At 43.9% G+C, this 72,089-nt stretch overlaps 1 protein-coding gene and 1 pseudogene across 1 annotated transcript; one reads left to right on the top strand and one right to left on the bottom strand.

The window, feature by feature from the left end:
- Nucleotides 1–17,353: 17,353 nt before the first annotated feature.
- On the bottom strand, nucleotides 17,354–25,084 carry LOC118929547 (AN1-type zinc finger protein 2A-like; annotated as a pseudogene).
- A 7,168-nt stretch (nucleotides 25,085–32,252) lies between these two features.
- Nucleotides 32,253–62,307, top strand: LOC118930053 (sulfotransferase 1C1). The gene is made up of 8 exons (XM_036920851.2): nucleotides 32,253–32,421; nucleotides 43,113–43,300; nucleotides 45,684–45,812; nucleotides 55,488–55,585; nucleotides 58,100–58,226; nucleotides 59,074–59,168; nucleotides 60,298–60,478; nucleotides 60,705–62,307. The coding sequence occupies exons 2-8, from the start codon at nucleotides 43,129–43,131 to the stop codon at nucleotides 60,815–60,817; spliced, it is 915 nt and encodes a 304-aa protein (XP_036776746.2). The 5' UTR covers nucleotides 32,253–32,421; nucleotides 43,113–43,128; the 3' UTR covers nucleotides 60,818–62,307.
- The last annotated feature ends 9,782 nt before the right edge of the window (nucleotides 62,308–72,089 follow it).

Genomic DNA, 72,089 nt, shown 5'->3' with positions numbered 1-72,089 from the left:
TTACAAGCTGCCTTTTTCAGACCTGCTATTAAGCAGCAGGCGAAGATATCTCGAGAGCGGAGACCCACGGCGGTGGGGGACTGAAGGGTTCTGGCTCAGTCTGTGGGGGAGAAACAGGTGATGGGGGCAAAGACGGAGGAGGCTCCTGGGACTTAGTTAGAGGGGGGCTGAAAGGCTCAGGCTTGATCTGCAGGGGGGTGAGGTGGGAGAGGAGATGGTGGTGGAGGAAGGGGGAGGGGCTGTTGTAGGAGAGGAGGGGGAAGGGAGTGAATGGGAGGCTTCTGCGGGGGAGAGACGGCTTGCAGGCTAGGAGAACTTGGGGGGAGGGGGGAGGAGGCGGAAAGCTTTGGTATAGGGAATCTCCTTCCATTTTTTCAGGCGCTGGCAGTAAAGAGATCGCGAGTGATGTTAGGATCAAGAGCTCCCCCTGCGGGCCATTGGTTGTTATTGTCTAGGGGGTATGTCGGCCAATCTTGGGAGCAGTATTTGCAGAGAAGTTTTGGTTTTATATCAGGCGTCAGGGAGAGGGTGGCTAGATACTTGAGCAGGCATTCAAGAGGTGAACTTTCAGGGAGGGATGAGGAGGCTCCCATGGCTAAAGGACAGAGAAGGAGACAAACTGGGGAAGAGGAACGGAGATCCTCGGACTGGGAGCAGACCGCAAGGAGACAAAGGGCGTCCCCGATGGTCCTTGGGGGTCTGCGGAAACTCGTATACGAGTCGGTTTCTTAGGAAGTGTGGGTCGTCACCCAGACTTCTCTAAGAAGGCAGAGTGCCGGAGTCCGAGGTACCCAGTACTAGGAGTTTTCGGTGGACAGAACGGATTTCAGCAGGTAGAACGGAAGGAGGAAGGGGGAAAGGGAGCGTTCTCATCTGCAAAGGAGTCACCTCGTTTATGTCTGTTGGAGGAGGGGCCTGAGGGTCCGCTGTAGCTGTGAAGGCCGGAGGCAGGGAGAGTTCCCTCCTCGTCCCCGAGCGTCAGGGCCTTGCCGGACGATCACGGTCAATGGCACTGCGATAGCTCAGGGAAGAGCGGCCCACTCTGGGGGAAAACTTACCTAAAGGCCAAAGAGGAGTGGTGAGTGTGAGGAGCCAGCGCTGGAAAAAGAGGACGAAGGCAAGCTGCTGCTGGTGTTGGGGAGGAAGACGGGGCCCAGTTGGGGTGTCTCGTCTCCCAGGTTTCGGCACCAATGAAAGGAAGGGAGTGACACACAGCAGCAATTCACCGGAGAATTCCGCTTTATTGGGGAAAGGTGCTGGGTTATATAGGAAGGGGCATGGGGTGATTGTGGTGTTACTTCTACGGGGCAGGTGGCTATTGGCTGGGTGCTGGGAGTGGGAGTGGGGAGAGAGGTGATTGGTCTTTAGGTGGCGCCGTCGGGAACCGAGGACCCGGAAGAGAAGCCGGAAGTTCGCCATCTTACTGGTGGGGGCCCTTCAGATGGGAAGGTGGATTAGCTCTCCAACCTCTTGGAGATATTTGCTTGATGCTGAAATTGGCAGATTGACAAAGGGACATTAGAGGATTGTTGTGCTTTGTCACTTCATTGTGCTTAAGCAGTGGAACTAGGGTTACCAGTGGTCCTGCTGCTCTCAGGAGGACAGCAGATCATGCCTGTCCAGAGGTGAGACTAGGGCTGAGGAATCCAGGGCACAAGTCCCCCTGTGTCACTCCAGCACTGTCACCTTGAACCAGTCACTTCATGTCTCTGAGCCACACCTTCCCCATCAGAGAGCCAGGAGTAATAATGGCAATGGCTTTATGTCACTGTTGTGACAAGTCAGATGCTCTATGTAAAATGTATATGAAATACATTTTAATAAATATGGCCTGTGGTCATTACAAATGATGAACTTAAGGAGCAAAAGAGGTCTAATTTTGATAGGAACAAGAACCTTTCCTAACCCAGGAAAAGGCTCCACTCCATTTCCTGAAGCCTACGCCCAGGGCAAGGCTGAGAGTTTTGCAGCAGCAATGAGAAGTAGAAGGACACAGGGCAGGGAGAGGTCCCCAGGCAGCCCAGCAGAAAGCAGAATCATTAGGATAACCATCCTCTCTCTGAGGAAATGCTGGAAGAGTCTGTAGAAAGGGAATCAGCATTGGGAAGACCTCCATGAAGCTCAGCAGTACAGGACAAGAATACAGTGCCTTGAATGGGGCATTTTGAGACCAAGTTAAAATGCAGCAAGCTGCTGTACTGCAAAGGACACCAACAACAGAACAAAAAGGCATCCTACAGTATGGGAGAATATATTTGTAAATGACATATCCAACAAGGGGTTAACATCCAAAATATACAAAGAGCTCACATGCCTCAACAATCAAAAAGCAAATAACCTGATTAAAAAATGGGCAGAGGATATGAACAGACAATTCTCCAAAGAAGAAATTCAGATGGCCAACAGGCACATGAAAAGATGTTCCACATCACTAATTATCAGAGAAATGCAAATAAAAACCAGAATGAGATATCACCTCACACCAGTTAGGATAGTCAGCATTGAAAAGACTAAGAACAAATACTGGCAAGGATGCAGAGAAAGGAGAGCCCTCCTACACTGCTGGTGGGAATGTAAGCTAGTTCAACCATTGTGGAAAGCAGTATGGAGGCTCCTCAAAAAACTAAAAATAGAATTACCATTTGACCCAGGAATCACACTCCTAGGAATTTACCCAAAGAATACAAGTTCTCAGATTCAAAAAGACATATGCACCCCTATGTTTATTGCAGCACTATTTACAGTAGCCAAGATATGGAAGCAACCTAATTGTCCATCAGTAGATGAGTGTATAAAGAAGATGTGCTACATAAACACAATGGAATACTATTCAGCCATAAGAAAGAAACAAATTCTACCATTTGCAACAGCATGGATGGAGCTGGAGGGTATTATGCTCAGTGAAATAAGCCAGGCGGGGAAAGAAAAGTACCAAATGATTTCCTCCATTTGTGGAGTATAACAATGAAGCAAAACTGAAGGAACAAAACAGCAACAGACTCAGAGACTCCAAGAAGGGACTAGCAGTTACCAAAGAGGAGGGGTGAGGGAGGGTGGGTGAGGAGGGAGGGAGAAGGGGATTGAGGGGTATTATGACTGGCACACATGGTGTGGGGGGGATCATGGGGAAGACAGTGTAGCACAGAGAAGACAAGTAGTGACTCTGTGGCATCTTACTACACTGATGAACAGTGACTGCAATGGGTTATGTGGGGGACTCGATAATATGGGTGAACATAGGAACCACATTGTTTTTCATGTGAAACCTTCTTAAGAGTATATATCAATAATACCTTACTAAAAACATTATTTTAAAAAATGCCTGCACACCTCCTTTTTAGAAAGTACAACAAACTGCAGCTCTGCTCGAGATAATCTTCCCAGGAGCCTGGCTCAGGAAAGGTAGCCGAGCATGGTCCAGGAGGGCAGGAGTCAGGGTGCAGGATCCCAGATTGAAGGCAATCACAGTCGCTGACCACCTGCCAGGAGATGAATTGCCCCAGACAAGCTCCTGCTCCAAGAGGCTTCATGGCCCAGCTAAGGCTTTTCTTCTGGAAGTGTTAGGGAAGCGTTGTGTATTTTCCTTGGTTTTTGTCTCTGCCACAACAAAGAAGTGAAGGGCAAGAGACACAGTAGTGAAGCAGAGTAAAAGTTTTATTTAAAGTTATGCACTTAAAGAGAAAGTGTGGGTGACTTCAGAGAGGAGATGTTGGGGGGGAAGTCGGTTCGGAGATGCAGGGAGTCAGAGTACAAGGTGAGGAAGGAATTTATTAAAGCTAGAGTGTCAGGGAATGACAGATCAGAATAATAAAAGAAGTTCATTGAACTTCTACTCAGCATGGGGCACATCCCCTGCTAACTCCTTAAGCCAGGGTCACCTGGCGTCCAGTCCAGCGTCTGCTTGGATCTGTGCCATGGGAACTGAGTCCCTACCACCCCCAGGCTTTGGGGAAGCCGCAGAGCACTGGATGGAGTGAGATTATGTCCTGCGAACTTCCTAGAGACAAAGAAGGGAGACTTTCAGGCAGGCTACTAAAGAGCATGACCGGAAGCCTGCAGTACCTGGTGACCCTGGCGACAGTAATTTGCAAGCCCAGGTCTGAGCTCTCAGCAGCCCCTCCTTACTTGTCTGAGATAGGACAGAAGGAGTGAAGGTTTGAGCCTAAATTTGGAGGAATAGAATGACAAAAGTAACAGAGACAAAATGTTATAAGTTGAAAGAGACAAATTTATTTAAAGCAAAAAGGTGCACACTTGGAGAAAGGGGAGTGTGGGCTACTTCAGAAAAGAGACATGCTGAAAGACTGGGAAAAGGCTGTGCACTTAGAAACCTCGGAGAGAGGTGCTCACTGAAATGTTGGGATTTAAGGCTATGCACTTAGAAAGTGCAGGCGACCTCAGAGAGAGGAGCATGCTAAGGGTTTAGGGTCTGGGGTTTTATAGGCAGTTCAGGATTTTCAGAAAAGTGGCAAAGAGCCAGGTGCGGACCTGCCAAATAGTCCCAGAATGTTCACCTTTGGTAAGATATTAAGTTTCTTCTTTTAACTTAACACAGGAAATTTACCGCTTTGATTCCTTTCCAGGATAGCAGTTTCTGTTTGGAAGCACATCAGTCAAGACTGTCTGCCCTGCCTCCGAAGTAGGCTGAGTTATTGTCTGATTAAAATGCACTCTTAGCTTTAAGACAGAATTCTTCTTGAATAAGCTGAGCCTTTTAGCAGGTGCTAATTGATACAGTGAAAATATGGGCTATGCTGAGATACTTTTCTTTATCTGGAGAGTATTCAACATTCCAAGTCAAGTTGCTCCTGGCCTTCTGAGCTTTAATTGACTAACTCATTAACTCAAAGTCTTTTCTGGCTTTCTAGTTTTAACTGGTTAACTCTTTGAGTCCCTTCTAGTGGGCTTCACTGGCCTTATTCTCTTTCCACCCTGCTCATATCTATTTTCCTGCCTAACAGAAACCCAGTCCAGCCCACTCTTCTGTGCAGCTCTGCATGCCTCTGAGCACCCAGTGCAGTTGCTGAAACTGACTTTTTTGAGTGGACAGAGAAGTCACAGTAGCACGGGGTGTGCACTCACCACATGCACAGGTGGCTCCCAGGCTCCCACCTGCTTGGTCTCAGGAGCCCTCCTGGTGCCCTTCTGTAGAGCCAGGCATGCCTGAGGACAGACACCATCCTGACCCAGCCACCCAAGGTCAAAGTCTGAAGCTGGTTATTTATTCTTTAAGTAGGGAGTACTTTTTAGCATCAAATGAAGTCGAATAATGTAGGTGAAAATGTTTTATGCTGTTAAATGCTATAAAAATAAAAAGTGATGTTTTGTCACTAATACTTCAGACACAGGAGATTCTGGTGTGTGGTCTTTAATGCCCATGAAGGCTCACTGTGGATGAAAAGCCATACTAAAGACCAAGAGCTACCAGTGCAGAGTGACAGGCATGATTTCTATTTTCCTGCTGATATGTTACTTAATCCTTTCATCTAAGAAGACTGACAACTGAGCTCTTGTAAGAAGCTTGGGAGGCAGGTGAGGCTGACATAATTCTCCTAATTCGTTTGAGTAAACACTGATGTGTTTTTCTTTCCTACTTGACTTTGGAGTCCTCTGGGGCCCTCAAAGCACCTTCTCCTCCTCAAATGCCCCGCTCCTGCCTTACTGGCCTCTCCCACTCTCTTAGCTCCTGTTCTCTTCCCAGGTCATCCTTTCCCTGCTGGGCTTCTTATCTGAGCTGCAGAACCGAGGAAAGGAAGGATGCTGTTTGAGGGACTCCTCTCCCAGTTCCCAGTGTACCAGGTGGTACAGAACAGCCGCTCTGTCTCAGATACACAAGAAAGAAGTTCTTTCATTGCATACAATGCGTGCCTTAGGCCATGGTTCTCAAAGGGTGAGCACTAGACCAGCAGCATAGACATCCCCTGGGAACTTGTTAAACATGTTAAAAATGCAAATTCATAGGCTCACCCAGACCCACTGGATCAGAGCTCTGGGAGTGAGATCCAGCAACCTGTGTGGACTAGACGTGATTTGGACGCAGGCTGAATTTTAACAAAACGTTGCCTTTGGATACTCTTATCTTTCTCTCATAGATCTACAGTTTAGAAAGCATGGCTGGGCTCCTGTTCCTCAACCTACTTCTCCCTCAACCCTTTTTCCAGCTCACTGTTGAGTTCTGGGTGAGTGACTAACACCATGACTTGAAGAACCATATAAATGATTCCCCAAAGCACAAGGCTTCTACTGGAAATTTCTCCTCATATTTCCCTGCACCTCTCAAAATCAGCATGTTCCAAACTTTGAACCACCCCCAAGCACCCATCCCTCATGGGTGGGTGTTTGAGCCCCTCCACCTATTGTATCACTTATTGCCTGACCTTCCTGGTTTCGGCTACTCTTGCTCTTTCTCTGAGTCTCAGCCAAGTAAGCACTTTCACATCAAGCCTGACCACACACGGGTGTAAATGACCTTCATTAGTTCCCACACCACCCTCTGTAAACCTCTCTATGTTGACTTCTACAGATTTTACAGTTTGGGGTCTCATGTTTAAGTCTCTGATCCATTTTGAGTTAAAATTTGTGAGTATTCCAGATGAAAAGGTAGGGATCCAATTTCATTGTTCTGCATGTGTTTATCCAGCTTTCCCAGCACCATTTTTTTTTATTGAGACATAATTGGCATATAATACTACATTACTTTCAGATGTAAAACAATGATTTGATGCATTTATATATTGCAAAGAAATCACCACAATACACCTAGTTAATGTCCATCACTTCAAATAGTTACAATTTTTTTGTGATGAGAATTTAAGATCTACTTTTAGTAACTTTCAAATATACAATACAGTATTATTAACTATAGTCACCATGATACACATTTCAACCCATGACCTATTTATTGTAAACTGGAAGTCTGTACCTTTTGACTCACTTCACACATTTCTCTACACCCCCAAACTCCCCCACCATCTCTACCAACCACCAATTTTTTCCCTGTATCTGTGAGTTTGTTCTTTCTTTTTACATTCCTCATGTAAGTTGAGATCATGTTGTTTGTCTCTTTCTGCCAGACTTACGTCACTTAGTATAATACACTCTAGACCCATCCATGCTGTCACAAATGGCAAGAATTCCATCTTTGTATGGCTGAATAGCATTCCGTTCTGTGTTTATATATAGGTTACAACAATGAGAACTTCTTTATCCATTCATTTATTGATGGACACTTAGATTGTTTGTCTTCGCTATTGTAAATAAAGGATGCATATATATCTTCAAATAGATGTTTTCATTTTTCTTTGGATAAATACCCAGAAATAGAATTGCTGGATCATATAGTAGTTCTATTTTTAATTTTTTGAGGAGCCTCCATAATGTGTCCCATAGTGACTGCACCAATTTACATTCCCACCAACAGTGCACAAGAGTTCCCTTCTCTCCACATCTTTGCCAAAACTTGTTATTTCTTGACTTTTCAATAATATCCATTCTAACAGGTATGATATCACATTTCCCCAATATTTAGCAATGTTGAGATGGACCTGTTGTCCATCGTATGCCTTCTTTGGAAAAATATGTAGTCAGATACTCTGCCTATTTTTAATTGAATTGTTTGGTTTTTTGCTATTGAGTTGTGTAATTCTCTACACACTTTGGATATTAACCCCTTATATGATGTATGATTTGCAAAAATGTTGTCCTATTTAGTAGATTGCCTTTTCATTTTGTTAATGGTTGCCTTCGCTGTGAAAAGGCTTTGTAGTTTGATGTAATCCCATTTGTTTATTTCAGCTGCTGTTGTCCTTGCTGAGGAGACTCGTCCAAAAAAAATGTTGCTGACATGTCAAAGAGCTTACTGTCTATGTTTTCATCTGGGAGTTTTACAGCCTTATGTCTACACTAATCAAAGCAATCTACAGATCCAGTGAAACCTCTATCAAAATTCTAATGGCAGTTTTCACAGAAATAGGAGAAACAATCCTAAAATTTGTATGGAACCACAAAACACCCTGAATAGCCAAAGCAATTTTAAGAGGGAGGAAAAAAGCTAGAGCTATCACATGCCCTGGTTTCAAACTATATTACAAAGCTATAGAAATTAAAACTGTATAACATTGGCATAAAAACAGACAATGGAACAGAACAGAAAGCCTAGAAATAAACACACATATATATGGATAATTAATTTACAACAAATGAGCCATGAATATTTAATGGAGAAAGGATACTTTCTCAAAAATAAACTTCAATAAACTTAGTGTATCAGTTTCTTATGGCTGCTGTAATTAACTACCACAAATAGTGGCTTTAAAAAACAAATATATTCTCTTACAGTTCTGGAGGTCAGTGGTCTGAAATGATTTCACTAGGCAGAAACCAAGGTACTGGCAGTGCTGTGCTGCCTCTAGAGACTATAGGGAAATCCATTTTGCTTTTCCAGATCCTTGAGCTGATTCCTTTCCTTGACTCATGGTCTCCCTCCATCTTCAAAGTCAGCAAGGTAGCATCTTCAGATCTGTCTTGCTTCTATTGTCAATATGCCATCTTCATCTCATAGTGAGGACACTTGTGATAGCATGTAGGACCCACCACAATAATTCAGGATAATCTCCTGCTCTCATGATCCTTAATTTAATCACACCTGCAGAATCCCTTGTGCCATTTAAACTGACATTCACAAACTCCAGGGATTAGGGCCTGGATGTCTTTGGAGGCCATTATTCATTTGACCACAATGAGGAATAAAACTCATTTCGAATGTGCAAGACATGCACATTAAAAAATCATGAAACAGTGCTGAGGGAAATTAATTAAACCTCAATAATGAGAGATGTACCTTGTCCATCCATCAGAAGACTAAGGATGCCCAGGATGTTAACCCCACCAATTGATACTGATGTTGTTCATTCAATAAATGAACTAGGAGCCCTTGTTTGGGCAAAGCATCATGGAAACTGCTGCCTATAAGAACCTTTCAAATTGGTAGGAGAATGTATCTTTTAAAGAAGAAATTACTACCAGGCTGTCTGAGAGGTGAAATGTTACAGTTACAAATAACAGCACAGGAAAAGCAGCAAATCAGACAGACAGGACCAGGAACGGATTGGTGCTATTCGACATGCACCTTGAAAAATAACAATGCCACAGGCAAATATGGATCAGAAGCACATTGCAACCAGAAAAAACAACAGAGGCTCGAGGGCTTTTTCAGGGCTGTCAAAATGGTCTAACATTGTGTAGTCAGTGATGAAGCCAGAGAAGAAGATTGAAGCCAGACCAGACCTAGCATGCTTTCTTGACTGCATAGACTTTGCTTGCCAGCAGCAGAGAGCTCCTGAAGGTTTGAAGACAGAGAGAATGGATGAAAGGTCTATGGTTTAAAAGGATAGTTTTGGTGGCAATGTAGAGAATGCACTAGAGGGAAAAATGAAAGACAGAAACAACCACAAAAATATTGTCATATATCAGTTTTGGGGATCTAAACTTGGACAGGGTCAGTGAAAAAGTGAAAATAAAGATAAGAATTTCTACCAAAAAGCAAAAATTCCTAGTTTAAAGGAAAATCAGGTATATGGGCTAGGGTTTCTGTTTATTCTGTGTGTGTATGTGTGTGTGTGGTGTGTGTGTGTGTGTGCTCATAGTCTAAGGATTTCATTTTTTCTTCCAAAACTACCCTGACAAGCTCTCTGAAAATGAATGAATGCTTAGAGGACAGGCCAGGGGAGGAGAGAGGATTTTCATGCCCTTGGGGGTTGACAAGGGAGCTCTTCATCACAGGCACCTCCCACTTCTGAGCCTGAGTGTATACAACTCCTGAGACATAAAGAAAGATGGCCTGCTTCACATTCTAAATAATGGGCAGGTCAAGTGCCAGCCATTCCTGAGATGAGACACCCTTAGGTGTCTGCCATATCAGTTGGTAGTGAGGGAGGGCATTAGGGAGACAAAGGGGGAACAAAAGGTGCTGCAGAAGAGAGCAGAGGTCATTTCCACTCAAGTCTAAAGAAAGGTGCAGAGAACTGAGCAAAACATTCCCAACACTCAGAAAAAATAACAGTCAATTCTTTAATTACAAATGTCAAAACTCAACTCAAAATAATTTAAGAAAAAAATGGGACAATAGGCTCAAAATACTGGGAAGTTTGAGGAGCAGCTGAGGAGCAACTGAGCTCAAGAACAAACACATCCATGGACTTAAAGGACTCTCTCTGTGCTCTTTAAATGCACTTTTCTTTGGGTTGGTTTCATCTTCTGGTTACTTCCTCCCATATGATGTTCTTCCAGGGTATGTCAGCAACTGTGGTATGAATAAGACCCCAAAACTATGCCTGAGTTCTGGAAAGCCATGCAAAAAGATCCATTGTGGAGGAAAGCTGTCTGGCCACTAATTGCAATGTGGACAGTTGAAAAAAGGCTCTAACAATTTCTTCCCTTTTACCTTCAACTCTTGAGAGTCTTCCTCAAAGAAACAACTGCTCCTCCACCCTCTGTCTTCCTTTATCTCCCCTAAACCCTGCACTGGAGACTTGGCACCATTTTGCTACCACAGTTTGTGGTCAAGATCTGCTAGAAAGGTAGCTGTGATTCACTACATTCTTTACAGTGAGTTCTTATAAAATAAACAATTGCATCCCTTGCTAATGATAAATGTCTTAGTATCAGGTTGTGTCCAACTTAGTCTTAAAAATATAAATTTCTTTATACAATGTTCAAGCATACTGAGAAAAACAAAAACATTCAAATTTTTATATACCTATGACCCAGATGCAAGCAATGCTAGGATTTTTTCCATATTTGCATCAAATACTTATTTTTCAAAAATAGTACTATTTATCAAACAAATTGAAAGCCTGGTTGTACATCTCAGCCCAATTCCCATACTCTTTCCCCAGGTCACCACTATATTAAAATCAGGGTGTGTATGTCCTGGCCATATCAGTATAATGTTAATACATATGACCACAAGAATAAACAACAATGTGAGAAGTGAGAAAGAAACCTCCTCCCAAAACCACATATAATGCAAAATTATAGCAAATACAACTAATCCTCTAAAAGCGACCAGCAAGGAGACTGTGACAGACTGCCTACAGCTGGGGAAAAGAGAAGACCTCACTGGAAAGGGTAAAGTAGCAAAGCCATGACCTGGCGGGACCCAAGACCTTCCCCCTCTCCAGCTCACCAGCAAGAGGAAGAGAGACAGTGTGGAAGGGGATAGAAGCCTAGGACTGCTGAACACCCAGCCCTGGAGTTCTGCTCCAGGAGCACAAACATACATTGAAGACAGAGAGAATGGATGAAAGGTGCTCTGGAGATTAGTGAGGTTGGAAAGCAAAGACAGGCAGAATACTTGGAGAGACTGAGATTCCAGCTGCTTGTGGAGAACAGGCACTGACAACCGGCACCTCTGGGACAAAAGAAAGGTGGGTACCTTGAAAGACTTCCCAACAGTGAGAGGGCTGCTAAAGGGACAAGTATTACACAGAGCTTACTGCTCAGGAGAAAGGTCAGGTGGATAAAATTGTTCCAGCACACTCAGCCCAGCAGGTTGGGAACTTTCAGGAGCTTCACATGCTCCATGCTCCTGTTTGACAATGCACACCAAGGCTCCCACCATGATACACAGCCTGATGTTCCGTCCTCCCTGCCGGCACCAGTTCACAAACCTGCTGCCTCCATCATTGAGCAAGACCAGCCAGAGGGTGGCTCAGCCAATGGCAGCTACAAGGGCATAATGCAGAGGCACCTCACTGCACATTCGGCCCACTGGCCCTAGCAGTGGAAACAGGCACTGCAGCTGGGAAGCAGGAAAGAGTTCTTTCTTCCCAGTAGGCACTGGTGCTGTGTGCCTACAACCTCCGCCATTGCTCCAGGGGCTGGGGAGCTCCAGAGAATAGAGCTTCTGAGCACTAGAGGGTGCCACCTGCACAAACTGATTACTCCATAGAAATCATTACAAATATGAAATGGCAAAAGAACCTGGTACAAACCAAAATCCCACCAGAAAGAGGGCTAAGTGAAACTGCAATCAACAATCTTTATAGTAGAGATTTCAAAAAAAATAAATAAATAAACATGCTCACAGAGCCACAGAAAAAAATGCAAAAACTCAGGGAAGACTTCAAGAAAGAGATAGAAACTTTGAAAAATACAGTATCTGAAATGAAACATACAATGGAGGGATTTAAAAACAGTTTAGATGAGGTAGAGGAGGTAGTAAATGAAATAGAAATTAGAGGAAAGAAATACAAAGAAGCTGAAGCACAGAGAGAAGAAAGGATCTCTAGGAAAGAAAGAATACTTAAGAGAACTGTGTGACCAATCAAAACTAAATGATATCTCCATTATAGGGGTATACCAAAAGAAGAGAGAGAAAAAGGGATAGAAAGTGTCTTTGAGGAAATAATTGCTGAAAACTTCCCCAATCTGGGGAAGGAAATAGTCTCTTAGGCCATGGGAGTTCACAGATCTCCCAACACAAGTGACCCTAGGAAGACAACACCAAGACATATAATAATTAAGGTGGCAAAGACCAAGGACAAAGTCACAGGATTAGTAGCATCCAGAGAGATAAAAAAGATTACATACAAAAGAAAACCCATCAGGCTATCCTCAGACTTCTCAGCAGAAACCCTGCAGGCCAGAAGGGAGTGGCAAAATATATTTAATGCAATGAAACAGAAGGTCCTGGAACCAAGAATACTCTACCTGGTAAGATTATCATTTAAATTTAAAGCAGGGATTAAACAATTTCCAGAAAAACAAAAGTTGAGGGAATTTACCTCCAAAAACCATCTCTACAGTGCATTTTGAAGTGACTGCTCTAGATGGAAGTGCTCCTAAGGCTAAATAGCTGTCACTAGAGAAAATAAAATCACAGTAAAGGAAGTAGACTGATTAATTACTAACCAAATGCAAAATTAGATCAACTACCCCCAAAATCAGTTAAGAGGTAGAAAAAAGAGTACAGAATATGACACCTAATATGTAAAGAGTGGAAGAGGAAGAAAAAGAAGGGAGGGGAAAAAATAATCTTTAGATTGTGTTTGAAATAGTGTAATAAGCAAGTTAAGTAAGGCTGTTAGATAGTAAAGAAGCTGCCTTGAACCTTTGGTAACCATGAATCTAAAGCCTGCAATGGCAATAAGTAAATATCTATCAATAATCACCCTGAGTGTAACTGAACTTAATGTACCAATAAAAAGACATGGAGTTACAGAATGGATAAAAAATAAGATCCATCTATATACTGCCTACAAGAGACTCACTTCAAACCCAAAGACATACACAGACTAAAAGTGAAGGGATGGAAAAAGATATTTCATGCAACTAATAGGGATAAGAAAACGAGTTATAGTACCTATACCAGACAAAAAATAGACTTCAAAACAAAGAAGAACATTACATAATGACAAAGGGGTCAGTCTAACAAGAAGATAAAACCATTATAAATATCTATGCACCCAACATAGGAGCATCTACATATGTGAAACAAATACTAACAGAATAAAGGGGGAAATAGAATGCAATGCATTCATTTTAGGAGACTTCAACACACCACTTATGCCAAAGGACAGATCAACCAGGCAGAAAATAAGTAAGGAGATAGAGGCACTGAATAACACATTAGAACAGATGGATCTAATAGAATTCTACAGAACATTCCACCCAAAACCATCAGGATACACATTCTTCTCAAGTAACACATGGAACATTTTCCAGAATAGATCACCTATTAGGCCACAAAAAAAGCCCCAGTAAATTGAGAAGGATTGAAATTGTACCAACCAGCTTCTCAGATTACAAAGGTATGAAACTAGAAATAAATTGTGCAAAGGAAACAAAAAAGCCTAAAAACACATGGAGGCTTAACATCATGCTCCTTTATAAGCAATGGATCAGTGACCAAATAAAAACAATGATCAAGAATTACATGGAGACAAATGAAAACAATAACTCAACATCACAAAATCTGTGGGATGCAGTGAAGGCTGCACTAAGAGGGAAGTATATTGCAATACAGGCTCACCTCAGGAAAGAAGAACAACTCCAAATGAACAGTCTAAACTCACAGTAAATGAAACTAGAAAAAGAAGAACAAATGAGGCCCTAAGTCAGTAGAAGGAGGGACATAATAAAGATCAGAGCAGAAATTTTAAAAATTGAGAAGAATAAAACAATAGAAAGAATCAATGAAACCAGAAGGTGGTTCTTTGAGAAAATAAATGAAATACATAAACCTCTAGCCAGACTTACCAAGAAAAAGAGAGAGTCTACACACATAAACAGAATCAGAAATGAGAAAGGAAAAATCACTATGGACACCACAGAAATTCAAAGAATTATTAGAGAATACTACGAAAAATTGGATAACCTAGAAGAAATGGACAACTTCCTAGAAAAATACAACCTTCCAAGACTGACTCAAGAAGAAATACAAAATGTGAACAGACCAATTATCAGCAATGAAATTGAATTGGTAATAAAAAAAAACTACCTAAGAACAAAACCTCTGGACCAGATGACTTCACCACTGATTTTTATCAAACATTTAGTGAACACCTAATACCCATTCTCCTTAAAGTTTTCCAAAAAGTAGAAGAGGCAGAAATACTGTCCAATTCATTAAAACAAGGATCAACAAATGCTGGCGAGGATGCAGAGAAAGGGGAACCCTCCTACGCTGTTGGTGGGAACGTAAATTAATTCAGTCATTATGGAAAGCAATATGGAGGTTCCTCAAAGAAACAAAAATAGAAAAACCATTTGACCCTGGAATTCCACTCCTAGGAATTTACCTGAAGAAAACAAGATCCCAGAATCAAAAAGACATATGCATCCCTATATTTATCACAGCACTATTTACAATAGCCAAAAAATGGAAGCAACCTAAGTGTCCACCAGTATATGAATGGATAAAGAAGGTGTGGTACATATACACGATGGAATATTATTCAGCCATAAGAAGGAAACAAATCCTACCATTTGCAACAACATGGATGGAGCTAGAGGGTATTATGCTCAGTGAAGTAAGCCAGGTGGAGAAAGACAAGTACCAAATGATTTCCCTCATTTCTGGAGTACAACAATGAAGCAAAATTGAAGGAACAAAACAGCAGCAGACCACAGACACCCAGAAGGGACTAGCGTTTACCAAAGAGAAGGGGCTGGGGAGGATGAGTGGTGAGAGAGGGAGAAGGGGATTGAGGGAAACTATGATTGGCACACATGGTGTAGTGGAGGTCACAGTGAAGACAGTGTACCACAGAGAAGACAAGTAGTGACTCTGTGGCATCTTGCTGTGCTGATATTCAGTAACTGCAGTGGAGTGTTGGGGGGTACTCTATAATATGGGTGAATATAGTAACCACAGTGTTGCTCACATGAAACCTCCATAAGATTGTATATCAATGATACCTCAATAAAAAATAATCGTAATAATAACAAAAGAATAAATAGCATATAATAGTAAACTACACTGCCAAGAAATTTCTCCTTCAGCCCTGTACAGGCCAAGCAATTTCTCTCCCAGCTTTGACTTCATAATCTCTGTGACCTCATAGCCTTTGGAGAGGATATGAGCTCCAATTGGGATGATTCCTGTCCTTCTCAGAGCTTGTCAAGGCAATTTTAGAAGAAAAAATAAACTCCTTAGACCAAAAATGAATTCCAGTTTGTTAAAAAGAAAATTAAATATACAAAATCAAACCTCAAAGAGCAATGTCTTTCCAGGTGTTTGTTTACAGAGGCCTTTCTGGCTATACCCTTCTCCATGCATCATAGTGGCAACACAAGTAGACCCCCCTGAGCACAGAGCTTTTCCCAGAAGTATCCATCCCAACTTCCCATGATGCACAGCATGTGCTGCAGAAACAAAGTCTCACCATGTGATCTGTGCATGCAGAGAAAGGAAATGTGGATACAAAAACCCTCTCCTGGATAGTGATAGAGAAGCAACAAGGGAAGGGTGGTGGGAATAGCGATGGAACTTTCTGGGCCTGAGCATATAACACAAGCATAATGTAAAGAAGTCTCATTTCCATATTTTTTGTTTTCTTTTACACTAACATCTAAAACAAACTATAGCTTTTAGAGTGAAATTGTTCTGGGAATTAATGCCATAAAGTAAGTGGCATCCTTTGTGTTATGTTTTCTGTAATTTAAATCTGGAATTTCAGAATGCATAACTGCTGGGCATGATGTATTTGCCATCTATTACCAAGGCACAGCTTTGGTACACAGCCCAGAAACGTGTCCTACATCCGGAGGACAGGAGAGCACTGGGATGTAAATCCCCATTCTCCATCCCTGGGATTATGTCCCATTATCCAGCACTAAACTTATGCTTGGTCTGTTAGAAACGAGGTCATATATCACAATGCTCTGTTTTCTAGAAATAACTCAGTGCTACACATGTCTGGTACCACAAAGGAATCAGTACAGAGGACCTACCATCTGGCTGATATGATTTTACAGGTCTGTGAACATTTAGCTGGAACCAGAGTTTTAAAAGCCCTAGAGTAAGAGGCCATTTGTAGCATGCCCATTCTTCAAGCTATCAGACCAATGTTCTAAATTTGCCCTTTTCTAACCTGAGCAAGTAGAACACATAATTATAGCTTGCTGACTTTATGCACTAATATTTCATTTCTAAAAGTTCCGTGTTATCATAGTCCTACAGCATAAACTTCTTGTGCATCTCAGCGCACCTCCCAACATTTACAGGAAAAGCGTGAGGCAAGGACGCCCGTGGAGAATGCATCTAGGCTCTCTATTCGTATTTATTTATGACATGGTCACCTGCAATACAGTTTGCTCAGAATTTCCAAAGCTTTTGCTTTAAAAAAAGAAAAAAAGATTAATTTATTTCCCAGAACCTTGAGATGACATGAAGTAAAACAAAAAGGATAATTTACAGGAAGGCCAATGCAGTTTCTGAAAAGCAATACTGGCTCTGAAATCCTCTGGGGGCTGAGGTAACTTGATATTGGGATTAGCATGCTGCAGGTAAAACCTCTATGGATGGAAGATAGAGGAGCCCTGCTGTCATCAATTGTTATTTCCATGGTGTGAATCACAGACACTGTTTAGTGATGCAAGATTAGCCTGGTTTGAGCTGTTCCATAGGATCCTCTCCACTTGGGAGACTTGGGCATTTCCTTTATAGCCCATGACTGTCATCCCCTAGGACTTCTGAGGCATGAATATTCATGTTGCTCGGCAGCTGCATCTGAGAGGGCTCTCCCTGTGCACCAGGTGAAACCTCAACCTGGATGGGGAAGGGTTCCTGACTCTGAACAAGAAAGAATTCTCGAGAAGGTCCAAAGAGTGTAGGTAACAGAGGAATTCATTAGAGCAGGAGTAGTGAATGGCAGTGGCCTTGCAGGCAGCCGAGGGCAGGAAAGTGCAGGGGGAGGGAGCAGGAGCTTGCTGACCTTCTCAACACAGGGAAGCCTCCCTCGCCAGCTCCTGAATCCAGGGTCATCCGGCTTCTGGTGTCTGCTTGGATCTGCACAGCATGGGGTGCAGGATCTGGGGTAGCATGGGATGGAGTGAGACTGTGTTCTGAGAACTTCCCAAAGAAGGGACTTTTTCCGGGAGGCTCCTGCAGCTGCGGTTCTCTCTGGTCACCCAGGCGACGGGAACTCAGAACTCTCAGGCCCAAATCTGAGCTCTCAGCAGCCCCTCCCTACTTAGCAGAAATAAAGTGGAGAATAAGTGAAGACTTAGAAATAGAATAAAATAGCAAAGAAACAAAGATGCTTACCACTGGAAAAGCAGAAAGAGACAAAATGTAGGTAAATTGAGCAGTGAGAAAGCTTTATTTAAAGTTACACACTTAAAGAAAGAGTGTGGGCAACCTCAGAAAGGAGGCAGGCACACTGAAAGGCTGGGGTTCTCTCTTTTCAGCATTTTTCAGGAGTGTGATAAAGGGCTAGGGGGTGTAGAATTGTCAAGTGGTATCAAGATGCTTATCTCTGGTGAGAGACACCATGTCTTTCTTCTCTATTATCAGTCCTAGAGCTAATTATGCAGAATAAACTTACCACAAGAAATTTACTGATCTGGTTCCTCCGCAGGAACATATCAATCAAGGCCGCCTGCCCTATCCCCAAGGTGGGCTGAGTTATTGCCTGTTTTTTCCAAAATAATATGTTAGGAATCTTACTTCCTAACTTCCTGGCTTTTAAAATAGAATCTTAGCCTTAAGATGGAATCCCTTCTGTTATACTGTTTGTGTCTCAGCTTGTTTGGAAAATTAATCATGATGCTTGTCTCAGATCCCTACGCTATGTCATTCACACCCCTACAAAAGCACCTGCATTGTGTTGTTCCCATTCAGGGTGTCCCAGGCCTGTAGTTTCTAATCTCTATTCTTATCGCCAAAACCTTTGCACTAAGAAGGAGTACTAGGGGCTCAGAAGGACCTTTTGAAGGCAGGATCTCTATTTCCCCACCACTAGATAGTTACTGAACAGTAGTCAAAGATTTGCTATGCTAATAGCTATCAGTTAAATAATGATCAAATGTATATATGAGGGCATGCTTGAACCACAACTGAATTTACCTTCTCCTCTACTGAAATAAAGAGCCAATTGAACTTACGGTGGGGGGCAGGGGTCCTGTTGAGGGTGTAGGAAGATATCCTGAGCTCACCTCCTCCCAGAGACAAAATGAATACACAGCTGCATGTGGAACAGTTCCCTCGAAAAAGCCCTGAAACTGGCTGAACAAAACCTCCATAGTGAGGGATAAAGACACAGCAAGAGACCAGCCAAGGGGTCAGGGACCAGCCTCTCCATAAAAGGAAACCGCCCCCCCAGGCATGGGAATCTACAAAGGGGAGGCATCTCAAGACCAGGGGCTTGCCCCTGAGGAGCAAGGAGCTGGGATGCTCCGGCAGGGGCCCCCTGGATCCTGCACAGGAGGGACGAGCCCCGCTAGAGCCAGGCTGTGAGAGCTCACAGGGGTTCCATGCAGGGACACCATGGGGCTGGAGGAAGCAGAGGACCCCTCCGACAGGGCTCACACACAGTCTCACTTGCCCCAGTTGCCCAGTGATAAAAATGTTATGGGCATTTCAGTGTAAATGTGCATTTATTGTTTTTTTAATTTTTTTTAATTAAAAAATCTTTTAATTTTAAAATATTTAAAAAACAAAAAGGAAAAGTGGCATATGTCCTGGGAAAGGTAAATTCAATTTCCAATAAAAGTATATGCTGCCTCAAGAGGGGAGAAAGATGGCAGTGTGAGAAGTGAGGCAGAAACCTCCTCCCTAAACCACATAAAACATGAAAATAAAGCAAATACAACTAATCCTGAAAGAGCAACCAGACAGAAGACTGCAGCAGACAGCCTACATCTGGGGAAAAGAGAAGACCTCACAGAAAAAGGTAAAGTAACAAAGCAGTGAACCAGCAAGCCCCAAACCCTCCCACAACCCCAGCTCACAGTCAGGAGGAAGAGAAACGGATCAGGGAGAGAGTTGAGGCCCATGACTGCTAAACACCCACCCCTGGAGATCTTCTCTGGGAGCACGAACACACATTACATGGTGTTCTGGAGATTAGAGGGGTTGGAAAGCAAAGACTGGTGGAATACTAGGAGAGACTGAGATTCCAGTTGCTTGTGGAGAACAGGTACCCACAACTGGCCAGTCTGGGACAAAAGAAAGGCGGGCACTTTGAAAGACTTCCCAACAGTGAGAGGGGCACTAAATGGCCAAGGATAACACAGACAGTGTATCTTGCTGCTCAGAAGAAAGGACAGGTGGACAAAGTTGTCCTGGCACACTCAGCCCAGCAGATTGAGAATTTTCAGGAGCTTCATGTGCTCCATCCCTGTGGCTGGCAACACAGCACCAAGGTCCCCCCATTGCAATATGCAGCCTACTACTCCTTCCTCCTTACTGGCACAGGTTCGCAAACCTACTGCCCTGCCATTGCTCCAGGCCAGCCAGAGGGCAGCACTGCCTATGGCAGCTACAGGGGCATAATGCAGAGGCTCCTCCCTGCACACTCGACCCACTGGCCCTGGCAGTAGAGGCAGGCATTGCAGCTGGGAAGCATGAAAGAGTTCTCCCCTCCTGGCAGGCACCAGAACTTTGTGCCTGTGACCCCCACCATTGCCCATGGGCTGCAAAGCTCCAGAGAGTATAGCTTCTGGGCACTAGAGGGCACCACCTATACAAAGTTATTATTTCATAGGAATCATTACAAATATGAAACTGCAAAAGAACCTGGTACAAACCAAAATCCCACAAACACAAAAGTAAACTCAAAATGGATCAAAGATCTGAATGTCATGAAACCATAAAACTCTTAGAAGAAAACATAGGCAAAAATATCTTGAATATAAACACAACTTTTTCCTGAAAGCATCTCCTCAGGCAAGGGAAACTAAAGAAAAAATGAACAAATGGGACTACATAAAGCTAAAAAGCTTCTGTGCAGCAAAGAACACAATCAGCAGAACAAAAAGGTATCCTACAGTATGGGAGAATATATTTGTAAATGACATATCCGACAAGGGGTTAACATCCAAAACATATAAAGAGCTCACACACCTCAACACCCAAAAAGCAAGTAACCCGATTAAAAAATGGGCAGAGGATATGAACAGACAATTCTCCAAAGAAGAAATTCAGATGGCCAACAGGCACATGAACAGATGCTCCACATCACTAATTATCAGGGAAATACAAATTACAACTACAATGAGATATCACCTCACACCAGTTAGGATGGCCAACATCCAAAAGATAAGGAATAACAAATGCTGGTGAGTATGCAGAGAAAGGGGAACCCTCCTACACTGCTGGTGGAAATATAAGCTAGTTTAACCATTGTGGAAAGCAGTGTGGAGGCTCCACAAAAAACTAAAAATAGAAGTACCATTTGACCCTGGAATTCCACTCCTAGGAATTTACTCAAAGAATACAAGATCACAGATTCAAAAAGACATATGCACCCCTATGTTTATTGCAGCACTATTTACAATAGCCAAGAAATGGAAGCAACCTAAGTGTCCATCAGCAGGTGAATGGATAAAGAAGATGTGGTACATATACACAATGGAATATTATTCAGCCATAAGAAGAAAACTAATCCTACCATTTACAACAACATGGCTGGAGCTAGAGGGTATTATGCTCAGTGAAATAAGCCAGGCAGAGAAAGACAAGTACCAAATGACTTCCCTCCTTTGTGGAGTATAACAACAAAGCAAAACTGAAGGAACAACACAGCAGCAAACTCACAGACTCCAGGAAGGGACTAGCAGTTACCAAAGAAAAGGTTGGGAGGGTGTATGTGGAGGGAGGGAGAAGGGGATTAAGGGGTGTTATGATTGGCACACATAATGTAGGGGTGTCACAGGGAGGGCAGTATAACACAGAGAAGACAAGTAGTGACTCTATAGCACCTTACTACCCTGATGGACAGTGACTTCAATGGGGTTGAGGGGAACTGGATAATATGGGTGAATGTAAGAACCACAATGTTGCTCATGTGAAACCTTCATAAGATTCTATATCAATGACATCTTAATTTTAAAAAGTGTATTCTGTCTCATGTGACAATTTTTTTATCGCCTCAGAGTTTGTCCTAAATTGCTTTATTTGTAAGCTTATTGAAAAGTTTTAAAGTTGAAAAAAATAAGTCCAGTGTCATATCCACACTTCCATTTTTTTAGCCAGTGTTCCATTAATTTATCATAGCAATTTGTAGAAAGCACAAAAGAAAAGTGCATTTTGAAGCTTGTAGGGTGGTGAAGGAGCAACATAAATGACCAAAATGCCAGTGTTATCAGAAAAGAGCATACTCTTTTCCCAGAAGGGCATTCTATGGGAAAAAAATCACTGAAACACCTATTTTTCTTCCGCAAAACTCAGTTATACTATAAAATGTTTCCCAACATTTAGAAGAGAAAGTCATATGGAACAAAGATCCTACTCTTCATTTGGCCAAAAAACAGAAGAGAGTATTATTTGGCATGATTAAGACACAGCATGTGCTCAGTGCTTAATGAATGCATGTGCTCAGAGCCCTCCACCTATTCATGTCCTGCTCTGTTTCAGTGGTTTTCTAATGATGGAAAAATGCATCCACTGATGCCACAGTTAATAGGCGCAACTTTAACATTATACCTTTGGAACTGAACTGGAAAGAAAGTCTATTTGAAATGGTCTCTTTCTCAATTATCTGTAGATTTCTGCAGGTTATGATCATAAATCTATATATGTAACAAAACCATAAAATGTCTTTGAATGTCAAATACATTGACAAAGGTCTTAACAATACTAACACCTTTGTTAAATTAACAAAATTAACATTGTCTTTATAATTTATTTAGTTGAACAGAATAAATCGAGAAAATAATTTCTCCAAAACATTATGTAACTATTAAGATGAAAGTTTTAGGAAATGGAGTTGGATTAGAATTAAAATTGAAGTTGAATTAGAGATGCAGTAAGTTAGTATTTCCCAAAAGCTAATGCAGTCCCTTTTGAAGACACTATTTCCAGTGTCATCAGGAAAAGATTCAGTTCACCCTTTCTCCCTTAAAGTCTTTCATAATGTAACCCCTTCAGGAGACCTTACCACAGACCAAGTGTTGAGGAAAATGAACACATCCCATTGTGTTAAAGTTAATCTCTTGGTGTCAGTTTATTTTTAAAGTAAAAGTACACAAGGAGGCTACTTTTGCTTTATTCTAATTTTTAAAAATCCATATAATCCTTTTAGCCAAGTTGAGTTGCAGCTACAGGAACGTAAGAACGAATTAACAGATGACTGATGAATAAAATCAACATCTGAAGATGAATATAGTTTACAACTTTGAGTGAATATACACAATTTCATACAAGTAATAATTTTAAAAATGTAATCCCATATAACAAAATAAAAATATTCATGACAAACATTCAAAAGCAAGTTTGCTGACTCAAAACCTCTCCCAAAATGAAGACAGAAAAGGCAGGTCTAACAGGAAAGTCAAGAGTTAAGTCCTACAGGGGAGGCTTTTCTCTTTGTCAACCAACAGACCAGGGCAGGAAGTTGACTTTATAGTAACAGTACGACATAAATAACCTTGAATCTCATGTAGTCTGCTGCCTTCCTCTCTAGTAAAGGAATAGCTAAATCACTCTCAGTACACTCAGTGCACCGGGCCACAGGACTGACCTGAGCTATCTTTTAACAAGTTACTAGGTGGCACATGACAGAACAGAAACGTTTCCAGCCTTTACTGGAAGCTCTGTGATGCCCCAAACAGACCATGATTGGAATGCCGTTAAAACAGGAAACAGAGCACAGAACACAGCATCCATGGGGACCTGGACAGATGACTGTGAATTATATGAGTTAACTATCACTTCCTGAGCTTTGAAGGCTTGAAGTCATCAGCTCAGCAGCTCAAAGTAAAGATAATATTGATAAGCACATATGTTGCTCTCTTTGTTCTGGGCATTGCTATAAGTGCTTTACTAGAAGTCATTTAATCTTTAGAACCAATTTACCGAAAATTAGTTTAAACCTTAACCACAGCCGGTAACAGGGGGTCACTATTATTACCATGACCATTTTACTGTAGAGGAGACTGGAGCATGGAAGATTAAGAAACCTTCCCAGGTCTCAGCTAGTAAGTTGGGGAAGTGGTCTGTGCATCCAGCCACTTGGCTTCATAGAATGTGCTCCAAAGGGCTATGATCTCTTGCTTCTTCATTAGGACCTAAGTGTTAGGAAGAGCCAAAGAAGCCCCCAACTTTGTCCCCAGAGTATAAGTATACTTGTCATTTGGGGGTGGTATCTGGTAGTCCTGCAAAATGGAGGGTGACAGATGCAATCATATGGAATTTCAATAATGAATTCTATACAAATATTTGTTTAATATAGGATCTGGGCTGTATGGTGTATAAAGAAAAGAGTAAAAACAGCAACTAGATAAGCTAAATAAAGAGAAATTTAATTAAGAACCAGGGGAGGGTCCAGGCCCAAGGCTGTGAAGACAACCTCCCATCTTACTCACCTCTACCAACACCCACGTTTGTCTCAGCACAGTCCTGCCCACTGATCCGCATTCCTTGCCTGAAGATGTACATGGGGACACAGGCATTAGGGTTTTGTTATGGGCCTTCTGGTCCTCTAAAATGGACTCTTTCCTCAATCAATTCTAAAAACAGATTTTGGGAAGACACAGTGGGACGTGTCTTCCACAAGGAACAGAAGGGACAATGGGCCGAGATACCTGCAAGTCCCAGTCCTGGGCGCTGGCGTTGGGAGCTCCAGCTAAAGGTTGTCACTGGGATGATTAATGGACTACTGGCTTTTATACCTGCTCACCCATTTATACCTGCTCATTCACTTTTTTTTTCACCAAGAGAATTTGTACATTTTATTGGAAAAGTTATAATGAAGTTTCAGGCTGTTTGCCATGACAAGTATGGAGGGACCAGAGCACAAAGTTAACATCATATACAAAAGCAACCTATACATGCCAGTTTGAGCAGGGACAGCCATGTCATCTCTTTACTTTCCACCTGAATTGCTGAGCTGGCCAACTGGAAGACAGTGTGTCTAAAGTTCCCGGTGGCTTAGCCTCAGGGACTGTGGCAGCTGAACACACAGCTGTGCTGGTGGGTGGCTCCCACGTTTGCAGCTATGACCCAGAGGATATCTATGCTGAACACAGAAATTGCCAGAACACTGGTTAGTACCTACTGGCAATATCTCTTTCCTCTTGCATCCCTCTTTTGTGAGCACTGGTATGGGAAAATCTTCTCTTTCTCCCCAAGATGAGTTTTACAGTCTCTGTCAGTGTGCTCACCAGCCACCACAGCTATGTCCCCCTTTTTCTTGGGACTGGAGTTACAAAGTGGGCATTCAGGACAATCAGGCATGTCCCTCACCTGTTCCCCACCCACCAGCTAACTGAACACATCTTGAATGCAAAAAGACATTTTGTGCAGCATAGGTAAAAGAATTTTTACAGAAATATTGTTCATATGCATCAAGTTAGTGGAATAAAATCTAGTTGCTTTTAAGTTTTTTCTGAACAACTCTTCCAAATCAGGGAATTCCATTATGGGAAAGTTCCCAAAACACAGCTAGCAGAGTTAAATATCACCTGGCCCTTGTCAGAGGCCCAGGTGGCCGTGGAGGCCAGTGGAAGGTGGCAGAGAGGAAGCTGGGTGTCCCTTCCCATGATCAACCAAGGGGCACAAAGCCAAAAGGCTGAGGAAAATGGGATCCAAAGCCCTCCAAGCCCACGGGAGAGCCCAACAACCCATCCACACACTCAACGGTTATTTGCAGAGGTCACCTGTGGGAGCAAGGGCCGCTGAGCTGTGGTCACCAAGGATAGCAGAAGCCACTGAACCGCAGCTGACTTGCAGCTGGGGACAGCACCAGCCATCTGCTGGAAGCAGAGCAGAGCCAGCCGGTGCACACAGCTCCTCTGGAACCCTTCCGCATCAGGTCTTCAAGCCAACCTGGCACACTTTCCACCCTTCACACCCTCCGTTTTAAAAGCCCTGGACAGTCCGGAACATCCGTCGCCTGTTCCCACCTACAAGCCGTCTGAGCACATCAGCCCAGGCAAGACTGCTTCTAAACTAACCTGGACCTCCCCCCAGTGTGCACCTGCTGTGCCCCCTGTGACCGCAGGGCTTGGCTCTGGGTTTCACAGACTGATTTTGGTTGAGACCAGCACGCTCTTCTGGTCCCTGAGTCTTCATTTATGCCCTGTCAGCTTTCAAAAGTCTCATTCTGCACCTGCCCACCACAGGACATGGGAAAGGACAAGGACATTCCACCTGCCTTGATGGAAGGCACTCACACAATGGCTTTATGTTGGCGGTCTTCAGGCTTGGCGCTCTAAATAAAACCACTCATTTCATGTACAGTGCAAACCTGGGTAAGGCATTCCTCGTTCACCCTCATAAGTTCTTGGGTAAAATCTAACACTGTGGAAGTGTTTCCCTGGTGGAATGAAAGGGTGCATTTGGAGTTGAGTTGCGCTCTGCAATTCCATTTGCTGTTGCAGCAGAGGAAAGCTGCCACCAGTAGGAAGGGCCCCTTCTCTCTGCGTAGCTGCTGGGAGCTTAACCTCAGGAGGGTGACAGGCCAGTGTTCAAACCTCAGCTTTGTCACTAGGCAAACTACTAATCTCTCTGAGTCTCCGATTCTTTACTGTAAACAGGTACCTATTTCACATAATTGCTGTAAGAATTAAAACAAAAATTCCTGTAAATTGTTTAGCACAGATTAAACCATAATAAATATTTATTGCATTGTTAATATCAGTAAGCAAAACAGCCTTATTTGAAGAAGAAACTTCAGTCGTTTAGTGAAGACCTCCAGTTACAAAGTCCTAGAGTCCCGGCAGCTGGGGCACCCAACAGCAGCAAAGGAAGAGGCTCTCAGCCAGCAGCAGGACTCCAGCAATCACATCAGCCCCTCTGCAGTGGTATAGAAAACTCGCAGAGCAAAGATTAGACAGGGCCCATACCTGCAGAACAAGGTGCTTATCAGCTCTGGGATGCAGTTGTTCTGCACTGCCATTTCATAATTCATGAAGAAGTTTCAATGCCACATGCTTGCATATATTAAGACAAACTCACAAGTCTTGGCTTCTGTTATGTATAACATTTTCTGGGAGTCCGGCTAGAGGGGTGGTCCTGGACAGAGGCAGAAACACAGCTGGGCAAGCTCTTACTCAGTGGGGTCCTGTTCCAGCAGACGGCCTTTATCCTAGGAGCTCAAGTCCACCCTGCTGGCTGGCCCATCCTCCCCTGCAGCTCTCTGGGCCTAAGTGCACCTTGGTTGGGAAAGCACCCCAGGGGAGAGCCTCATTCAGAGCAGAGTCTGGGCCAGGGGGCAGGCAGGCGTGACCCCACCAGGCTAGGGCTGTACACGCCAAGCCCAGAAGATCAGCATCTCTGGAGACCTTCCCCAGCTGCAACGCTGCAAGTCGAAGCTTTGGCCTCTGAGCCCACTGTCTCATTCTACCCCTGATTTTGATGGGGCACTTATCCTGAAGCTAAACTTGTTTAAAATCAATGAAAATAAATATAATTCTATCTGTTTTGAAGTTCAGACCAAATAAGACCAAAATGCTGGAAAATATGAAATATGAAGCATGGTAATGTGTTTTAATTTTTTAAAAATTTTCTATTTTTTTCCTCAAAAATTTTTTCTTTAATTTGAAAGTCCTGAGGTACAGACTGTACAGCCTCTGCACTTCACCACAGATCCTATTAGATCCAGCCCCTTCCCAAAATTACATAAACAGCCTGTACTCCAAGTATTTGAGTTTATTCTCCACTGCAAACACTTATTTTTATCTGTGTGATTTGCTACATTCAGAGAAAGATGTGCTAAATTCTACCATGAGACAGATTTTTTAAACCATTAATTTTCACTAAATTAGTGAATTCACCAAATTTAATGCAATGTTTTTAGTATGTAAATATTCATGACTGATACTAATTTTATTGTATGTCTATTTTATTACATATCTCTAGACATTAAATAACAATTAAATGAGTTTTAAAACATACCATGCTCTTGGATAGAAAGACTCAAAATTGAAATCTGCCAGTCAGTCCTCCTTTAATTAACCAAAAGTTTAATGCAGCTTTACAATTTCAAATATTATCATAACTTTTTTGTTACTTTCCCTTTTTTCTTTTTTTTTAAAGAATTTTACTGAAACATTTTATTTATAAATATTTAAGAATAGCTTGGGAAATGTTGAAAAATAAGAGCAATGAGCAAGAACTAGTAAGCCAAAAGAAATAGAACATATTATGATAATATATAAAAAATTAAAATGTTACAGTAAAGAAGTAATAGACCTTTGAAACAAAATAGAGAGTTCTAAATTCATGTTGAAATTTAGATTATGATAAAGGTTATATTTCAAATCAGTGAGAAAAAGATATTATTAAATAAAATATTCAAATCACTGACTATCACTTGAACAAAATAAAGCTGAAGTCTTACCTCAGTCTTCCCATTCAGATGAAATCCTACTGAATCAATGATTTAAGACAAAGGAAATGAGAGGGCTGGAGACTTGATTTGTTGATAATCTCAGAATACAGAAGTGCTTGCAAAGCACAACACAAAACTCAGAAGCCATGAAGGAAATATTGAGAACTTGAAATGTGTAAATATATATTTTTTTATTTTGGAAAAGGAATGCCACAAAGTTAAAAGACAAAGGACAAAGTGGGGAAACAATACTAAAATCTATGTGATAACAAATAACTGACTTAACTAGTTATGAACAGCTCACAGAAAACGGTAGGAAAAAGAGAAACAGCCCAACAGAAACATGGGCAATATATGTGAACAGGCAGGTGAAAGAGGAAAGAGATATGAAAGAAAGCCAACAACTGTATGAAAGGGTATTTGCCCTTTGTCAAATGTGTCTTCTATTCTAAAGAAGGTGTGTTCCTCTTCACGGGTTGGTAAGTATCCCAGAGCTGGAGGACACCAAGCCTTAGAAGGTGACAGGGACTCAGGCACTCTGATCCTTTAGTGGGAGCACACCACTTTTCTGGAGAAGCTTAGAGCATTATTGGTGGGGAAAGATGTTCACTAAGAGACTTACTGACCACAGGCTAAGCGACACCACAGAGGAAATCACAAAGTGTCACGGGGGCACAGAGGAGCAAGGGGAGACCCACCCTCCTAGTTTGCTGGAAATCGCAAGTTTGCATCCACCTTTCTGGGGGAATTACCAAAAGTAGGCCCTTTCACTTGACCAGGTGATAAATCATATAGTCACCCAAGGAGAGGGGCCCAAGACACCTAGTCAGGGGAAGAAGGGCTTCCAGGAAGGAAGGCTGTCCACAGGTCAAGGAAGAGAAGCTTTGGCTTAGCCTGGAGGACTGATCAGGTCTGCACGAGTTTGCTGTGGCTGGCACACACCACCACAGACTGAGTGACAAACAGCAGAAGTGTATTTTCCCATGGTTCTGGAGATTACAAGTCTAAGATCAAGACGCATAAGGGTTGTGTCCTGAGGCCTCACCCTTGGGCCGCCTCCTCCTGGTGTCCTCCACAGCCTTCCTCTCTGTGCCTCTGCATCCTAGCCTACTCTTCTTGTAAGAACACCGGTCAGACTGGAGTAGATTCTGCCCTGACCACTAAAGGCTCCGTTGCCAATACAGTCACCCTGAAGTACAGAGGGTTGGGACTTCACATGTGAGCTCAGAGTAGGGACAAAAGTCAGCCCTTAACAAGGTGTTATAAAGTAACTAGACTAGGGGGTGGTTCAGGCAGAGGAAACAGTGTCTTGCTGAAGACTTCAAGGGAAGCACCATGCTTTTGAGACTCCTAACAAACATATCTGAGTTTATTTCTCCACTCCCTCTGGCACTGACTTGTTTTCTGCTGCACTTGCCAAGTGTAGTTGTGACCTGGGGGCCAAAGCAGTCAGAGCCCCCCAGAAGAGACTCACCATGCCCATTTTCCTGCCTAATTGGGAGGGAGAGCTCAGTGCTCATCTGCAAGCCTACCTGGAGAGCTCCTGGTAAAGCCTCCAGGCCCCCATTAGAATGTCCAGCCAGCCAAGGCTGCTTTAGTTCCAGCTCAGCTCTGATCCGGAGTCAGAGCCAAGTGCTCTTGCCCAACCTGCCCTTCCTAACTTGTGTCTACCTTTCAAGGAACATGAACCCTTCTGAAACCCCAAGGTCCTTACAACACCTCCAGGACCCTCCCCAGGTGAGTTCCTCTCTTACACTGACCTATCACCTTCTGCTCCAAACTAGGACAAATAACAGGCAATGGGACATGCAGACAGGACATGGCCCCGATCCTGGGAACTTCAGTGCTAATGAAAGAGTCTCTTAAGGAAATCGATTTGGGGTAGCAAATTTCCTAGGAGTGGAACTTCATCTCTCAGAAAGGTTTGTTTTTTGTTTCATTTTGTTTGTTTTCAAATACAGACTTACCTAAAATTACAGTCCTCTCCTTTCTGAGATGTGAATTTCACTCAACTACCTCTTTCCTTTTCACATGACAAGGAAGGAGGAAGTTGGGGGGTGACCCAAGAAGCTCAGTCCCCCAGCCCATACATCAGTTCACAGACTCCCACATGCCCTCTATGCCCTTGTGAGCAGGTAAACAATTCTTTAATCCTATTGTGGTCGCCCACAACTGAGCATATTTCCACCACTGATGAAATCATGTTAAGTCCTGCAGGTAACTGAGCAGAAGTCAGGCTTTCCCTGAAAACACTTGTATTGTGGAGAGCAATAAATGATCCTGCAGGTGTTGAAATGGTAAGTCAATAGGCCTCAACAGGTGTGGCCACTGGAAAGAGGCCGACTCTGTGACTGGCTCTTTCTCCATGGACAGCACGGGTCTGTGACAGCATCGGCCAGAGTACGTGCTCTCATAACCGTAATCCAGCATGTGTCTATAAGGTGAATGTCTTTTCAGCATTACTCCAAGGCTAAATAAATTTCAGCATTCATTTACTGGACTTCAGACAGAACTATCCAGGTGTTTGCACTCCATACTTCACTCCAAGGTCCCCACAGACCTGATTACCATTTTCTGTTGCTGTGGCCCAGACAGGAACAGGAGTCTAGGCCTCTTAGGTCACTTCCCCCTTAGAGTTCTACTATCCTGCCCATTGGAGGTCCTAAGCCATTTGCACATGGGTAGCAGAAGCAATAGAAATATTAAAAGCTCTGTGATTCACAATTAAACGCACATTGTTCAGATAAACACAGTTGAAGTTCTGATCTGGGCTTCAAGAGTTGATGACTTTTAATAGTATCGTTGAAAGTCCAGAGCATATGATTTCCATTATCTGCCAGTCCTTGTAAAGAGCATATTGTTTCTCTCATCTCAGTCTTCTTCCTCAGGACACATAAAAACAAACATCTCAAAAATTGAGATCAAACATGGTTTTTTAGAATCTGGTTTTATAATTTAGAAGCAAGTATCTTTTAGAATTTGGTTTAACAACCTTTTTTTAAATATTGCAACATACATGTACTTAACTTGGTAGGCTTTTATGAGTTTAACATAGAAAATGTTAGGTTATTTAGATAGTTATAAATTTGCTAAACTAATTTTATAATCCAATTCATACTCTAATTTCATAATCCACAATTATTCCTTCAAAATAATGGCAACTCCAATAGACCCAATAGATCTGATTCTGTGTATTCAAGGTGAGCGTCATGGCACTGATCACCTGCACAGGGGAAGCCTCTTTCTGTTGTGAGAAGAATGGTACAGTGACTAAAAGGCTCTGAACCTCAGTGGACTGGGTTCAGATCTCTTCCCCCCTGTGTGACACTCATTGGCTATTCAAGCTTTCCAGACTTAAATTCCTTACCTGTAGAATAAGGAATACAATAGTACCAATCAGGCAGGAGTGTGTAAGGATTTTAAGATTATGGTAATCCAAATGTTTAGAAATTGGGCCCAAAATATATCAGCCCTCAATAAGAGTTATTGCTTTGCCTAATTCATATTGGGGCCAGAAGTGCATAGATTCCTTACATGGTGAGTGCCACACTGTGCAAAAATAATAAAAATCAGGAAAAAACACAATTAAACTGCAACTAGAATAAAAACATATGCAAAATCACATTCGTGTAAAGGTAGCTATCATTTTATAAAATAAATAAAAACAGTTTTTAGCAAATGTATAAGACAACCATGTAGTGTGTCCACAAGGATATTTTATGATCATAGAATTGTATGAGGCACTCAGGAAGTTCAACTAAATAAGCAAAACAAAATAAAAATGCTTACTTAGCAATTATCAATAAATGGAATCTTAAAAAGAATCCCATTGCATTGTTAACCTCTGACTGTCATTCTATCAGAGCATTATGTGCACTATAAACCATGAATGGCAAACAGGTTTTGTCTTTTAGTACTATCAGTTGGAAGTGACTCTCTGGAAAACTGGTTAAGGCTTCTGAGGCCACATCTGGTTCACTGGGAAAGCACTCCCTGATGGATTGCTGATGTACACTAGGTACAGGAGGGAGAACCTGCACATGCCACACACTTACTACTCCTTGTGATTTCAAAATAGTGTCAGAAAATAAGCAGCCAAGAGACAAAGCCATTCGGAGCCCCGTCCTGTTTGTGCTGTCCAGACCAGGTGGGGAGAAAGGTCAAGGGTTTCATTGGTTAGTTCCTTTGCTCCTCCTTCCTTTGCTAAGTACCTAGGTGGGGCTGATCCCACCTGCCTTAAGCAGGTCCTATATCAAGGGAGCAAAGGGACAGGATTAACCTGAGGGGTGCTCCCCAGCTCCCGCAGGCACACACCCGAGGATTCAGACGCGAGGCATCCAAGGGGAAGAGTCTAAAGAAGGCAGAGTGTCCACAGACAGGAAGCCAGGCCCGAGGTCTTGTGACACTATCTCCCTGGAACCTGGTGAGTACTTCCTGAAAGGCATTAACCAGATCACCAGTCTAGCTCCCTGCAAGGGGAAGAGAGCCCAAGGCCGGGAAGATGGGGAAAGGGTCACTTTCTTGAGCTCTTAAGGGAAAATCATGTTTTTCAAAGACATGAAAGAGAAAAAAAAATACTTTTCTGCCCAAGTTTCCCAAGGCCTCAGTCCATGTGTCCCATGGTGGCCTTAACTGCGTTAAAGGGTTACTCTTTCCCAGCATTGACTTAAACATCCCTGAGCAAACTGTTGCTGCCTCCCTGCAGGCAGCAGCCATGCCAGCCCGCCCCCAGGGAGGAGGGCTCCCCATTTAGCTCATCTGTCAGGCAACAGAGGGTGTCCTAAAACCTAAAACCTAACACCAGCCAAGGACAGCCCAGTCCCAAGTTCTCTGTCACGAATGTCTCTTGCTGAGCCTGATCCCCTGACCATTCTCTGGAAGCTGTTTTGAGAAGAACTGAACAGCCACCTAACAGCAGATTCAGGGACCCAAGCAAGCAGGGCCAGGGGCCAGGGCTAAGAAGCCAGGGCTGACCAGGAGCCTCTTCCTTCTTTAGGCTGCAGAAAGGATTCCCTCTCCTAACTCATCATCTTCAGAAGGGGCTCAGGCAGGCAGCTGCAGACACTTTGCTCTGACCTTCTGGGTCCACAGAAGGTTTGGGCCAAGTCCTTTATCAGGGAAGTGGAGGAACAATGAACAGGTGGGTCTCAGGCCCCCTGGAGCTTCAGCCCAGGTAGTCATGACATTGCAAAGCCACAGGAGAGACAGGAGGCTGAGGTGGTGCTGGGCACTGCCTTTGGGAAGCACCCAAGTCTCCAATCAACAGGCTCAGAGTTTCCCTCAAAGCTTCACCCTTCACTCCAGTACCAGGAGGACCTGTCACTGAAGCCTCCTCAGATGCCAGAGGCATGTGGGTGTGAACTTGAGTGCTAGAGACACTGCCTTTGTGCCCAGCACCAGGTGAGCTGTCCTAAGGCCTTCCTGCACCTGCTAGGCTCCCGAGCTGAATCCACCCCTCATGTGAGCATGGGTGGTAATGGCTGAGGGACCTGCCCTCAGGAACTTCCTTGAGACCTCCCTACAGGGACCACTGCAGCACTGGCTCCTGGGCTCTCCCCATCTTGGAGCCCAGGAAAACCACAGCTAAGTCCAGGCAGTACATAGATAGACTGGGAAGCAGGCTATGTCCCCAGCCCAGAGGGGCACACTCAGATTCCCCTGGGCAGGCAGCTTGGATAGGGAGCTGCAGGGGCAAGTTCTGCCTTACACACACTCCACTGGCTGAGCTGCAGGAGAGGCTCCATTCCCAGGGCCAGAAACTCACACGGGAGCCCCAAGGAAGCTCCTGCACTGAGCACAGAAGAGCTGGCCACATTCCCAGTCCACAAGGAATCCACAGGCTGGGGCTCTGCTTATGAGTAGCAGTAATGGTCATGTGCAGCTGGACTTGGGGCTGGACAGGAGGCCAGCTGTGATTCAAAAAGAAAAAAATGTGTCTTCCTATTTTGAGGGTGGATAAGCAAGTTTGAAGTCAAGTTCAAGTTGACAAAACAAAGTTCAATTTAACAATAATGAAAATCGGGTTTCTACTCTGTGTCAATTATCAGACCAGTATTGGAGGCACCACAAGAAACCAAACGTGGTTCCTGAAATCAGAAGCTGAAATTAGTTCATTTACAGATTCCCAGAGCACAGTTCGCTTCAGGATCATTGTTTTCCTACACCGTGTGAATGGCTTTAACAAACTTAATATGTTAGATTGTTTTTAATTGAAGAAATAGTTTGCTTTTTAGGTGTTACTTATTTTTCAACTCAGTATAAGAACTTTAAAATTTTTTTAATATGTATCCAGGCAGGTTTTTTCTGCCAATTTACAGAATAAATAGGTTCTTTACTTAAGCCAAAAAGAATAGATTAAGGAATTTACATTCTGTTCCAATATTTTTGTTCCAATAACAAAAAGAACCAGATTACTTGAAAATCTACCCAATACAAACACTAAGAAATTCTAGATACATCCAGCAAATATTCTTTCAAATGTGGAGGCATTGGAGGGTTGGGTAAATGCCCTTCTTGGTGTCTTAATGCCTGTAAAGGTCAGAAGGGGAGGCCTTAGGGTAGAGCAACCCTACTGCGGACTTGGTCTCTTCAAAATGCTCTGGAGAAAGCTGGTCTCCACACAGGGAGAGAGTGAGGAAGTCTCTGAAGTCTCCAGCTGTGCATGAAAAGGAAGTGTCCTCTCAGAATTTGTAAGCATGAGTCTATGCTTCAAACCAAATTATACAACCCACCTGGTTTAGCAATCCCCAAGACAATAAATTTTGAAAAACAAATCACAAGGTATTATATCCCTCAGCCACCTGGCAAGGACATACCCAAAACCTGTCTGGACAGACAAGCCTTCAACCAGGCTACACAGGATTCTGACATATATCCCCACAGAAATTAAGCTTACAACCCAAAATTTAAAACCTCATTTAGAAAGACTCAGCAGAAAGGACAAACCACATATGGAGACTGCAGAACTTCAGGTGATGGGAATATACAGTCATCAATATTTTAGAATACAGATTAGGCATAGCCATAAAGAGATTTATTTGTTTGGAGGAGTAAATACCCTGAATGAGCCTTTAGTTGCAGAACAGTTTTTTAAAAAACTAGACAGAATATTTTTTAAATATATCTTTTTAAGATGTATTGTTGAACTAGCAAAACTGTAAGCAGGCCCCAGAGACTAAAGCTCCCAGGGAGGACGGTCGGGGAATAGGTGCCTGACATGGAATTCTCATTTGACAGCCAGGAGGGGCAGCAGGCCACAAGACAAAGCCCGGCACCATACACGTGGGGAGTCTGAGAGGAGATAGAACCCAGAAAAAGCCCTCCTCTGATGAGGGGCAGCCAGAGAAACCCCTACCTTGACTTGGGTATTGGGACGGAGAGGGAGAAATCTCCCCTCATGTTGAAGACCACAGGCCCGCTGTCACCTGAGTTAGCAGCTCGCATTCACATCATCTAGGTAGTCAGAAAAACAAATCACACTTTTTTCTCTTCTGTTTTTCCTAGAAATGTTTTAACTACACAGAAATTTAAAAATAGTACAAAGAATATCTGTAAACACTCTCCTAGATTCACACACCAAGATTTTTCTGCATCTCCCCAGCCCCCTGCCATATGCATATGTATATTCACATACCTATATGCACAAATAAATGGATAGTATTTTAAAGAAACATCAGAATGTAAACTGCAGTCCCTGTGATGCTCCATCACTGCATACATCAGCCAAAATCCCCTAAAAATAAGAGCATTCACATCCTTTATCTGAACACTACTAGACATGCAGTCTGTGTTCAAATTCCATCCCCCACCCCACTAATGTCTCCTAAAGTTTTTTTTCCACTTGAATTCAGTTAAGTTCCTTGCTGTGCATTATGTCTTCTCAGTGTCTTTCAATCTAGAAAGGTACCCCTAGCCCAACCATTTTCTTTTTTTGTTGTTGTGTATTTCCATGTATTTATTCTTTTGAAAAATGCAGGCCAGTTGTCTCACAGGACATCCCACACTCTGGTTGTATCCAATTATTTCTTCATGACTGAATGAGGTTAAGCATCATTACTAGAAGACAACACAGGTCGTGTGGTTGATACCTACCTGCCTCACCCGATGCCAGGTAGTCCCACTGTAAGGGAGGGAATCACTGCCAGCTCATTCCAAAGGCACAGCTTCCCTTTGTAATCTGTGGGTGGACAATGGAGACTATGTGACTATCCAGACCCTGATAGTATGCAAAGGATTTGCATAAATGGGCCCAAGAATGATGGGTAAGTGTGGTATGGGTTGCCTCCAAAATATGAAGAGGCCTTGCTAAATGTGTAGGGCTTGCTATCCCATGGCAGGATACTTGCTACAGGGTGATGTGGTGCTGAATAATTAGCAATGTGGTCTTTAATGCAAGGAGAACTTCTCAGCCTTTAGAGGACTGTCTTGCCTGAGGGTTTCAGCCCTGGGCAAGTTCACTATGGGTTCAGTGAGACTGAGAAATGACAACAGAACATTCTCAGGGTAAAAGAGTTTATACCGGGCTTTATTTTCACTGTGTGAGGTCAAGCACTAGGATCATGTCTGCATCCAGCAGTCTGCAGGTCTCTAACCCACCTACATCTCTGCCTCTACCCAGAGCAGTGGACAGAGCTCTTTTATAGTGACTTAGTCCGTAATAGCCCATTGCCTACAGGTGTGGAAGCATTACCCTAGCAGTAGGTCAATTACATCATCAAATAGTTTAGGGTCAGGTGAGGATCCTGACCATAAGAACTTCCATTTTCCCCACAAAGACTAACTAATCCACAGAAATTTCACAGTTGTGGCTGCCCCTTGAATTTTATGTAGAGCAATAGCCCAACCTCTGTGTTATAGGTGGGTCACTAGCTGTGTTAAAGACTCCAAGGAACCCCAGATTAGAATGTCAGCAATACAGTGCCAGATGGTGCCAGGGAATACTGTAAGGGTGTCCAGATCTTGCTGGCAAAGACTGTGAGCGACAGCTCATAGGCATGTTAAGATAGTCCAGAGGCAGGCAGGTAAAGGTACATTGAAAGCCTTTGGACATGAAGGCAAAGAGCAGCTGGGCCTACTCCATTATCAATACTGAATAGAACATAATAGATTGCTGGCAAAGACATCCCCTGAGCCCTCCAGACATCTTCATTAACTGGGCAATGTTGGGAATGGGATCCTTAATAGGGAACACTTGAGTGTTTAAATTTCAGTAGTCTACTGTAAGGGCCACTCATTCCTAGCAGGCTCTCATTCTGGTCAAATGTGAGAATTAAATGGAAAAAGTGTGTATTTAAGATCTCTTCCCTTTAGTAAATCTTGAATTATCCCTCAGTCCCCTGCTGTAAACACTTTTGGGGATATTTACATAATAATTGGGGGTGGCCAACATGGGTTCCCAATGTGCAGCTCCCACCAGGAAGGCCAGGAACTTGGTTTTGTTTCAGATGGCATTGTCGCACATTAAGACATCCATGCTTATAAAAAGAAGGGGAAGAGCCAAAGGGATTTTAATTAAGATTGTTCCAGTAGTGACAGCTAGTGGAAGGTGAACAGCTCCTACTATCCTGCCTGTTATACCTTGTAATTTAAAGGTACCCCTCACCTCTATTTAGAGGGGTTCCTTGGAAGCACTGCAGTTTGGGCTCCAGCACCAGTGAGAGCCATAAGAACTTGTTTATGTGTGTCCCAATGGATAATTAAAGAGGTATAGAGGCAATTGTCACCTGGAGAAGGGACAAGCTCCTGGGAACTTCCAGATCCCTGGGTCAGGAGGCTTGATGACTGCCTCTTGCAGAGTTCAGGGTACAGGATGCCAGATCCTGCTGCCAGGACTGGGACATTCCAAGGGATGAGGGCATCTACCCTTGGGGGAGTCATCAGTTTCCTGAGCAAAGCTTTCTAACTTGTTTTCAGACTCTTCTGAGATAAAGTCATTAGGGACCCCTGAACTCTGGAGATAAGGGCCCAGAAGCTTCCATGTCCCCTAAGGCCACTCTGTTGAATTCTGTTGAATGGGAGAAAATATTTGCAAATCCTATACCTGATGAGGGACTAATATCCAAAATATATAAAGAACTCATACAACCCAATATCAGAAAACAAATGATACAATTTAAAAAATGAGCAAAGATCTGAATAGACATTTTCCCAAAGAAGACATGAGATACCCAACACATGGGAAGATGTGCAACATCACTAATCATCAAGGAAATGCAAATCAAAACCAAAATGATATATCACCCCACACCTATCAGAATGGCTAGTATCACAAAGATGAAATAACAAGTGTTGATGAGGATGTGGAGCAAAGGGAACCCTCCTATAACTGCTGGTGAGAATGTAATTGGTGCAGCCACTATGGAAAGCAGTGTAGAGGTTCCTCAAAAAAACTAAAAGTAAAACTACCGTATAATCCAACATTTCCCCTTCTGGGCATATACCCAAAGGAAATGAAAACACTAATTGGAAAGATATCTGCACCTCCATGTTTATTGCAGCACTATTTACAATAGCCAAGACACAGAAATCACCTGTGTCCATCAATGGATGAATGGATAAAGAAATTGTCATATATGTATACAATGGAATATTTGGCCATTAAAAAGGGCTGGAACTCTTGCCATTTGAAACAGCACAAATGGACCTCGAGGGTACTGTGTTAGTGAAATAAATCAGAAAGAGGCAGACAAATACCATATGACCTCCTTTATGTACGAACCAAGAAAAATATATTAATACAAAATAAGCTCATAGAGACAGAGAACAGATTGGTAGTTGCCAGAGGCAGGGGGGTACATATTGAGGGAAATGGGTGAACTGGTGTTTGTGGAATTTTTTAGTTTAATTAATATGAATTTCAAAAAATAGTGCCCCCAAAATTAACAAAACTGTTATTATGACAATACTCCATGTCTTCATAAAGGGAAACTGTGAGCGTGATAAGAAGAGGTATACAACATGTAAAAAAGACTCAAACTTCTAGAGGTGAAAAAAGGAGCAATGTGAGAAATGGGCAGCATTCTGAATGGGATAAAAGCAGACTGAACACTGCTAAAGAAAAATTAGGGCACCGAGCAGTAAAGATTACACAAAATGAAACACAGAAAGATAAAAGACTTAGGGGAAAATAGATCAAAACATCACTGAACTCTGGGACATCATGCAGTCCAACGTATACACAGTTAGAGTTATAAAGGGGACAAGAAAGATGAAGGGATGAAATAAACATTTGAAAAAATAACAACAAATGCTTTTGTAAATTTCATGAAAACTATAAATGCACAGATCCAAGAAGCTCAATAAATCTCAAGGAGAAGAAACATGAACTAAAACATACCAGTTCACATCAGAATGAAATTGCTAAGGACCAGTAACAAAAAGAAAGTATGAAAAGCAGCCAGAGAAACAAGACACAAATACAGAAAACAAAGGTAAGTGACAGAAGCAAGCTAGAGTACATGGAATAACCTTTTCAAATACTGGAGACAAAGCGATCAGCCTGGACCTCTAGATCTAGCAAAAATCTTCCAAAATGAAGTCAAAATAGAGACATTTTCAGACATTTAAAACTGAGAGAAGTCATCACCAGCAGACTAGTTGAAGAAAAGAAAAAGGAAGTTCTTTGGGCACAAAGGAAATGATAACCATTGGAAATGTGATCTATACAATGAAATGAAGAGCACTAGAAATGGTAAATGTGTGGGTAAATATGAAAAACTTATCTCTTACTTTAAAAATATCTTTAAAATAATTGTTTTTTTAAATTAAAATGGCTACAATGTATTGGGGTCTACAATATATGTGGACATAAATATGTATGATAATAGCACAAAAGCTGGGTACAGAGGGAAATATATGGTTATAAGGTCTTTATACTATATATGATAGGTATAATATTACTTGAAGTAGACTGTGATAAGCTGAAGATGTGTATGTGAACTCTAAAGCAATCATTAATAAAAAGATGTATCACTAAGAGGCAAATAAAGAAGATAAAGTAAAATCATCAAAAGTATTCTAATTAATCCAAAAGAATATAGGACAAGGAAAAAAAAGAGAACAGATGAGACAAATAGAAAGCAAATAGAAAAATAGTAATTTAAAAGCATTCATATCAATAGTCACGATGTAATTGTTCTAAATCTAAATGTTCTAAAACACACAATGAAGGCAGAAATTGTCAGCGGTAAGCAATAGCCTAATATCAAAGCCAGACAAAGACATTATAAGGAAACAACTTTAACAACAATTACAGCCTACACACCCATATCCCTCATGAACATGGATTTAAAAATTCTAGCAAATCAAACACAGCGATTTACAAAAATGGTAATATGTCAACACCAAATAGGGATTATTCCAGGATGCAATTGGTTTATTTGAATATCAAACAATGTAGTTCACGATTTTTACAAACTTAAAAAGGAAAATCATGTTATCACTTCAGTAAAGACAAAAATGACTTGACAAAATTCAATATACACTTCAGCTAAAACTCTCAGCAATTTAGGAACAGAATTTAGCTAGTAAAGGGCAGGTACAGACAACCTATAGTTAATATCATACTTTAAGCTGACAGACTAAATGCTTCCCTCCAAAACTGGAAGCAAGACGAGGAGGTTTGTTCCTACCACTTCTATTCAACACCTGACTGGCAGTCACAGCAACTGCAATAAGGCAAGTAAAGGAAATAAAAGTATACAGACTGCAAGGGAAGAACAGTGTCTTTCTGAAGGAATCCACAAGGAACCTACTAGAATGAATAAGTGAATTTAGCAAGGTTGCAGAATACAGGTCAACACACAACAAATCAATTGTATTTCTCTATACTAGCAACAATCAGAAATTGATGTTTTTAAATTACCATTAATAAAAAAAATTTTTTAATGTATTTTTTAAATCCCCAACCAGAGAGGTGCATTTGTTATAACTAATGAACCTACATTGTCACATCCTTATCACCCAAAGTAACAGTTGACATTGCAGTTTGTTCTTAGTGTTGTACATTCTGTGGCTTTGGAAAAATGTATGATAACATGTATCCACGCTTTTAGTACCATGCAGAGTAGTGTTGCTGCCTGAATAGCCTCTGTGCTCTGCTTACTCATCCCTTCCACCCCCAAACCATGGCAACCACTGATCTTTTCACTGTCTCTGTAGTTTTGTCAGTTGGAATCACACACCATGTATTCTCCTCAGACTGGCTTCTTTCACTGAGTAATGCATTTGGGATTTCTCCAGGTCTTTTCATAGCTCGATAGCTCACTTCCTCTTAGTGCTGAATAACATTCCATTGTAACTCATTTACCTATTAAGGCAAAAGAAAGTTCTCCTAAAGTACTTCTTTTGCCTCAGGCTGATTTAGGGCACACCTCCACCTCCTCCTTCCCTCCACACCCGGTGTGCTTCATGTCCTGACTTTCAGGACAATAATTCCTGGGAACTTCACACCTTCAGCATGGGCTGAGTGCCACTTTAGCAGTGGGGAGCAGTGTCCTAAAAAGTGGTTGTCACATTTCTTTTATTAATCCCAGAGCCCTTTCTTCAAAACAAAATGCACATGGAAACCCAAAATAACAAAGGTAAACATGGACGTGCCCAGGTCAAACGGTGGGAGAGCGGCCCAGCTGGCACCGGCCCACCTGCGAACACGAGTACCCGGGCCCCTGCAGCAGCCCCCAAGGACCCCAAGTGATCGGCGAGTGTCTAAAGCTGCTTGAGACAGCAGGCCCTAAAGAATGGCCTCTAAGGTTGAATTTGGGTCGGAGAAAGAGGGAGGGGGGACAGACCGGTCAGAAGCACAGATCTGGGTGTGATGTGGCTAGAACCCAAGTCTTGTCCCCACACTGGACCCAGAGCATCAGGGGAATATGGGGGAATGTTTCCACTTACAGAGGCTTTTTCAACTTAGTTAATAAAATTCCCCTAAATATTTTTAATTGCATTTATTGTAATATGTTCTTCTCTCTTTTTTAAGTATCTCAGGTCTCTAACAATAACAATAATCCCAATTCCTTCAATAAACCTCACAAATCTAGTAAAATTAAGCTTATGAATATGATGTTTCTTAAATTCTCTTAAACATTTATAAATTAAGATTGTCTAAACTTTCAACCTAAAATCTCAAGTCTACATATTAAATCACTCAATAATACATTAACTTCTAATTGCAAGACTCATCTGTTAGATATTCTGAAACGCCAAAGTTTCCTCTACATAATAAATACTTAACTGAATATGGCAAGGTTATTCTTAAATTTAAAACAAAAATAGTAATGCTATGGTTTGATTTACTTTGTTGCATTTCTATAATGAATTTGAGATTTCAATAAATTTCAAAAATTATCTACTAAGGGAACAATTATCACATCCCAAACCAGTGGGGATTACTCCCCTGAGTAAATTGGGGTTACATCCTCAGCTGGCAGATGTTGCTCTTCAGCCAGAGATTTGGAGCACGATGTGACATCTGGATATACAGACATGCAGGGAGGTTTTTGTGCAATCAGACGGAAATCTTTTGATGGTCATTCTGCCAGCAGCACCTCAACACGTGCTTAGGCTTCACCTGGGTCTGTGACTTCTCTTAGCTCTGTAGCTATCCAGGTCAGCCTTAGTTTCATCGGCCACCCCCGTCACGCCGCCCCCCCACCCTCCGGCCGCCTTGTCTGTTTCACACTGGTTTGTAGGATCAGTCTCAGTGCCTATTCCATTCCGGGCTTCCTTTGTTTCTCAAGATTGACAACGGTCTGCGAACTTAGGGCCTTCTGCTGAGTCCCCCTGCACGGCGCACCCCCCCTTGTCACTCAGGCCGCAGACAGGCCATCCCTGATGAGCCACCCAAATCTGTCATTGTCTAACACATCTCTCAGCTGCGCTTCCTCTGTGGCATTTGTCTCTGTCACAAATATGTTCACTTCTTTATCGTCTTTGCATCCTGAAACAAAGCATTTTAAATGCTTCAGGTTCTGACAGTTTTGAACTTCTCTCACTTAAATTAACATTAAACCTAGTAATAAATTTCCCCCACACCTCTCCTTTCTCAGAGAATTTTCTTAAAGGAATGACTGTTGGAAGCATAAGAAATGATACAAACACACCTTTCTTTTTAAGCAGCTGTCCACACAGAAAGATGTCCTTGGAGGAAATGAAAGGTCTCCACCTGCAGGGAGAATACATAAAACCAGAGACCAAAGAAGTGAATGGAATCCTTATGACGAAGATTGTAAGTGATAACTGGGATAAAATCTGGAATTTCCAAGCAAAACCTGATGATCTCCTCATTGCAACCTATGTAAAGTCAGGTAAGTCTGAGAAGCAGGCAGTGGGAGGCCAGCTTTAGAGGAGCTGTGGTATCTGCCAGGGTCTCCCAGTTTTAGATGCAGATTTCCCAGCGCCAGCCCTGGGACAAACGAGAACCAGACTTGCTCATGAGCTCCAACCAGCCCCCACCAGGATCCAAGACCCTTCTTGTATTTAGGTCCCTAATAGAGAAAGAGATGGCCAGAATCCCAAATACTCAAAGAACTGCAAGAATTACAAAATTATTTAAAAGCATAGAGTCTGAGAAATAGCACAGAAGTTCTTAACAGTAATCTTGCAACCCTGCCACTCCTTGTTCTTACCCACTGATTTCTCCCAAAGGAACATGCTCCTCACCTGCTTAGCTTCTTTTAGTGGAGGAGTCTGAGGTGAGGAGTCCTCACACCAATATAAAAAGTGCTAATAGCATTGGGTCCAGAACCTACAGAAGTACAGTGGGAAGGGACTGAGACAGGGAAGATGAGCCTACCAGGATCCTGTGAAATGAAGAGGACTTTGTGGGGAAAGTAAGGGTCAGAAAAGGCAAAGGGCATCCCAGCCTTGTGCAGGAGAAAAGGAGTAGAGAACATCCTAAGCAGAGGAGACTGTGACATGAGGACTGATAATCCCCCTGCGTTGTCTGGATCTATAATTTCAGGGAGTGTGACGAGTAGGTAGACAACTTTAAGGTGTCACCAGTCTGGAAAAGTCTCTCAGTGGCCATCTGACTCAACACGAGAACTCTAGATTTTCATGACCAGAACGATTTCAGACTCGAGTCCATTCACAAACGGATCACACGTTGCTGTCCTCTATGTAGTCCCCTCCCTGGCCCCTCCCATTCTCACTAGGCCCCATTGCTGGCTAGGGTGTACTTAATAAGCTAGAGTGGGGGCCTCTGGGTGCCGTTCCGACTTCAAGGATCTCCTTTTCTGTCTGGTTTTTACTAACACTCCCCTTGCCATAAATATTGGAACTTATATTTGTATTGCCCCTCAAAGAAGACTGGTTTTTCAGGTCATCTTTGAAATCATGCCGTCAACCCCTAGGCCCTCCACAGGACAGTCTCAGACTTCGCCTCCAGCCTTGTACCCCCGCCTCCTCTTACCTGCCTGTGACCACACTTCCCAACATGGAAATATAACTGCCCTTCTCCTGGCCCCTGTGGCTTCCCCACCTGGAGTGCCTGGGCTTCTTGGCACAGGTGGACATTCCATCCCCTTTAACTCTTCACCCCAGTGCTGCTGTCACCCCTGAGCTTGCCGAGCCCTTCTACAGGTCGTCCTCCTCCTCTGTACTCCTGCCCTTTGCAAGCCCATGTTTGGCTTTTCCCCTTTTAGTTATCTGTATGTATGTCATGTATCAGTGAGCATCAGGATTGGCTAAGAGCCAGAGAGATACCAAACGCTTTGATATAAAGAGGAAAATGGGTATTTGATGAACAATAAGCACAGTCTGTCTCTGTCTACCCACATGCTCTTTCTCTATATCTGTTAGTATTCAATTTGGCTACAAGTGTTAGAGAACTCAAAATACCATAAAAGAAAAACCAATCTGGAGCTTAGTGGTCCAGGGATAAAATGTTGGCTGCATTGAGCATCAGAGACCCGGGCTCCTTCTGACTTTCTGCTCCACCATCTGCAGGTGAACCTTTTGGCTTATAGTCCAACATAACTGCTGGAGTTCCAGCCATCATATGCACATTCCAAACAGCAGTAAGGAGGAAGAGAGGAAGGGATAAGGTCATGTTCCAAGACAATTTCCCAAAATTTAATGGCATGGCCACATCATGCAAGAAAGACTGAAATATGTTACCTTTGAGTCAAATAGCTACATGGCAGCTAAAAGCTGAAGATCTGGTAACTTGAGAAAGAAGGGAGGAACAGATATTAGTTGGGCAAGAAGAATATGTCATATGTCATCTCCTCCAAAAAGATTGTAAGCTTGTTAGGGCAGTACAGTGGCTAAATCATCTATGTATCTCCCTACATTCATTTGATTCAATATTCACTTGATGGAGCTACATTTATTAGGTGCAGGGTTCTACACTAGGTACTAGAGATTAAAGGGAACTGAAGGACAGGTCTCTACCTCTGTCAGGCTCTCAGACTCACAAGAAGGCTAATATGTAAGCAGACCTTGACAGTGAGCACAAAGACCCCAGTGCTTGCAGGAGAGGCTCTATCCATTCTGGGTGTCACAAAGGGGCTCTCTCCACCCTGAGGTCACGTAGCATCCCCACCCACTCTGGGTGTCACGCAGAGAGGATAAGTGAGCTGATTCTTCCCAATAGTCAGCAAATAAGAATTTTACTAAATATAAGAGTAATCAAGGTAAATTAAATTGTGCAGTGAGTGGGTAGAAATAAAAAATCAACACTTCTAGGAACAACCTGGACACAGGAGATTGTGGACATGATTCAAAATGATGGAGATGTGCAGAAGTGCCAGCGGGCCAATACCTTTGAACGGCACCCTTTCATTGAATGGACTCTACCTCCACCCTTCAGCTCAGGTAGGCTTGCCCAACGAGAACCCATAAGGTTGTAACCACTGTGCTGGGTCAGTTTTCATCTAAGAAGAGAATTATTTCCATGATCACCCTTCTAGAAAAGATTTCCAAAGGGAACTAGGAGGAAGCTTAAAGGGGGTTCAAGTTAACACACTCACTTCAACTTGGAAACAAGACTTCTAAATTTCTGTTCTAAAATACATGATTGGGTAGTATCATGCAGCACATTCCCTACTGTGGGCTAAGAACTCAGAGTGAGCAAGCATGAATGCATATAACACAGAGAAGGCAGGACTGAGAATTCCTAACCTCCAGAGACTGAGAGCCATATTCCTGGGTTATTGTGCTACCTTCTTAATTTATAAGAGAATTGTCTTATAAATACATTTTATTTATAACCTGTCTACCAGAGAATCAAGTAAAATCCTATAGAGTATCATTATTATCAATAAATGATTACACTTCACATACTAAGACAATACTAAGAAATATAAGACATAGCACACTTAAAGAGCTTGCAATCAGTTAGGAATAAAGGACATGTTTATAAAGTAAATAGTAACTTTTGCAATCAAGACAACCCAATGGTGAAAAGGCAGAGATGTCAGTATTCAACAGTCCAGCATGAAATGCTAGTATGGATTTTTATCTGTGTGACCTTGAAAATGTTATCAAACCTCTCAAAACCTAGTGTTTCTTCATTTATAAAACAGTACCTATTGAAAACCCATTATTGAGTGCGTTAATTATTCCAGCCAATTAGTTGAAAAAATTACCTTTTCTCCCACTGAATTGTCTTGGTCCCTTTTCCAAGATCAATTGACGGGCACATTCTGGATTTTCTGTACTGTTCCTTCTCATTGTGTGTCTATATTTAAGCCAATACCACACCTTTTGATTCCTGTAGCCCTGTAAGTTTTGAAGTTAGGTAGTATACATTCTGCAAATTTTTTCTTCTTTTCAAAGTTGCTTTGCTATTTTAGGATCTTTGTATTTCCACATAAATTCTAGAATCAGGTTTTCAGTTTCTAGGGGAAAAAAACCCAAACCTGCTGATGTTTGGCTGGGATTGCATTGAATCTATCCATCTATTTGGAGGAAATACCTTGACAGAATCAACTTTCTGATGTACGAATGTGGCTTATCTTTCCAAGTATTTAGGTCTTATTTAATTTTCCTCCGCAGTGTTTCATAGCTTTCATTCATAGGTCTGGCACATCTTCAGTCATATTTAACCATAAATGTTTTTATTTTATGCTATTACAAATGGCATTTTTTGTATTTTAATATTTAATTATTTATTGCTGGTATATTGAAATATAATTTATATTTGCATTTGACCTTGTATCCCACAATCTATCTTTTTCATTCTAGTAGGTTTTTTTTGTGCATTCTATTGGGTTTTCTACATAAATTCTGTGAATAAAGTAACATTTTACTTCTTTCTTTCTGTCTGGATATCTGTTATTTCTTTTCTTGCCTTTTTGCACTGGCTGGAACCTCTGGTGCAATGTTGAATAGAAATATGAGAGCAAGCATCTTGTCTGGTTCCTGGTCTCAGTAGAAAAATCCTCAGGCTTTACCTTTAAGTGTGATGCTAGCTGTAGCACCAGGCTGAAGAAGTTCCCTTCTATTCCTTGTTTTCTCAGAGTTTTTAATCATAAATCAGTGTTAGAGTTTGTCAAATGCTTTTTGAGCTGGGGAGTTAATTCATTTATTTTCGTTTATTATTTATGGCCATAAATCTTTCTCTGATCACTATTTTAAATGTATTTGTTTTTGATATATAGTGTTTTCTTTGCACTTAATTTCATTATATTTTTCAGAATTTCTGTAATTTTATACCAAAGATGTTTAATGGATGTTTTAAACTTCCAGATGGAAGATTTGTTGGGTTTTTTTTTTTGGAGGGGTAGGTTGGGGGAGAGGCTTTATATTTAATTCTAGTTTTATTGCATTTGAAAGGAAATAGTGTTTATAATATTGCAACTTTTTGAAACCTACTGATGTTTTATCTGTGCCTTAATGTACTACCAATTTTTGAGACTTTTCTATGTGCACTTGAGAAAGTATGTTCTCTATTATCCAAAGGATCTAATAGATTGTTCATATTTTTTAAATCTTTTATATCCTCTTTTTTGTTTTTTGCCCAAATGTCTTATATTGAGGGTTAAAGTGTCCTATTATTAATATGTTTCTATTTTTCTTTATATATGCTGTGGTTTCCAGTTTAGATAAGTGGTTATTCTCCTATTTGGTACACAGATATTCATCATTATTGTATTTTATTGATATAATGCAGTCTTTAGCATTTTAAGCTTCCTTCTTTGTCTTATATAATGCTTTTGGGGTTGAATCCCACTTTAATAGCATCATGATACCTGCTTTCTCACAATGTCATTTGCGTGTTATATCTCTGCCCATTCTTTTACCTTTACCTTTCCATGTTTTAGGTGTGTCTCTTGTATGCAGCATATAGTTTGAGTTTTCCTTTATGAGCTGCTTTGAAAAGTGTTAATGGGTGATTTAATCCCACTTACATTCACTGATATGGCTGACATGTTTGGTCATAATTATTTTGTACTATCGTGTTGAAATTACTACATGCAATAAGTAATATTTACTGTGTTTCATTAGTTGGCATATCTTTTTCTTTTTAATTTGGGTGGGACTTCTTTTGCTTTGTTTTTATTTTGGGTTTTTATTTTTGTTTCAGGATTTTTTAAATTTTTTCCTATTAGTTGGTTTGCTGTGTGTTATTACCTTTATAAGGACTTAATGCTCTTTCTCTTACCTAACCTTTTACTATCTTATTTGAAGGAATCCTGTGACTCCCCCTATTATGTATACAACTGCCAGTGATCTTATTCTAAGTTTTAAGTTGCATTTTTCCTACTTTGTCAGAATGTATAAGGTTTATGTTCTTCTAGCCATCACCTCACTTTTAAAAATTTTAGTTCTGGTATTAAATAATGTAAAATGCTAGTCAGCAGTCCTTTTGATAATATTTTCCCAGTATCTCTTGGTTTAATCAAACCCATGCTGGGATATTGCTCAGGAAAGTACATATGCACTGTATTCTCTGAGTTCTTGCACATTTTAAGGTTTTTTCTATAGTTTTGATCCTTGAAGCACAGCTTGCCTGGGTACAATACCTTTTGTTCATACTTTCTTTACTTAAGTTTCTTTAAAATGCTGCTCCACTGTTTCCTTGTTTTGTGTGCTGTTTTTGAAATGTGTGATGGCAGTTTAATTCTCTTAACTTCATGAATTATTTCACATTTTGCCTGGAGACATTAAGAATTTTTCTCTTTATTTTCAAATATAATAATTTTACTTTAATATGTTTCGGAGTTGACCATTATGAGTCAACTCTCTTGTACGCCATTGTTAAGATTTCATGACCTAATTTGTTAAATTAACATTTGTTAAGTGGATAACAGAGTGCCAGATGGTGAGCCTCAGTTCAAAAAAGACCACAAGGGAATTGAAAGAGAGAAGTTTATTACTCATCAGTCCTGGAGGAAATACATGGCCCGCCTTAAGTTACATAGGGAAGTCAAGTCAGGGTGCAGGCATGCAGAAGACCTGGGGTACATGCCCCAATTGGGGTCCACAGGCAGAAAGCTTCTGGGTTCCCAGGCTAAGTCCAGATTGGTCAATTCAAACCAAGAACAGGGTTTTGATAAGCTCTGTGGGGGTCATGGTTTTGCAAGTGTTTTGACAGCAGCAGATTTCTTGAGGAAAGCAGACAGCTAGTTCAGAAAAGCAGTGTTCTACGGGGTCCGCAGGGCTGATTGACTGCAAGCATTTTGGCAGCTCAGCCTCTCTCTCCGCCGGCAGTTGGCACAGTCGTTTCCCTCCAGTACAGGGTCAATCTGCAGGGAAACCCCAATGTTGAGTGAGTTCCAGGTGCACAGTCTCCCTCATCCTCTTGGGCTGTGGCCTTGCTGTCTGAAGTGCAGTCCCTCCAATGGCAAGCTCTTAGGTGGGGTGATATCCTCTGTGGGGTTGGTATGCTTGAGGGTTGTGGAGGCCAGCCTGGGGGAGGGTGGCCTTCCTAGGTGGAGACCCATGAAGGGTGGGAGTGGCTGGCAGGTGTTAAGTCCTGAGTGTATGTGCTGGAGGCCTGCTTAGCAGGGCTCTGAGGCCATCTGAGCAGATTTCAGTAAGTTCCACCAGGTCATCAGAGGTATGCCTTGCAAAAGAGCATGCAGTGATGGGAGCTTTTTTGGGGGCTCCATCCACAAGGGATATAGAAGTTGGGCACATTGATAGGCTAATCATAGGCACATTTCATGGATGGCAGCTTTACAACCCAGGGATTGCCCAATTAGAACCATGGCATGGTCATCTGAGTACAAACCTGCCAGCCAGATGGGCCTGGTTCAGTCACACTGGAAGGGCCAGTCCACCTGGGATATAACGTGAGGCACAGCATAAAGAGAAAGCAGTTCACTTAAACATTACTGCCACCGGTGCAATTTGATATAGAGAGAGAGGTGAGCTCTGGGTCAGAATCCACACCTGAAGATATGCTGGATGAAGCCCTTCTAACACGGCCTGACAGCACCTGGTGCTAAGCCATCCTGCGGTACAGCTGCACACCTGGCTGATTCTGTTATAGACAAGGTTGGGCTGCAGGGGTCTTCCAGCAATCCTATTCAGGCCATACCCAGTAAGAACAACAGCCACAATAAAGGAAGCATGTGCATTTGACTAGCTTATGGAGCAGCCTTCAGGACAAGCAACCTGGGTCCTGATGGCTTTGGAGAAAAAGGGCATTACCTCTTCAGTTAAGGTGGGGTAGGGACCAGGCCAGCTTCCACTGACAGCAGCCACTGGATTCTGGGGCTCCTTCATGGATTTCATTTCCTAATGTGACAACATCCACTAGGTGAAGGCCTCTTTTCCTCTCTCTGAGTTCCACATTTCCACTACTTGATCCCAGAGTTATCATTTCAATGTCCTGCAAAACTTTTATGAATTTGGATTAATTAACTAGTCATTATAACCCCAAAAGTGAGGCAAAGCTAGTGACCTTAGCTTTGCAGCTGGCACAGGGCCAATGAAGTATGCATAATCATGATCTCTAAGCAATTTGGTAGGGGTCTGACTCCTTGGGCTTTCTATTTATAAAAGGCCCATAATTGCACAATCTACCTTTGTTCAGGTTGCCAGCAAGCAACCTCGAAGACAGCAAGATGACCAAAACATCAAATTGGTAAAGGTGAGCAGATGTGAATGACATCCACTCTGGTATCGAAGGAGTGGGGGTTCCTGGTAAGAACTAGCAGGGGAGTCTTTGTAGAAGACAGGAAGTGGGGTGGGGGTGCAGGAAGAGGGATGGCTGGAGACTTGAGGGCTAGGAACTAAGTAGTATTAGAGCCTAGGGTAAAATTTCTGTCCATCTGGGGAACCACCTGTTGTAAAAGCTTGAGGAGCATGTCTTTGAGTGGCCACTATGCCTCTTTGGAAGTCCAGCCACATGGAGCTGGTAAGCTAGGTGGAGATTCCACAAGATTCCATGTTCTACAGGCCATGACTGAGCAGCTCAGGAGGGAGGTGAAATGGGTATGAGGAGCTGAACCTGTAATGAATGATGGCCAAGGGGATGAGCACATAACTGGTTAAGAGGAGACTGCATGATGGGAAGCAGTCTTTCTGAAGGGAGTGGCCAGGGGAGGCATTGACTGTGCTGGTTGCACACCTGCTGGCTTCAGCAGAGGGCGGCAGCAGCCTGATGAATTCAGTGTGCCATAGGGAATAGAGTTCTCCTGGGACACGCATTCCCACCTGGGAGCCTTCCAGAATTTTGTTTGGGAATAAAAATTATCTCTCACTACTTTGGAGAGGGCCTGGGTGAGGGAGGCACCACACCTGTGTGCCCAGTGAGTGCTGTCAGGCCCCTGTGGCCTGATGTAACGTGGCTTGCTAGCGCCTGCTCATGGGTATGACATGGCCAGAGGAATGGCTCTCTCCAGGACTGTGTCTGGTATTCTGCCTCTGGAGAGGGCTCATGCAGGGTGCTGGAACTGGAGTGTAATTTGGATAAGGAGTCTGTGATGTCATTATAACATGCTTATGGGTTCTGCTGGCATGTGTGAGCAGACCTAAGTAACCACAATCAGCATGTGTGAGCAGCTATCCCACTCCAGTGGAGGCACCCAGAGAGGCTTTCCCTGAATCATGAAGTTCCCCTTTTGCCATTGTCCAGACCAGACTGCAAACCCGCTAGCCACCACCAGGAGTCAGCAAAACCGCATTGCCTGGGGAGTCTCACTTTTATGGTCTGTTAAAGGCCCAGACACACTGCCACCAGCCCACCAGTTGGGATGAGCTGAAGGACTTGTCAAGGGATCTGCCCACCAGGGTGAGGCGCCGTGGCCTTGCAGTGTCCTCACTGCGCCAGGGGCAGCCTGCTGGCAGTGAGGAGGGCTGACGCCCTTCCCACGTGAGACACTTAGTCCCAAGGAGCTCCTCCAGCTGTTTGCAGGGCCAGCAGCTGGGTGCCTCCAGCTGCACCCGCATGTCAGTGGGTGGGGCTGAGCACAGGGATACACTGCCTCCTGGAACCTGGGAAGGCTCTTGACATCAGGCGTCTCTTGCAGGCACCATTGCAACAGTCAGGCCTCACTGGCAGTGCTCAGCTTCTGTGTTGACTCCCTGACACAAGGCGGGATGGAGACTTATGGCAAAGCTGTAAACGCCTTTGCCTCTAGAAGCCCCAGGGGACTGCCAATATCTGGCACTTGAGTGGCATGTGCCAGGCTCCTATCTGGGACAGATATTTGGCCCAGATGCCATGGGCAGCCAGCTAAAGCTTGCTAACTTCATTGGGCATTTTAGTTGGCATAGGCACCAAGTGCTCAGGCCATTTGCATTGTGCCACCACACACCAAGAGAAGGACCCACACTATCTCACAGGCTCAGGGGACAAGGTGCCATGGCAGCATGGTATTCAGCAAGGTAACAGGGATCATGGGCCCAAGCCACTGTTGCCTTTGTGGGAAGCCATGACTTTACCAGGCCAAGGGTGTCCGCAACATACAGTCTTGGTGCTTCCCATAAGCACAGCAGTCAGAAAATGGGAGTCTCCCTCTCCTCCTTTAGGGACACTGCACCTTTAGCTGATAACCCACTCTTGGGCAGGGGTTGCCACTCATATGTCCCCAGTGGTTCATGCTTAGAAGTGGGAAACACACTCAAAGTCTAAAACCCCTTGGGGAATTTACCCTTTGTGGGGTGTTAGTAGTGGGAAACACATCCACAGCCCCTCAAACTAGCTCCAGTGAGCAATGCTCCAATTCAGGGAGACTCTGGTTGTTTTTCTGGAGCTTGCACTTTAGTATGGGAACTCAGAGCAGCACTCCACTTAGGCATTATGCAGTAATGCAGAGCCATGCTACCAAACAGCAATAGGCCATGAACTCCCCAGAGAGAATCACCTGCCTGGGAGAGCCACTCAGTAAGCTATTTGCAACTAAAAGGCATGGTCAGTTGCAAGCTGACTCAATCCATCCTTCTTGTGAAGCCAATTGTGACTTTGTTAAACTTACATTTGTTCAATAGAGACCCAGGGTTGGGGGTCTGAGTCCAGTAGTGAGCCTCAGTTGAACAAAAGACTATGAGGAATTGAAATATAGAAGTTTATTATTCACAAGTCCTGGAGAAAGTCCATCACATGCCCCAAGTGACCAGATGGGGAGGTCAAGGCATAATGCAGGCAGAGAGCACAGCATGGCCTGGTGTACATGCTTTTTTAGAGTTTGTGGGTGGAGTGCTTAGGGTTCTTGGGCTAAGGACAATTTGATCAATTCAAACCAAAACGAGCAAGGCTTTGGTAGGCTTTGAGGGGCTCTTATCTGAGGGGTGCCCAAGGGGAAAGTTCTAGGAGGTGGGGGAGACTGCTGATCACAAGGGCCATTGGGAGACTCTTTTCAGGATGTTATCTGGCTGGGACATGAGCTGGCAGGAGAGTCAAATGTCAGCTCAAGGCCACTGCAGGCCATTTAGCCACACAGACTGGATGCTGAGGCAGCAATAATAGGGCATAGTTTAGCTAAACTCAATAGATGCAAATTCAATTCTCCTTTTTTCCAGAAGTTTTGCTCATAGTTCTATTCCACTATTTTAATTTTCTTCTCAGGAACTCCAACTTATACTAGTGTTGGACCTTCTTTACCTGTCTTCTAGGTCAGCTGCTTTCTCACTCTTTTTAACTTTTTTCTTTATCTCATTGTTATTCTCTTGATTATTTACTTGCTTTTCTGCAACATTCTTTATTAAGTTTTCACTTAATTTTTTCTTCATTATCGACCTTATGATTCAATCTTCATTTCTTATGTTATTTTGTCTTTTTTTTTCTATTTTTTGTGCTCAATCAAATCTTTTTTCATTTCTTCCTTTTTTGTCTATTTCTGTTCTTAGTTTTTGTATTTCTGGGTTATTTTTTTCATATTTCCAAATGTTTGTTTCAGGATATTTAAGTTAGTGTGAAGTGTTGTGTTACAATCTTGTTCAGTTTCATTGTTGGATTTGGGGGAGAATTTTCATCAGGTTAAAGACACTGACTTGCTTTTCTGATTATTATAGCAGTTTAGGAATGAGATCTGCTTTTTCTGTTTGTGCTCATTTCATAATCATGTATGAAAAGCACTCTTTTCTGCCAGTTCTGCCCTCTGCTGTGCAGTTTTGTTTATGGATGGTATTGGTGATTGGGGGAGGGGCAGGAATTGGTATGCTCTGTTCTTTCATTTCTGTGAGATCTCTAATTTTCTCCCTCTTACTTTCTTCCTTCTTTCCCTTCAATGCCAGGCCTCCAGGGAGTATTCCCCAGTCTCTACATATCTGATTCTCTACCAGAAGCTACTCTTCTCCAAGGCGGACACTCTGCCTTACTTGCAAGCCCCTTCCCAGTTGGTGCTGTGCATGGCCCAATCCCTGCCTGTATTCCTTGTTTTTATACTGGACTACCTATTTCCAAGGAGGATTTTGTCTGTGATTTATCTAATTTTTCCTTAGATAACAGCCTCTCTACTGTTTTCTGCAGTTTCTTAAGCCCCCTCTTTAAGGCTTTCCACATCAATAGACTACTCATATCCTGGCTCTCACATTCCCTAACCTGGGGTAGCCACTTGATCATGATAAGGGTCAATTTGTCATCTGAAAATATATCTCTACACAGAGCACAGTGCTGATATATGACTGGTGGCTGTTATGGTTCTTGGCCTTGAAAGTAAAAGTTGAAAGACAGAAAGAAGCTCTTTAGACAGAGCTGCTGGGGCTACAGAACTGGCCCCTAAGAGGGATGCCAGCTCTTCTCCAGCTGCTTTGATCTTCTCCCCACTGCAGTAACAAAAACTCTCCAAAGGAAAAAAAGGCCAACAACATGTTGGGGTCATAATTATCACCAGCCTAAAACCCCCAGAGCATCTTCACCTTCCTGCACAAGAGCATCAACACAGCAAATAGGAAGAATGAGGTTGCCTTGGAAGTTTTCTGCATCTCAGCAGTGCCTTCCTCCACCTGAATGGATGGCGAAGTTGTCATCAGGAGCAAAGCATAGACACATAAAACTGTAATTTTAGGCAGAGTCAACTATTTGGTATATCTTCTCCCAGATGCTTGACAAAATAATATTGAATCCATATAGCTAATGAAAAATGTATTTCCCAGGTCTGGACCTAGCTCAAAAAATGCCTTCTCCTAGAACTCTGAAGACTCATCTGCCTGTTCAGTTGGTGCCACCTTCCTTCTGGAAAGAAAATGTAAAGGTAAGAAGAGCCAACACTTCAAACCCAGTTTTGATCAGTATGTCCAAAGAATGTCTCTATCTCTGTGAGAACAATCAAGGATAATGGAAGATAAATAACCAATGGAGGTATAAGGAATTGCCCCCACATTCCCACATTCTCTATTCTGGATCCACCTTTCCTTCAGAATATTATTTCTGGGTACACACTAGGAAGTTTTCAGACAAAATCATTCTGATTGGCTGACAGTTAAGCCCCATTCAGTGAGAGTGAAGAGTGAAACAACACATGTATTTCCTGAGGAAGGTTATTATCTCGGTTTGGATCCCCCAAGAAATAAACACCAAGGCACAGTAAGGTGTGAAAGGGATTTACTTGGGGAAAATCTGTGAGGGGAAAACCTAAGCCAAACGGAGAAGCCAAGAGATCTGTAAGACCATGAGGGAGAAAGCAGTCCACCCTCAGAGCACACCTCATGGCCTCCAGGAACCTCTACATCATCCATTTTCAAAAATCGTATTTTATTTTGACACTTCCAAATTCAGAATCAGTTTACAGTATATATTGAATATACTAGTGTTTCTCTTTGATATCACCTCATTAGTTGGTCTTAAAATCAATGGAAGGTGGAATATAAGCCAAATACCAACCTACAGATTTGCAGTGAGGAGAGTAGCCTCTAGCAGAATCAAATGCTAATTTATATCAGCGGGACCAGCACATCTTCTCCCTGTGGATGAGCTACTTCAGAAACGCAAACGCAGACTACCTTCCTTGTGAACCCTTACCATGAAAATACAAACAGTCAAGCTCGTTTAACCAAGACTCTCTCCCCAGAGCAGTGCTCAGGCATGGATACCAGCTGCTGCTCTGACTCTTGCTGGGCTGGGCTTCCATGCCTCGGCGGCTCTTCTTGCCCACCTCCCGCCTCCAAACAAGGTACACTGAACTGGATAGGACTCCACATGTCATGATGCTGTTCCGCTCCTGATCTGCTCCCCTGAGATACACCCAGGTTCACCCAGCTGTGAAAACATCTTAGTTTAATAACTCCACTCATGTTATTTTTGCTGCTCAAAAACCAATATTATTTTCCAGTGATACTGTAGACTCAATATCAGAAGACACAATAACACTGTTAGCCACCATACTAACACCTTATTTTTATAAATCAGGTCTTCTAAAAATCTCCATGGCAGAACCTCCCTCTATCTGCATAGAATTATAAATTATTTGAGTAGGAAATGGTGTTAGAAAGTTTAGTGCAAGCTTTTCCTGTTCAGATGGAGCAGTGAGCTAAGCAACAGTCCCCTGCAGACCCTCATCCTCATCACCAGAACCTGTGAAGCCTGCCTCTTATGGTGAAGTGGGCTTTGCAAATGTTATTAAATTGAGGATCATGAGATGGAAATATTATTCTGGATTATCCAGATGGGGCTAAATATCATCATAAGGATCCTTATAAGAGGGAGACAAGAAGATCAAAGGGACAAGTACATATGACAACTGAAGCAAGAGGTCAGAATGACTGGAGGACAGGGTCAAGAAGAAGGAATACAAGTGGCCTCAGATGCTAGAAACAGCAAGGAAAGGGTTCTCCCTGGAGCCGCCAAAGGACAGAGCCCTGCCAACAGCTTCCCTGTGGCCCAGTGAGATCTGACCTCTAGGACTATAGGAGGATAAATCTCTTATTGTTTTAAGCCACTGTGTGTGTGGTGATTAGTTACAGCAGCAATAGGAAATTCACACAGATGAATCGACAGACTCTCAGAAAGTATCTGAGATCAGAGCACACGCGGCTACCTGACTCTGCACTCGAGTACGTTCCCTCTGTAGCCCACACTTCAGTTACTCAAGCTTGTACTTACAAAAAGTCAAGAACCAACATAGGCATTAAGACGTATATTTACATTATAAGGCCTGTCATAATTTTTGGCTTCCTAAATGCTTTCATGAGGGTCGGAGAGAAATCCCAATAGGAAAAGGGGCAGAGAAATAGAGTCATGCCAAGCCTGTGTTCGTCTGGAAATGCACGGTGGTTGTGCTGGACAGAGAAATTATGTTTGGTCCGTGAGAGAAGACGCGTGAGGGACCGTGAACGTGCTCCTCCCCGCAGCCTGGCAGAGAACGCGCTCTGAGCGCAGGCTGGGAACAGGGCGTGGCGGTGAGTAGGGGGCAGGGGACGAGCGAGGACAACGAGGATGTGTGTTTATTTCCCGGGTGCCCTTCTTGCTGGCCCGCTGGTCGACTGTCTCCCCACCAAAGGCCTCTGCTCCTGTTAAAGGGCCTCGTCCTCCAGGGCGCAATGGCTCCCCACTGGCTTGGCCTCTCGTTCTGGAAGCTCGGAACTCTGCCTGGGCATGCTGGGAGATATGGTCATCCTAATCATAGAAAATGCCTCGCCTTCAGGCACCCTAAAGGGGAAGGCTTACGTTCTTAGATGCTTTCCAGTAACACAATGCTGTGCACCGAACAATGATATTTTTCTCTCTTGTTTTTTCTCTGTGTCTCAATCCCCTCACCTGCTGATTTCAGATTATCTATGTGGCTAGAAATGCCAAGGACTGTCTGGTATCCTACTACCATTTCTCAAAGATGTTAAAAATGGTGCCTGACCCTGGTACATGGGAGGAATATGTTGAAACATTCAAAGCTGGAAAAGGTAAGTCGTGTTCCCTCATTCATTCACCAGCTGCCATCAGAAAGGAGTGTTTTCACTGGATGGTTGTATTCATAAAGGCTGTGGGGGGACGTAGACGCCACTCAAACTGGGTCACCTGAGGAAAGTCTGGGCAAAGAGCTGTGTAGAAAGCTGCGGGCAGAGTTTAAAGAAACCGTCAGATGACAATACAACACTGGGAAGCCATTGCCCCTGGAGAAAGGAGAGAGCCCCTTACCAGGAACAGTTGGCCATGGCGAGCCGACAAGAAGTGCATCGGGAAATAAGCACACATCCTCGCTCCCCTCCTCCAAGGTCCTTCCAGCGCCTCGAGGCAGTGAAGCTCCCATGGAAGCCTGAGGACAAAGGAGCCCGTTGACACAGTGACAGGGGTCAGCCTGTCAGGGTGGGTGGGTACAGAGTAGACTCTGCAGGGCCAGTGAAAGGTAGCCCTCTCTCCCCTTCACCATCACCCAGAGTAAAGGCGTCCAAATATCTGGTGACGATAAATTTTCCAGAATGGAAATCAGTCTATTAGGAAACAGTATTGATTGCATGACACCGATCTAGGTACCAAGTAGTACTTCAAGTCAAGTAAAGATTATGAATCCCCGGCCACAAGACAGTCTCCGGTGCGGTAGTAAGTGCAAGGGTGGAAATGAAAATGCAGGAATCCAGAATACTTTGTATTATCTCCGTAATTACAAAATCCCCGTCTCAGCAAATAAGAGTTCTACCCAAGGCCCTTGTCCTCCAGCTGCATGTGATAAAGGCCTCTTTCCTTCGCACCACCCCTGTTCGTGTGTAAGTCTCAGGTGGGTGCTGATGCCCCCTCTCTCTTCTTCTTCAGTGGTGTGGGGCGCCTGGTACGACCACGTAAAGGGCTGGTGGGGAGTGAAAGACCAGCACCGCATCCTCTACCTCTTCTACGAGGACATGAAGGAGGTGAGGGCGGCACGCGTCTCTAACAACGTCCGGCTCCCAGGCAGGGAGCCGGCGGGAGCCCCGGCGGGCGGGCTGGCCCGGAGCCTGAGTCTCTCTGCCCGTGGCCCTCTATCTGACCAGCTTTAGCCTTAGAAGTTCTAACGACAAATTTTCTTTGATTCCGTGTATAGTTTCCAGAAGTTCCTTCCTCCTCAGGACACACCTCATGCCTTTACAGCCAAATTAATCCTGATGTTTTTGGACTCGTTTTCTTCACCTATAAAATGGGCATCATCCCGTTTCATATCTCACAGAATTATTGTAACGATTGCTGAGGTCACACTTGTAAAATGCCTTGTTGTTTTCAATAAACTCAGTTTCCTCCTCCCTCCCACACCCCAAACCCACATCACAAACTGAGGTTTAACCCACATAAACATTGGCAGGATTGCCCATGTGTTGTCGCAGAGGACTCATTTCTCCATTTCAAGCCACTGTGTATGAGTGGCAGCTCAAGTTCACGCATGACTCGATGGATTCGTGTCCTGGAATTACAAAAGCATTTCCTATGCCAGCGCTAGTAAGAGGTCCTCTGAAATCTAATCAAAAGCCATAGCTCCTTTTTCTGCATCTCTGTGCTCAGAGAGAACCAGGGCACGGGATTCACATTTCTGGGTTCACAACCCGAGATCCTTTCATTCAGCCTCTTACTGGCCTTCTGTTGACCTCAGACATTTTTGCTGTCTCTTGTAGCTCAGATACTAGAGTTAGCCATACATGCTTCGCCAGGACCATTTTCCCTCCTTTACACAACCTTTCCTGATCTCCACCAGGAGGCAGTTGTGATTGCTGCTTCCCATCAAATCCCATGGCACTTTTTCTGAGCCACACATTCCAGTTAATTGTGTTTATATTCATTCTCCATTGAAAGGTGAACCTCCTGAAGGCAGCACTGGCTCTCATCTTCGTGCTGTGGCAGCTCCTAGGACAGTACTATGCTTTACACATGGCCATCCTTTGAGGAATATTTGTCATGTATTTGAACTGATCCCTTAACTCATTTATCCCCAAACAATGTTTGTCCTGAATGAATGTCATTCCAAATGTAAAACCCAAAATTATTTGTTTTGTGTTCCTATTGTACATACAGGACCCAAAGCGGGAAATTCAGAAGATACTGAAGTTCCTGAAGAAAGACATAACAGAGGAAGTTCTGAACAAAATCATCTATCACACCTCCTTTGACGTAATGAAGCAAAACCCAATGGCCAACTACACCACTCTGCCCCCCAGCATCATGGACCACTCTATCTCCCCTTTTATGAGAAAAGGTATGGAGGACTTATATTCTAAGATGCAAAACTGGCCTCTGTGGTCCCCACAATCTGCTTAGACTTCCCAGCAATGTTTCGTGCTCCGTTATTTATTCTGGTCAGTGACACTACTGCACAATATCTGAAAGGCAGACTTCCTTCCCCCCTTCTTGTGCTGGCTCTGGGTGCATGTTCCCTTCCCCTGTACTCCTGTAATAACCGCAGATACTTCACCTTTTTTCAGGGATGCCTGGGGACTGGAAGAACTATTTCACCGTAGCCCAGAATGAAGAATTTGACAAGGACTACCAGAAGAAGATGGCAGGGAGCACCCTGACCTTCCGCACAGAGATCTGAGAGCAGCAGGGAGACAGCCTGGGCTTCCTTACTAGATCTTAGACATTTGAGGCTCTTAATCAAGGTTTCCTACAACCCCAACACCCTTCTTCTAATCCTGAGCTTTTCCACACTATCTAATCATATGTCACTATGACATACTTCATTAAAATGTAACCAAATCCCAGGTAGAAGTTTAAGATTAAATTGCATGATCATTCACACAGTCACCTACCACACGGTAATGGACTAAAGGCAAAATAAACGTGACTTAACTCCATCACTATTTGCAATAGCCTGGCCTCTCAGAGGGAAAATTCATGAAGAGCGAGAAACAGGAGTGGAGCTTCGGCAAAAGAGAAGGTGAACCAGAGAACCAGGGAGGACGACAGGAGGGCACTGGAGAGAATGTCAAAGGCAGCAGCTTTCATCCTCAACAGGCAAGATGAGAGACATGGGGACCCGGCACTCAGAGATACCAGGCATGGGTCCAAGGATGCAGTGAGGAGGGGAAACCCATGTGCCCTGCCTGCCTTGGGTGCCCTCCAGCTGGATATGGTCTCAAGACCAAAGGGAAAGGCCAAAGCTGGGTGATGAATGGCAGGACCAGGGCAAACAAGAAACAGCCCACTTCTGGGGCCACCCACACCCAGAAAGGAGGGGAAGATTTTATATTTCAGATGGGCTCCTCAGAAAGAAAAAACGCCTTCCATTAGCCAAAGGAAAAATAGCACCATACGCACCTCAAGGAAAACTCGTTGTCACATCTCTGGGAAGAGCCACGTGTCATGCTCCTTAAAAAGGCTTGTAGCAAAATTGCCAGGCTCGCCAAGTTGTTCCACTACACATGTAAGTGTGCCTGCTTCTTCTTTTTACTGAAACCTGTCTCAAGAAAGTCCCATCATATACACAAGTTGTGCAAAAGCCAGCATGTCATTTTAAAAGACTATCGGAAAGGCTCTTGTGGAGGTGGAGCCTTCCCGTGCTGCCAAGTCACAAGGCGCAGAAAACTTCTGCCCCACACGGGACAACATGGGCTCTGTTTGGCTTCTTTCTCCTTCCTGCTTTCTAACGTAAGCATGCAAATCATTTCCCACAAGACAAAGGGTCCGGTACAGTATTTCCACCCAGTGCTGGTCTGCGTGAGGAAGATGTGAACTGAATCAGTGTGACTGAACAGCAAATGAATGTGTACCGGTGAGCATCTACACCAAACACCTTCAGCTCTCATTCCAGGAGCTACCTGCAAATGCAGACAGCAAGCACCCTTTCTGCAGACAACATGGCCTCAGCACATCAGAGATAATGGTGACAATGTTAGCAATGTGTCTAGAGTTTGCAATTAGGCAAAACTTGCCTTCCTTCTTTTAAATATTGTAAAATTCTTTTTGCTTTAATTGTAAAAATAAATTCCATTCTTATATTCTCCATAAATTTCAGTCACAAGAAGTATTCATGGATTTGTCTCTTATAAGGATCTGCTAAGTCCTTTTAAAAAATATATACTGCACTACCATGAAGAAGAATTAATGGTTTCATTCTATTTTAAAAGAACTTTAGTCCTATTAAATAGATATGGGGAAGGTAACCATCCATATATCCTGATTTTAACATTCTCAATGATCATGGATACATTTAAAAGAATTTTTATTCTAATCACATGTTATGTATTTACACACACAAACATTCCTATATATACCACAGCAGTGCATGATCAAATTGTAAATGTTCACAGTTAAATTATTTGGAAACCATTCACTGAGAAGGAGAGAAAAAAAAAGCAAGGGTAACTGGGGCTGTGCACCTGGAATCCTGAGACTTTAGAGGGAGAATTAGAATTAGATCATACCCCAACAGTCTCACTTCAGGGATGAGAAGACTAAGATTTTGGGCCCCCAGACAGTACCGGGCAGAAGTGGCTGGGCGGGCCCCAGGCCCTGTACCCTCCATCCCCTCAAGCCCCGTCCCCTCCAGCCCCTGGAGTCCCATCCCCTCCAGCCCCTGCAGCCCCATCCCCTCCAGCCCCTGCAGCCCCATTCCCTCCAGCCCCTGGAGCCCCGTCACCTCCAGCCCCTGGAGCCCAAACCCCTCCAGCCCCTCTAGCCCCATCCCCTCCAACCCCTGGAGCCCTGTCCCCTCCAGCCCCTCTAGCCCCGTCCCCTCCAGCCCCTGGAGCCCCATCCCCTCCAGCCCCTGGAACCCCATCCCCTCCAGTCCCTGGAGCCCAAACCCCTCCAGCCCCTCTAGCCCCGTCCCCTCCAGCCCCTCTAGCCCCATCCCCTCCAGCCCCTGGAGCCCCATCCCCTCCAGCCCCTGGAGCCTCGTCCTCTCCAGCCCCTGGAGCCCTGTAGTCCCAGAGCTGCAGGCTGTACCCTGCACTCATGTCCTCTTAGTGCCCCACAGGGCCAGCACAACCTGACTGGGCCAGAGATCCATTCTAACCACTCAACAGATCTCAGAACTTCTCTCACAGAGGCTTAGAGAGAGAAAGCAACAAAGTCTGGGAGGAAACACACTTAGAAAGGCAGTTCTTCCCTAAAGGGCCCCTGGATCGGAGCATCTGTCAGGGCACCAGTGAGTGGGGGAGCCCCAGGTGGAACACGGCCCTCCCCAGAGTGTGGCGCCTCGGCCTCTGCTCCAGCCTTCAGCGCCGCTGTCCCTGCCGCCGGGCCTTCGTCTGCTCTGAGCTGTGACCCAGGGCCCATTCCCACCCTGCCCAGTCCCTGCCTGCCCTGTAGCATGCCTGATTCCTGCTCTGCACCAGAGCCTGTGTGCTTCTGCCCCTTTCCTGCCCAAAATTAGTGTGGGTTTTGCTGTTAATGGAACTTGATGCATCTATCTAGGCAGATTTAGTCCACAGAAACTTAAAAACCTTTCTAGGCCTCTCTCTCTCTCTCTCAGCTTGGAGGAATTAGAGCTCATCCTGGAAGAATCTGACGATCAGTCCTTCTGAGAGGTTTTCTTTGACCTGGAAAACCCACCCACCCCTTCTTCCTCATCAGCGCCCACCCCTGGCCCCCATCTCATCTCTAGGTCTAGAGTCACAAGGATTGGGAAACTGTGGCCCATGAGCCAAATCCATACCCATCTGGTAGAGCAGCAGTGTTTTTAAAAGGTTGTTACAGAAACAACAGCAAAGAAGATGTGACCCCGAGGGCTGAAACACTCACTGTCTGGTCTCTGACAGGGATGGCTATGAGCTCTGGCTCAGGAGAAGCTCCCAGCCTCCTGTCCCGGGGGCAGAGCCCCGGGCATCCCCATCAGCCCAGCCCCGACACAGGCACCTGCCCATGCTCAGGCCACCATTACCCCACCCCTGCTCGGGAGGGAGGAAAGAGGGGAAGACTCCAGAGGAACTGGTTTTCCAGGGGAACACAGTCAAGTGGCCTAAGCCGGCTGTGGCCAGAACAGGGCAGGCCTGGGCCGAGTAGCCGGCACAGAGGGGGCACCATCCCCTCTGGCCTCCCCTCTCAGCCACACTGTCCTCCCTCCCTGTGCCTCCTGGGCTCCCCCGGCACATCACAGTGTCTTGCCTCCTGCATGGAGCTTCGAAATCCCTCCTCAGGAAGAGGTGGCAACTCTCTATAAAGAACTGTGTCCATCAAGGGGGACTCAGCCCTGGGCTGGAGGCAGCAGGGTTGGAGACCCTCCAGGAGGTCCTGGCTGCCTCCAGTTTAGAGGATTGACGTTCCATTGGCAGTGTGACCCAGTTTCCAGCAGAGTGTTCTTCCCCATCAGAAATAAGTTTACGGCAACATTCCAGAAACAGGCTGAAATCCAAACCTTGGTGGCCTCCTGTGTAAAGCTTTCTGTTCAGGTTGCTTTGTGATTTCAAAGTACTTTTTTTTTTTAGCTTTAGATCAATTTTGACATAACTGATGCCAGCCTGAATGCCCAAATGCGTTTGCAAAGGCAAATCTTTGGAAGACAGGAACATTCTGCAGGGAGTTGACATGCCTCGCAAACATTATTGTGAAATCTCATGGTGTGCAGGCAGAGTGCATCAGAGTGGGGACAGGGGGAAGGGAAGGGAGAAACAGGGAAGGTGAGCTACCAGAAAGGACTCAGAGGAAACACCTGCACCCTGAAGAATTCGATGGCAAAATTCATAAACAGATGAGCTTTGTTTAAACTCAAAGACAAAATGTTGTTTTATTTTCTGTATGTATTAGATAGATCTTTACTTAATTTCTGAGAGAGCTGAAAAATATGAAAACACCTATGCTTTTCTATGGGACATTAAATTTTATATGAAACCTCTCATTGCAATAGATGGTAGATAATTGATAGATGATATAGACAGATGATAGAGAAAGAAAGAAGAAAAAAGAAAGGTAGAAGGAAAGGGGAAGGAAGGAAGGAAGGAAGGAAGGAAGGAAGGAAGGAAGGAAGGAAGGAAGGAAGGAAGGAAGGAAGGAAGGAAGGAAGGAAGGAAGGAAGGAAGGAAGGAAGGAAGGAAGGAAGGAAGGAAGGAAGGAAGGAAGGAAGGAAGGAAGGAAGGAAGGAAGGAAGGAAGGAAGGAAGGAAGGAAGGAAGGAAGGAAGGAAGGAAGGAAGGAAGGAAGGAAGGAAGGAAGGAAGGAAGGAAGGAAGGAAGGAAGGAAGGAAGGAAGGAAGGAAGGAAGGAAGGAAGGAAGGAAGGAAGGAAGGAAGGAAGGAAGGAAGGAAGGAAGGAAGGAAGGAAGGAAGGAAGGAAGGAAGGAAGGAAGGAAGGAAGGAAGGAAGGAAGGAAGGAAGGAAGGAAGGAAGGAAGGAAGGAAGGAAGGAAGGAAGGAAGGAAGGAAGGAAGGAAGGAAGGAAGGAAGGAAGGAAGGAAGGAAGGAAAGTTTTTAAGCTCTACTTGATCATGGCAGTGTATCTTAATGCCTGCCTGCACACCATGAGATTTCACAATAATGTTTGCGAGGCATGTCAACTCCCTGCAGAATGTTCCTGTCTTCCAAAGATTTGCCTTTGCAAACGCATTTGGGCATTCAGGCCGGTGTCAGTTATGTCAAAATTGATCTAAAGCTAAAAAAAAAAAGTACTTTGAAATCACAAAGCAACCTGAACAGAAAGCTTTACACAGGAGGCCACCAAGTTTGGATTTCAGCCTGTTTCTGGAATGTTGTCGTAAACTTATTTCTGCAATCCACTGAACTGGCAGTCCTACACTTGTCTGATGCCGGGAGTTTGACTTCTGCCTCTCATGCAAACTTAAGAGAGCATGCTTATGCCTTTGTCAACTAATTCAAGGGATTTCACTCTAAATAGATCTCTTACTGAGAAACCGAGGGTTCATTGAAGAAAAAGATTGACTATTGCAGGCTCCCAACTGAGTGAGAGATGGGAGTAAGAAATAGCCTAAGATGGCTTCCAATTCAGGGTCTATGATTTAACGTTCAGATATGGCACCTCTGTGTGATTTGCTCCAGTATCTAAATCTCCAGTCCCAAACCTTCTCTAGGATTATTATGTGGTCCTATGGCACCTCAGTCTTAGAAATGTTTAAAGCCTCACTCACCCACCTCTTCTTCCCCACCCATCCCCTCATAAACCAGTTACTGCTCCTGATTTCTAGTTATTGTTTATGGAAGATTTTCTTGGGCATTTTTTTCTTTGACATCTCAGAACTTAAATACTATGGTTTTATGATGTAAAGTTAACACTTAAATTAATATGATGTAAAGTCAATATATTTTATGTGACATGATAAAGGGATGAAAGAGGGAAGAAAATGTATTACAAATATATATAAATGCAACTCATACAAAATAAGGAGGAAACCCTCACGACAGTTGCAGCCCAATTCTGTAGCTGGTCGTGCAGTCAGAGCTGGTATTCATGACTACCTGCTGCTGCTCATTCCTCACTCCCTGTGCCTTCAGCATCTCAGCTGGTTGTGGTCCTTTACCTTGTGGGCGATTCAAACTTCTACTCCTGAAGGTTTGGGCCATTAGCAGTCCTGACTGGATCGGGTTGGATTTTCCATGGACTTTAATCTCAGGGCACGGTAATACTAAGAGACGCCCCAAGGGATGCCGTGTTCCCGACATGCTCTTCCTTACCTCCACTGTGGAGCAGCAGTTCATTGTCCCCTTGATGGGCAGGGGCAGTCACCCGGCCAGCACAGGGATTCCCCTTTGTTGATTCAGTCATGAGGTACCCAAAATGGCCAGGCGACAGTCAACTAGCAGTTCAATGGATCCTTGTTGTGTCTCCTGGTGGAAGCACTCCTACCTTTGGAACTAAGGCCTCTAGACCAGCAGAGCATAAGACCGTGGGGAGAGACACAGAAAATTTTCTTAATGGGTCACTAGGAGCAACAGCAACTGGTGCCAATACCATTTCCACCCCTTGATTCCTGGCCTGTGAGTCCCAGCTGTGGGAGAAACGGCACCTTACGTTGGAGCTGATTCAGAGAATACACAGCCTCCTGGGGAGTCTGGCCCCCAACCCTGCAAGGCATCGCCCCTCAGCTGGCTCTGCAACTGAGTCTTCAAAAGGCCGTCCCATAATTCTACCAAGCCAGCTGCTTCAGGATGGTGGGAATGGTAAGAGCAGTGAGGGAATTCCATGAGCCTGGGCCCACTACCATACTTCATTTGTTGTGAAATGAGTTCCTTGATCAGCAGCAGCATTATCTGGAATACCATGATCATGGATAAGGCATTCTGTTAGTCCACAGATAGTAGTTTTGGCAGAAGCATTGCATGCAGGGAAGGCAAATTGTATCCACAGTAGATATCTGTTCCAGTGGGAACAAGATGCTGCTTCATCTCCACCCTCCCACCATGGCCACTTGTTCATGAGCCCATTGCACACAGGTGGCTGGGAAACGAGGCATAGAACAAGTCATCCTATCTACTTGATCATAAAATACACCTCTGCTGAAGTCACCCTTTGGTGAGCATTCACATGGGATACAAATATCTTCATATTTTTTTGACCATTCAGAAAGTCCTATCCACATACTTCTTCCCCAGATTCTCTTGTCACTAATTTTCTGACATGTTCCCTCCAAGTCCTTGACCATCCAGCCAAACCATTGGCCACAACCCATGACTCAGTATATAATTGCCCAGCTGGCCACTTCTCCACTGACGCAAAGTGCACCGCTAGGTGCTCTGCTCAAAGTCCTGCCCACGGGGAGGATTCCCCTCACTTTGTCCTTCAAGGAAGGGCCAGGGAGTGCTCCACCTTGGGATGGTGCTGGCATATCATGCAGAATCACCCATAAACCAGGGCTGAGTCTGCTCTCCCTCTGATAACTGATCATAGAGAAGTCCCCATGAAGTCACAGGTACAGACTGGGAGAGAGAAGGCAGTGTAGAACGAGTGGGGACCATGGGCATTTGGACTTCTTCATGTGACTTACCTGTGCTTCCAGGGCCTACCCAGACCCTATCACATGGACCACTTCCACTTGATGATGGAATGTACTGTGCAGGCCCAAGTTTGTGGCCAGCTGGGTCGGATAACATCCAGCTCATGATGGCCAGTTCAGATTACATGATAACTTGGTAGCCCATGGGTAAGTGTTCAGTCCCTAGTAAGACACAATAGCAGGCTATAACTTTAGAGCTCTCTCAGAAGAAGAATAACAGTTTGAAAGGTTGGCATGGTTTCTCCAAAATGCTAAGGGCCTGCACTGAGGTGCATCTGCCAAACATATGGGCCTGTCATTGCTCCCAGAAGCATCCCTATTAGCCACTGACCCTCAAGCGTCACTGGCCCTGCTGGGTCACATGGCCCGAGCGGCAGAGCGGCTTGCATGGCAGCCAGGACCATTGGAGAGCCCTCTCTGGGTCTGGGTCCCCTCAGACCCGCAGCTTCCTCAGGCCCTCTGCAGGTGGGCTGGATGAGCACACCCGAGTGAGGACTGTGCTGCTTCAGAAACCCAGAGAGGCCCGCTAGGCCTCGTGCCTCTACCTTGGTCGTGGGAGGCACCAGATGTGATGACTTACCCCTCACCTTAGGAGGAGCATCTCAGCATGACCATGCTGCACCCCTAGAAATTGCACTGATGTAGAAGCCTGAATTTCGGGGGGTATATTTCCCACCCTCTGACACACAAGTGCCTTACCAGTAAGTCTAGAGAAGCTGCTACTCCTTGCTCACTAGGTCCAATCAGCATAATGTCACCATGGTAACTGATCAGTGTGATATTTTGTGGAAGGAAAAGGCAATTAAGATTCCTGTGAACTAAATTATGACACAGGGCTGGAGAGTTGATATACCCAGAGGTGGGACAGTGGAGCATATTGCTGGTCTGGCCAGCTGAGAGCAAACTGCTGCCGGTGGTCTTCACTAACAGGTAGAGGAAAGGCACCTGCCGGATGGATAGCTGCACACCAGGAGCCAGGGGGTGTGTTATTTTGCTCAGCAATGAAACCACATCTGGCTCTGCAGCTGCACTTGGAGTTGCCACCTGGTTACGCTCATGATGAACAACTGTCATTCTCCAGGATGTGTCTGTCTTCCACAAAGGCCACGTAGGAGGCTGAATGGGGATGTGGTCCCTCATCTCTCCAAGTCCCTCTGGGAATGTGGCACTGCATTCAGACTCATTTCCTGGGTAGAGGCAGTTCCAGCGGCTTTCACTTGGCCTGTCCCAACACCATAGCCCTCACTCCACAGGTCAGGGGCCCAGGTGGGGACTCCGCCAGCTGCTGAACATGCTTATTCCTAGCACACATTTCAGGACTAGGGAAATAATCATAGGGTGGGCTCAGGACCCACTGGACCCACTGTGAGACAGACTTGAGCTAAAATATTGATCACCTGACCTCCATGAGCCCCTGGTCTGACTGGGCAATCACAGTGACTCTTGGATTCCCCCAGAAACTGTGTGTTCACAGTCAGCATCCAGGAGTCCCTGAAAAGTCTGATTATTTCCTTGAGTGAGGTTAGACTTTTCTTCACTTGACACAGAACTTTTATGCTTATACAGATCAAGTAAGAATTCAGTAGGCTTCCCACCTATTTCACTTCTAGGAACACTGTGATCAACTGGCCAATGCCATAGACTTTGCTGGTGCCTCTCTGGCTCTGCTGCCCTTCAGGGAAAGCACACCCACCTTGTGTTTGGTGGCTGAGTGCCCACACTCAGCCCCTCCACCTCGGAACCCATCCACTCCCATAGCATCAGGTTTCCAGTCCAGTGACACAGCTCCCACTGAGAATGACCTGCAGATAGGTGCAGTCACAGAGGTCCCCACCAGCAGGGCTTCCCGCGCAAACATTCCTCACAGTTACAGGGGAACGTCCACCCTGAATGTCCTCCCCGTGTTACAGGTAGGTCTTAGGCCGCAGTCCACTCTAACTCTCCAATCTCCCTAAGCCTTTGAATCCCTTCCTCCACATTAAACCACAGCTTGTTTGGTGCGTGCAGCTCACACACAGTGAGCCACTTTCTCGTGTGTGTTCCAGGAAACCAGCCAAACAAACCATTGCGACCCTTGCTAGCTTCCCAGGTTCTGACATGAAATGTAGAATCTCTGCTTAGTGGGCCTTTATTAATAAATTTGACTTAATCAAAATTTGTGTTCCTTCTGCCTTTATCCCTCACACTTATATCCACTCCCATACATATTAACAGGTTTCTGTTTTTACAAATTGGAAAACTCAAGCAGCTCTTCTGGGGTGCACCTCCTCTTGGGTCACGCTTTGCACCTCACCTTCAGGGGTCTGCTGGGACTTGAGTCTAGTTATCAGTCTAAAAGCAAAGAAGGAGGTGAGGTGGGTCCTGAGGGGAATCAGCAGTGTCGTGCAGGACTACTGCCTCAGGGGAGGCCAGTACAGTTTCTCAGGCCCTTAGATGGAGGCAGAGAGACTGCTTCTACTGGCAAAGACGACTCATCAGAATTGGGGGGCACAATGACCCCAGTTCCACCAGGGTGTTCCTACAAATCCCCATTCCAGCTTTTAGAGTCCCATCCCCCTAACCTCACTTTGACTGCAGGTGCCCCATGAGGCTGGGAAGTCAATGTGCAGTGTAATTCAGCCCCTTGCAGGATGAGATTCTGGGTTCAGTTCTCCATCCCAGCCATGCAGCTACAGGAGATGAGGGTGGACACAGGAGCTTTCTGGTCATTTATGTGGACCTTGAGCTGGGAATTCAAGCCCCTGAGTTTGTCATTTCCATTCCCCACTTCGTCCAGCAACATTAGGAGCAACCATATCTGAGCAATGTTATCATCATATGCATCACTTTATAATGACAAAAACATTTGAGTATGTGGTACACGCAGTCACTCAGATCTCAGCTTCTTACCCATGTTTGATTGGAAGTACCTAGTGGTGATATTTCATGTGTCTCTACTGTCAGATCATACCATGGACTATCTGTGTTCTCTTTAATACCTAAATAGACTCATCAGTGTCCTTAAATCTAACCAGATTTGAAAATGAATTCCAGAAACCTCCAAAACCAATTGAGAAAATTCATCCTTAAGATTCCATTCCTCTAGAACCACTCTTGATACCAAAATCTGTATTAGTCAGAGTTCCCCCAGAGAAACAGAACCAATAGTTTCTATATATATAAAAGAATTAATTGGTTCACCCAATTATGGAGGCTTTCATATCCAAAATCTGCACTCAGTGACCCAGTTCTAAGCCCTTCAGGCAAGAGAATTCTTTCTTACTCAGAGGAAGTCAGTCTTTTGTCCTACACAGACCTTCAACTGATTAGATGAGGCCCACCCACATAAAGGAAGTCAATCTGCTTTACTCGGTCTACCAATTTCAATGTTAATCTTATCCAAATCATCCTCATAGACACACCCAGGATAATATTTGACCAAATATCTGGTCACCCCAGATATTTGGCTCAGTCAAGTTGACACATAATGTTGACCATCACAAGCATCTAGGCTTAAACATTGAAGTCAAGTATTTGTAGCACCTCACTCTCCAGCAGGCCCCGTGTTAGCTACTTGCTGCATCCAGTGATGTCCAAGTCCACCAGCCTTCTTTGTCCCATTCTCAATCCTGTAGCACATCCCACTTGCCCTGGGCTCTTATGGAAGCCTGTAATTATCCTCTAGCCTCTACTTTGGTTTTTCCAATCCACTTTATAGTCCACTTAATATAATTCTTAAAAGGCAGCTCTGGGTGTGTCCTTATCCTGCTCATAACCCTTCAGCAAGGTGTTTACTGATGATCAAACCAATCACACATTCCTTGGCATGGACCTAAAGAGCCTGCATGGCCTACCTCCGTTTCTCTGCTCCACATGCTGAATGCCAGTGGTCCGCACACTCATTGGCTCCAGATCCCTACACACTATTAAAAGTTATTGGGAACCCCAA

This window comes from Manis pentadactyla, chromosome 2 (assembly GCF_030020395.1).
Source record: "Manis pentadactyla isolate mManPen7 chromosome 2, mManPen7.hap1, whole genome shotgun sequence".
Classification (NCBI taxonomy): Eukaryota; Metazoa; Chordata; class Mammalia; order Pholidota; family Manidae; genus Manis; species Manis pentadactyla.
This window is presented reverse-complemented; position numbering and strand designations above follow the sequence as displayed.

What these genes read in the sequence shown, in the direction of transcription:
- LOC118930053 (XM_036920851.2), top strand. Translation starts at nt 43,129, where the DNA reads ATGTCCTTGGAGGAAATGAAAGGTCTCCACCTGCAGGGAGAATACATA. An exon ending in TGCAACCTATGTAAAGTCAG is followed by an intron (nt 43,301 to 45,683) that starts GTAAGTCTGAGA and finishes CAACACTTCTAG; the next exon opens with GAACAACCTGGACACAGGAG. An exon ending in ACCTCCACCCTTCAGCTCAG is followed by an intron (nt 45,813 to 55,487) that starts GTAGGCTTGCCC and finishes TGTATTTCCCAG; the next exon opens with GTCTGGACCTAGCTCAAAAA.